Raw genomic sequence first — 56,638 nt, 5'->3', positions numbered from 1 at the left:
TAATATTTAAAATGTCTTAAGTTGGTCCTCTTCTCATTGCATCATCGCTTAAATTTATTGATATTTATGTTAGTGTTTTATTTGCTCTTAGGCAAATGGTGAATGCTAAATGTACATTCAATTAGAATATTTGTGATTAGCATTTCAATTAGGATCATTTATAATTTTGCCTTTGCTTCCTAGCCTTTCGTTGTTTGTGCTTCATGTAACTTGATATCTGACTCCCTTTTTTTTTCCACATTGGAGAAGATATTGGACTATTTTTGTTGGCATCCATCTTTCCTTTGAAGTCCATTGAATCTGCGAGTGTTATGTGCCCTTTAGCTACCCCTTCCCCATATGAACTTTCTTATATCGGGCTTTATCTCTCATTGCACTTGAAATGATTGAAATCGAGGGTATCAAACCATGTGTTTCATCATTTGCGGCTGATGAGTTTGATGACACTGATACACAACTTTTGCGTGAGCAATGAAAATAAAAAGAAAATTATTAACACGATTATTATGATAGCAACGTGAAGCATTTGGAAAAAAAGAAACGAGAAAAAATTTCAAAGATAAAGACATCTCATTTGACAACTTGGTGGTTGAAGTCAAGAGTGCTTGGTAGACCTTTGGATCACAAATAAAGCAAAAAACAATACTAGATATATTGGCCTTCAATTTGGCGGTTAATATGCAGCCACGATTTTGGGACACTATTAAGTCGAGTCTCAAAGTACCAGAAAGTCTGAATTATAACGTTGTGGAGCTTTCTGTTAGAACACCATTCAAGAAAACAACAGTTTTATTGAAGATACATTCGAATTACAACAACAAAATTACAAGTAAAGGAAGTAGTACAAAACATTACAAGAAAGCAAAATAAAGAATAAATCAGAAACAGAAAGAAAGGCAAAAACGGGCTGAGGATATGGTTAAACCAAGGTCCCTTAAAACTGATTTCGGGCCACCCAAGTGAACCCGACAGTTTCCCAGGGTACAACAGCCAAAGCAGTTAGTACTGCCGGAGTCAACCACAACCCAGAATTTACCTTCAAGAACTTCTTGAAGTGGAGTGAAAGAGAAAGAGTATTTTAGATGATCCAGGATGGAGAAAGTGTTAGTTTTCTTGTTATTATCATTCTGATCAGTTACAAAACATATATAAATCAGATTTTGTTAAGTGGGAAACACCTGTTAACATTAGAAGGTTAACAACACATTAAAACAGATGTCACTTGCTGAACTAATGCAAGTGTTGTTCCAGGTGTTAAACCAGGAACAAAGGATCCCACTTAAGCGTGCTAAGTGCAAAGTGCGCCACTAAAACGCCACATTACGCCTCATCGCCCACGCCCCCGGTCCCGGTCTCGGGCGCGGGCGCGGGCGCGTCGGGTGCTTCGCACCCTCCTAGCTCACTTGGGGTGTAGCCCCTTATAAGAAATTATAATTCCTCCAACACTCCTCCTTATAAACATACTTAATGTTTATTCTTCTACCAATGTGGGACACACTCACATTAGTTAATTATTCTTTCAACTCCTTTTAACATATCTATTAACTTGGATATTCTATGTTATTACATAAAATTTCCAACAATCCCCCACATTAATAGATATGGTTATTAAAGATAAATTCCGACAGTCAAGTATTGCAGAATAAGTAGGTGTTACCCTTTGAACTTTCCTTTGTGAGTGCACTTAGTCTCCTAGCAGTTAGTAGAACTTGTTGTCTTTGAACTAACTCCTTTTTACGTAGACGTTATTGCACATCACACAATACTTTCCCTAGTCTGGTTAACCCCTCACTTTCGTGTCCGTTATGGTCATGGAACACTATCCTGGTTCTGCGAGAGCTCTAGGAATTGCGCCCCTACAATTCCATTCGAAGCGACCACACTTCTCTCTAACATAGGTGATTGCTCACAATCATTAAAAGCTATAAGCTTAACCTCTATGATATCATTGATTTGATATAGGAATGGACTAGGAAAATTTGCAACTCACTTTATTGTGGTGGGTTCTCCCCCCACAGTGACTGTAAACTCCCTTTGATGTTTGGGGTACTCCCCACAAGGACCTCCACTATTCGTACAATTAGGTTGTCCTATTGAACCTAGATCATGGGATCTCCATTTACATTTAGATCATAGGCTACCAAAAATAAGCTTAGGTCTTCCGGTTTTGAAATATTACTTGCTCAAATTGTAACTAGCCCTTATATACTACTTGACCCAAATTCAAAGTAGCTATTAAATTAAGCTCAGGTTTGTGAAAATAACTTAATCAGATATCCTTTAACAAGAATCACATACCTGAAATAATACACAATCTTTATGACGCAAAAGTGACTTGTTAAAGAATCTTCTGAAGTGCTCGAGACTGAAACCCCTTGCTGCAACAAGTACCTTATACCAGCATAATTCCTAGGATCACTATGTAATGTGAAGAAACCAGTTGAAACAAATAGCTACAAGTAAACCAGTTGAAAACAGAGCTTTGCCATACAACAAGAATTCAGTAAGCATCTCAAATTATCAAGGGTTAATATGCATTTTTATATGAAATTTTATAGATGGTACAAAAATAAGCCCTCTAAGACCAAATGTGTCCTTGAAGCTATCTAATTTTTGAACAATTATCCATTGTCGCTATGTATATCAGATCTGTACATTATAAATCTCATAACTAGTCGGAATAAACGACTACACGACTTCACCTATCTCCTTCAGCATCCCGGGCCACTGCATCTTCGGGTTTTTCCTTCATTCCTGAGTAAAGAAGCTCTTCTGGTGTTGCAGCAGGGTCAAGATCCCAACACCCATCTGGCAAGTCCTGGGCTTGACCTTTTAGCAAGCAAGATGGAACCTGGTGAGAAAATCGCAACATTTCTCTCCTTGGAATCCAGCGAACTGCGAGCTCATCAGGGTTTCTTCGGTACACTGTTTTGTACCCGTCTAACTTGATCATAGGAGCCACACAGATTCCGTGTTCATCAGAATAATCACCAAGAACCTCCACCATTTCATACTGATGAATCACTTCTTTTGGCGTTTTTCTGCTCCATTCATCTGACCATTTTCGATACACAGCCCATATGTCACCAGATTTTGGGTATATCCTGACACAACCTCCTCTACCAGCCTTCTCTCGTCCCAAAAGATGAGAAAAGATGTTGACTTGGTCAACAACCTCCGAATGAAAAACCCTAAAACTTCCACAAGATTTAGTGAATCCGGATTCAATCCATCTCACAAAGCCAAATTCAATATCGGTTTTTGAATTCAGGTAGCTGATATAAACCCGGAACGGTTTCACGGAAAGAACTTCACGGATCAAACAGTAAAGACGGGGCATCCCGTCTTCTTCATCATAAATTGCCCATATTTGTTTCACCTTAAAAACATCCTCTGATCTATCCATATCAAAATTATGGAAATCCGGGTCAGGAACACTTATCATCTTTTTCGTCACTTTCTCATTCTTCTCAGCTTTCGAAGCCATCTTCATTTCCCCTAACTTGACTCGAATTACATATCGTGCTTTGTCGATTAATAATTTTCTAGCATCAAAGGCAGGGGCAACAGAATAGCACCTGCTTAGGACACTTTTTACACCCACATCTGGTTCCATTATTGGAACTGTTTCACTGTTTGAGGTCCTAGGTGCATCTCCCACTTCCAACTTTCTTTTCTTACGAGGCCTACCTAGAGTCTTTCCATTTGCTTTTGCTGTGCTGACATTTCCATTAGTCATATGACCATGATTTATAGAGCTATAGGAAAATCCAGTAGGATCTGATATAGCAGAAGTATCCCACTGAAACGACAAATTGTTGGTGAGCTTGGATCCATTTCCAGAATGAAAAGCTGCTGACCCATAAGTAGCTGTAGTGTACGAATGATTAGTGAACCCATTATCAGTTGTATACGCCCATGGGCAAAATGCCACTGGAGCAGTACCCGTTTCAACAGCTTCAAAAACCCCACGGCAGTTCTTACAAGAAAGTCGTTTGTTCACATATTTTCTAAGATATTCATACTGGACCCGACATGTCGTGCACACGGTCCAAAATGTGTCTGACCTGACCCCAGCAGATATATTTGACCTGTCAAACATACCCGATAAGTTCCTATTTCTCTTGGCATCATATGACTTTCTTTTTGCATTATTTGACAAAACTGTCCATGCTTCTGAGATGAGCTTAAAAGCCTCATCAGCCCCAATAGTCTTGTTCTTATCAGGGTGCAAAAGAACTGCCAACTTTTTGTATTGTTTTTTCAGTACAGATCTCTCTACAGACGGATCTAACCCAATAACAGAATATAAATCTACTTCCCCATTTATTTTAAACTCAGAGGCAGCGTATATTTCGAAAGTAGCCACCATATGAGCAATACCCTCCAATTGGGGGCAAAAAGCTTGAGCCGTTAAAGCAGACCGCTTTGCACCGGCAAAATCTTTAACCGCAAATAGCTTCTCTGCACTTTCTTTAGCTCTACGAGCTTCTTGTATGCTTGATTCCATCTCAATGAGTTAGAAACTTAAAAAAACAGATTTACAGATCCTGTAAAATTTTGAACTCTCAGTAACTTAATAAACTGTCATCTTTTGTCGCCTCTTTATCAAATTAAAACTACAATGTTTAACCAACCACATTGTTAAAGCACAATGCTCGACTGTTAACCATATATCTAAATATCACTCAAAGGCTAACTAAAGACATCTATAATGCCGCTAACTCGAGATAATACCATTAAAAATCTCAAAGCAGAGCACATTTATGACTACGTACACAAACTTTAATCACAATCAAGATTTCCAGCAAGACGTTAATTACAAGGAAACACTAAAATAAATAAACTATCAAATGCAACAAAAAGTTCTCTTTTACTTAGAAACAATTTACTATAGATAAGTTCATACTTTATAATCAGTCAACAAGATTCAACCTAATAGTATAACGACAACAACGATACTCAATCCGGTTAAATGCGAAGTATGAGAGAGTCGGTACAGAGAAACTTAATACTGTATAAATAGCCAGTTTATTCAAATAACCCAATTCATATAAACAATAACCCATAACAATTTCATCATGATCTCTAAAATATACCTTGATCACGACAAAAAGATCAAATCTTTATACAAAAATAAAAAGCCAAAATTTTAATCAACTTATATAATCAACATTGGATACATAAACACAAAATTGATGTAAAACTTACTTAGATCCACATCCTGGTGATCCTGCAGCAATTCAATAGTAACAGCTAGATCACAAATTAGTAAACTTTGAAAATCAATTAAATTTTAATTTATATTGTAAAAGGTGAAAAATGGGGAAAATATATAATTCAACCCAGATAAGTAGTATAACAATAATTAATAAGTGGTTATTGCTTAAAATCAAATTTGAAGACTAGGGTATTGATCAAGTTTAGAACTTTAGATGAAAAAGTAAAAGAAACTATGATTTCAGTAATTAGCCAACCATATATAGATATAGATATATATGATATGATATGTTGTATGTATAGATTTAACAAATATATAATATGATCTTCTAATGATTGCGTAGTGTAAGTTGCAAGTAGAAGCTTTTAAGGTTTTGTTTAGGATGAAGTTATTTTCAAAGTAATGATTTTCTAAGTTAAGATGGGTATACATATTTTCATGCATAATATACAAGTGAGTGTAGAGTAAATGGGTTGGTTTGGAAATTTGAGGTGTGGAAAATAAAAGGTGTGCTTTTGGTTCATGTGATAAAAGGGAAGTAAAGTTGTGAAAGTGCGCATGTGATGTGCACTGTGTTGTTTGGTAGTGGGAAAAAAGGAACAATGGCTTGGTCCCAAAGAGAATCTAAGACAAGATAGGAAACTTTCCTTTGGAAGTTGAGGTTTGTAAGACTATTGGGTGTCAGACTATTCGGAGTAGCCGTTCCCACTAAAAATATTCGTGCGGAACGCCTGGGGAACGCCCCACTTCGGCCCCGAGGGGCGTTCCAGTTAGTGAAAAGTCGTGCCCCGTTGCATTTCGAACGCGTCTAGGCGTTTGGATTTTAGTGAGAATAGCCGTTTGATGTCCTTGAAATTTGAGAGATATTTAATTTTTTTTTTCTAGCCTTTTCACTCTATATATATATACATACACATACACATATTAATATACATACACACACATATCTATCTATTTTCCTTTCAAAAAAATTACATACACACACATTATCCTAAAAAATCACCATATGGATTCCGATGATTCATCCGGATCTTCTAACGAGTCCGCCGATTACGAAGAGCGTGTACAGAATGTGCTTCTTCGAGCCGCCGAACTAATTAGACGACAGATTGACGAACAACCTGCCCCAATCATTAGAAGAAGGGTACCAGTTGATCGTGATCGTATTGAAGCACACGCTCGTTTGATGCATGACTATTTTGCTGAAGAACCGCCATATCCACCCAGACTTTTTAGACGAAGGTTTCGTATGTCAAAAAATTTATTTAAGCGGATAGTCGGTGATTTGGAGGCTAGGTACCCATATTTTCAGACGAGATATGACCGTGCTGGGCGCAGAGGGTTTGCCGGGGTACAAAAGTGTACATCTGCAATTCGTCAATTGACATATGGCGTTAACAATGATTTCCTTGACGAGTATTTGCAGATGTCTGAGCGAACATCAAGGGAATCTTGCCTAAATTTTTGTGTTGGTAATGATATTTTTAAATATTAATTCTATATAGTTATATACTTATATATATAGATAAATATTAATTCTATATAGTTATATACTTATATATATAGTTATTAATTCTATATAGTTATATACTTATATATAAGTTAACATTTATCATTAAAAGGTATACGGGAATTTTATGGAGCAAGATACCTACGGAGACCGACTCCGTCTGATCTTCAGCGTATATACGATGTTCATGAACAAGTTGTTGGTTTTCCCGGTATGATCGGTAGTATAGATTGTATGCATTGGCCATGGGAGATGTGTCCGGCGGCGTGGCGAGGTACTTACACAAGCGGGCATGTGGGTAGACCGTCTTTGATCCTTCAGGCTGTAGCATCAAACGATCTATGGATTTGGAATGCGTACTTTGGACAGCAAGGTTCTCACAACGATATCAATGTGTTTGAATCATCGCCAATTCTTGAAGAAATTGTAAACGGATTGGCACCCACTGGTTAGTGTTTTATTATACTTTTTACTTGTAAATGTTCAACTTGTAAATGTTTTTTTGTAAATGTTTTATTCTAATTGTTTTATTCGCAGCTCCGTTTTGGGCAAACGGAAACTTCTACTAGAAGGGATACTATTTGGGCGACGGCATCTATCCCGAATATGCTACATTTGTGAAGACCTTTTCCGACCCGATCGATGAAAAAAGAAGACATTTTAAGAAGAAACAAGAGTCGGCACGAAAGGGTATTGAGCGGGCTTTCGGTGTGCTTAAAAAGCGATGGAAGGTGCTAAAACATCCGGCACTATATTGGGACAAAAGAAATATCCAGGATGTTTGTTATGCTTGTATCATTTTACATAACATGATCCTAGAGGACGAAAACAAGGCCGTATGCCAAGACTACAACGCCCAAGAACCGAGTCTCAATCCAGATTATTGGAGGCACATAACTCCAACGGAAGTTCGTATCCAAAATCTGCATGACGTCAAAAACCGTGAAACCCACAACATGCTAACGGCAGATTTGGTTGACCATCTTTGGGCGAACACACCACATGACTTCGAGCTTGCAGCCGATCCCTTCGCCGATCTGCGAGAGTATGTTAGCACCGACGACGACGACTCCGATTAGTTTTATTTCGAGTGTTTATGTAATGTTTTTTAGTGTGTTTTTTTTATAATAAAAAGTAGTTTTTTTTTTTTTTAATAAAAGTATGTTTTTAATATAAAGTAGTATGTTTTATTTAATTTATTTATAAATCTAAAAATTAAAAAATAAAAAAATAAATAGGGAATGCCTCAAAAGGCATTCCTCCACCCCAAAGGGATGAGGGGAATGCCCCAAATGATTGGAGAGTGCCACATGTCACAATTTCCATGGAAGAGAGACATTCCATGAACTCTCCATTCCCATTAGTCTAAGTGTGTTGTTTGGTAGCTAACTTTAAACATGTTGTGCAAGATTTTTTTGGTTGTTTGATTTCTATGGCTTAAAGCATATGTTTTATGAACATTTGGTGGATTAGATCCATGTGATTGAATTGCCGCACCTTAACAATGAATACAAATTATTCCTTACTAGTCCTTAGAGTATTTTAATGTAATAGTGTTTGAAATGCTACGATGTTTATGTTTACATTTTTTTTTTATTAAATCTAATCCATAATCATGTATACTTCTATATTATATTATAAAAAGAATAGCTTTCTTTTATTTTTGGTAATGTTGAAAATATGTAATATTTTCACTTTGCACCCTTTAAAATATTTTCACATACACTACCTTCTTTACATTAATGATTAAATTACACTATTAATCCTTTATGTTTTAAAATATGTCTTTTAACCTGTCACATCAATTATATGCACAACTCAACGTCACTTCATCACCAATCGTCGCCCAACTATCACACTGTCGCCGCCACGACTACCGCCGCATCACGCGAGTATGAAGGGGTCAAGCGGTTCGGGTTTTCGGTCGGTTTCCGTTCACCGGGTACTGTGCTAGTACTAGTGAATTTTTATTAAACAAAAGGATGATACATGTACCTTAGTCTTAACTCGTACCCTCGCCCACTCTTTCAACACCTATTGTTTTTAAATAAGTTTTTAGTCGCAACAACCTTGCAAATCACATAGGGGCCACACGGAAAAAAACAATTACAAATGTTACATTATGTTGAGTTTACACTACTCTTCCAATGTCACTTTTTTCTCCTTCGATCTATTGTAGTACCACTATAAATTATGTTATATTTGTTCACATTTTTAGTTAGTGTGAATAAATTAAAAATTTTGTCACGCTTTTATGTATGTAAAATTATAAAGAACTAAAATTGTGTAAAAATTTCTTCACACTTTTTGTAAACAAATAAAACATTTTTTATAGTGTACCATATGTATCCAATGGATTTTATATCGTGAAGAATCCTAGTAAGGTACACTTTAAGTAGAACCTTTTATTAGTTTTCGCTTTCCATAAGCCCCATTACATAATCTGAATGATACCTTTCAAAACTTTCTTAGCGTGCTTCTCTAGACTCACATAAGTCTACCAAATCCTTGGTCAGGAAGATGATCATCGGACTAATCTTATACCAAATACTAACCAAATGCCAAACTCTGGATGCAACTTAATTAACACGAGTACAATACATGTCCAATGGTTTCGGCTCCATCTTCACATATCCATGTTCAATGCCACTTAACATTTTCAATTCTTCAAAAAACAGAAAAAAACATATTACTCAACTTTTTATCTTAAAAATTACTCAGGCCTTTAGATATGCATTTAATGTATTTATTTTAATAATTGCAATGTTTAATTATTAGATAAAATCACTAAACCCAAAACACAATTCACCGAACCCAACTCATCACCCTCTACTTTGTCTTTGATTCGCAAATCAAATTGCGAATCGGTTTGCCGTATCAAGGACAAAAAATGTTGCATTTTCTTTTGGAACCCATTTTTTTTTTTAAAAGTAATTTTTATCCACAAAATGCCAAACACCCACCAAACCGTGGGATGACAACACATAATTACAAAGGTATACTATATACATATTTTAAAACGATTCCAGTTATCCAGACTAATCCTACAACCTCTAGATCTATTTTTGAACCAAAGGTAACTAGTCCCAGGTGTTCTTCTTTGGAACCCACTTAAAAACAATTTTTTTCCTGAAGTCGCGGTCCATTAGCGCCGATTATAGAGAACCCACTGCTTTTATCGCCCATCCAAACCCACCAGTTTTGTCACCTATCGCCTCTAAAATCTCCACTACTCCTTAAACCCCCAAAGTCGAATCAATCTTCATCTTTCCTTTTTTTCTTCTCAATTCCCATACAATACCTAATTTTTCCATCAATCAAATTGTACTTACCAAAATAAACCCCAAATTCACACCGTCAATCACTATAAATCATCCTTTCGTATACAACTAAAACTAATATCCATTTGGGGTTTAGGCAAGGTGTTTCTTGAATCCCATTAAACCCTAAAGCTCACACCTTTTTCACTTTCTATGGAAACCCTTTTCAATATCACTTCAAATTCATTGTTTTCATTACTTAAAACCCATAAGGATTCAACCTTTTTGCCATTTTCTCTACTTTCATCGAAATCCAACAACCGGGTATCTTTTAAAATCCAAGATTTTCAGACTTTTGTAGCTCCAAGAAAGAGAATCTTGAAGTGTATAAGTAGTGATGAACGAATGGTAAAAACTTCTGATGAAAAAGCTGGTTTGAAGAAGAAAAATCTTGCTGTTTTTGTTTCGGGTGGCGGGTCAAATTTCCGGGCTGTTCATCAGGCTATTCTTAGTGGTGATGTTCATGGGCAGTTTGTTGTTTTGGTCACTAACAAGCATGGTAAGTTTTCTTACACTTATTGATGTTAGTTTACCTTGTTTGGTTTCGTGACCTTCGTGTTTAAATATAAGTTTATGTGTGATATAAAATCTGGATTTCTATGTGTATTGTGACACTAAAATTGTAGATAACTAGATACCATATACTTTAGGAGCATACATTATTTGTGTGTGTGTGTGTGTGTGTGTATTTTGAGTGTGGTGTGGGCAACTCATTTTAACTGATGTAGTGTAATACCTAGGAGGCTAGGAACATCAGTTTGTTTATTTTCTAATTATAAATTTATTACACATTATATTATAGTTGGCTTTTTGGTATAACATCACAACTATAAAAATATATCCCTGACAAGAAAGTGTGCTGGAATAAAGAAAGGTACGACATCATATTAAGTGTGTTAATTAGTCTTGCTGTTATAAAGAGTAACATCGTTGAACTTTATATTGACAATCAACCTGGCTGACCCACACGGAATAAAATTTGCACGTCTTGACTCTTGACAAGAAAACCTTCAAGTCTGTTTCACTCCCACTCCCACTCCCAATACAGCCTGACAAAAGTATGCAACGTGTAAGAGTTTAGCCAAATCGTTGAACTCCCGGATATTTCTAAACCCCCCTTTACAGATGCCACTGATCAGACACATTCACTTTATAATTTGGAAGACCAGTGAGTTATTTAGACAGAGTTTTCTAAGAAAAGAGTAATGAATTGTATGTGCCATATTGTTGAGCAGAAACTACTGTGTTTTATCTCTACCAGATGGAATAATTGCTCTACTTAATGGAGCCTGGTAAGTACCATTTGTTAAATTTCCGGATGTACTGTCACATACTATGTTTTATTTGTATGTTTTGGAGATGGCAATTTCAATCGTTGTAATTGTTAATGGGTTTTTGCTTGGTCATGTTTTATCTCTAGCATGAAAAATAAAAATAAAACATTAGCTAAAAAGGAAATGAGCCAAAATAGTTCGAACTGGTCAAATGTCACCTAATGTGTACTTTCAAAAGTGTACAGCCTCTTAATTATCTTTATTCGGAAATCCACTCAAGAGTGGCCAAGTGATTGAACACCTTAGAAGTAAAACACTGTATAAGAGTTCACTTAGTTACAATTCCCACCAGTGTCGGCTTTTGTTGCTTATCTGATTTATAAAAAAAAGTTGTTACCCTATGAACATAAGGTCTTGTGAGTCAACCATTCCGACCTGTAAAGAAAGTAGGTATTTGGATCCATTTTCAAAATTTCTTGACCCGCCCATTTGACACCTCAAGCAATTTTCTTCCCTTTCCTGGCTGATTTAGCTTATTATTAGCTCGTGACATACTTATTATTTTTCCAGTATGTTGTTCTCCAAGCTGTCTCATGAAATTTTCTTACAGAAGTTGTATCAAACATTCAGATGCAGTCGACTCATGAAACTTTCTTGTATTTGTGCGATACCTTTTTTATTTTATTTTTAGGTATGAACTTGTGATAAAAAGGAGCTTCGTAATATAGTCTGATCATCTTTGTCAGTTGAGGTACTAGTTTGTTGATCCATGTCTATGAAATGACACTTTAGCCCTTTGGTGGACTTGTTATCTGAATGCATACCATGTGATACTGTGATTATTGTAGGATTTAGCATAGATGATTATGCTAAATACTGGGAAATGATTGGAATTCTCAGCATACAGGGCATACTGCTAAATGCCTAATGTATGCTGTTGTCATTCCTTTAATTGGACCTTTCTCGTCACATTGTATTCCTAAAGAAAGGTCTATTTATTGATATTAAAAAAAATAGTGTGTTACAAAGTTAGCTATCAACCAATAGACATACCCAATGATTTCTAAGCATAGCCAAACTAGAATGGAAATCTATACAGGAAATATGTAGTATCAATCGAAATTTCTATATAGTAGGATACTTAGCTAACAAACAATTTAAAGAATGCTTCTCTTGATTACAAAATGGACATTTTTAACTCTGAATTCTCTTGGAGTTTGTAGCTTCTCTTTCATGGCCATCCACAAAATGAAAAGATGACTTGCTATATATTGAGCGTGCCAATTTGCATGTACCAGAAATCCTTCCATGCATTTTCTTCAAAAGCAAGCCACACTCCATGAACATTGAACTCTTCCTCATCACCTTTCTTATCCCTCCAAACACCTCTCTCTTTACATCCCACGTTCAGGTTTAGAACAGAAATTTGTGTGACATTTGAAAACCTTTTATTCTGTTCTCTTGGCCACTTCTATCTTTCTTAATCAATCATATCAGCAACCTGGATATTTTCTATCTGGACAGCTGCATAAATTGCTCTACTATCATAATTGAAAATGATGGTCATTCATTAGACCAGTAATCATGCTACATTGATAAGTTATAATGTGGAAATTCATAAATACATGTACTGATGAATAGATCAAATAGTATAAAACGTGTTTCGTACCTATTAAACCATTAAAAATGGCTTTTACCTGTTAATTATATATTTTTGAATGACTACATTTTATAAGTCTAATCTTCATTCTTCTTTTTTTGTGCTTTTTAATGCATTGTATTTTATGATACGATTGATATTAGATCAAGTGGTATTGTATATATCTTAACTTGATTTGGTACCAGTCGAGAATCATATGGCCTTTAAAGCAACTTCATGTTGATTTAGAAAGGAAAAAATTCAGCTATGATTCTATGAATACATAGTCTTGCTTTAATTTCTTTATCTTTGCATGTCTAAGATAGTGAAGTAGTTCCTTAACATCGGTGTTCTACTTTTATTATTTCTATATAAATATGTAGATTGTGGGGGTGCACAATATGCAAGAGAGAAAGGGATCCCAGTTATAGTATATCCCGGTAAAAAAGGCGAACCACAAGCTCTGTCTTCGGATGACCTTGTAGCTGCTCTAAGGTCTGCTTGACTGATGGTTATTATATTTGTTGACGTTATTCCAGGTTTCTGTTGAGTCCTACAGCTCAATACATGTGTTGTTTTGTGTAGTCAGTACGAGATTGACTTTATTCTTCTAGCTGGATATTTGAAGCTTATACCTTCTGAGTTAATTCAAGCTTATCCAAAGTCAATCTTGAATATTCATCCTTCACTTCTTCCCGCATTTGGAGGCAAAGGGTATTATGGTACAAAGGTGCATAAAGCTGTTATTGCTTCTGGAGCTAGGTAATTGCGATACATTTTTTTTTATTTCAATTGGGTTTAAGATTAGCATGCCTTGATCTCATTTTCCCCCATTAATTTGACAAGATACTCGGGACCCACAATCCATTTTGTTGATGAGAATTATGATACGGGAAGAATTCTAGCTCAAAGAGTAGTTCCTGTGCTTGCTAATGACACTGCCGAAGAACTTGCAGCAAGGGTTCTTCGCCAGGTAACCACTTTCATATTTTGTCTTTTTTTGTCTTCCGTTTCTTTTTTGTATGGTTTTATAATAAATCGAATGTCTGAGTGAATGTTTTTGTTAGGAACATAAAATGTATGCAGAGGTAGCAGCTGCAGTATGCGAAGAGCGTGTGGTTTGGAGGGAAGATGGCGTTCCCGTTATAAGAAGTAAAGCTAACCCTGATCATTATAGCTGACATGGACGTTCTTCCAAACCAGAGGTGAATGGAGACTAATATGCTTTCATGTTGACCACATCTAACTCAAAACTAGTTTACTTCTTTTTGCCATAGTTTTGTGTTTCTGTGCACTTTGTGGAGATTGTAGTTGTTAGTAAGAAATTAGTTTTTGAAAGGAGTCATGATTTCTTATGGTATTCATAAAGATCTTGAAAGGAATTCATATTTGTTGCACTACAAAGATCACTAACTTTGGATAAGCCTGGCCAATTTCTATGTTGCAACTTTGCAAGTGGTTATGGACAAATCTTCTCTATGGTCAATGCTACCAGATCACATTATGAGTTTTTGGTTTATGAAGTTTATGTGTTCTGAGTAATTATGTAATATGAGATAAAATTTTGCATACATGATATCATTTTTACCCATTTTTTTTCTTATTTCTTATAAATGAGTTCAGTGTGCCCATAAGAGTTGAATCTACATTCTGGGTTAAATACCTACAGTAGCAACATACTTTAGGCAAGCAGAGACATAGTTTTTCCTACATTAGTCAACATCTAATAGTTTCAGAAACATTCAATTATAAGTATGTTTTTATTTGGCGTAAAATGGTGAAAGTACATTGTCTAAGATGGAGGAATTATAAGTATGGATTGCTGTTTCCCACGTGGTATATCAGGTTTTTATTTCGACAAAGACATCATTTCTTTTTTGGACCCAATGAAAGGGTTCAGTCTTATATTGATCCATAATCTCAAACGTCCCCTTTCTGTGGTCAAGTCAGCTAATTGACACAACTCATGATCCCACATCAATCAAAGAATGAAGCAATGTCTATCCAATTGGTAGTCTTGTGGAAACAAGTGGTGAAGTATCTCTTTTGTGTTGAGTCTTTATGTTTAGATTTTACTGTAGTGGAAGTTGTATTCGTAGTTTAACATCAAGAGCATATTAAGTTTGTTGTATAACAAAGCTGTCAAGTGGCAAATAATCTTTCTAGAAAAAAAAGGTTGCAACAATATTTGAATAATACAGGTCGTCTCACTTGTTTGTGTTTGTTATGAAAAGCCATAATGTCTTTGTGTATCGACACGAGATGTCTACTAGCTATTGTTTGACAGCTGACACTAAACCTAGTAAACGAGTAAATGTATGATGTGTTTCTTATTCTAGTTATCGGGGAAGGCGAGCTTTTCTTTCTTTACTCGAAGGCCCTAATTGTGAAACCTTAAATCTCTTGTAAAGAAGTTCAAAATGTTAACTACCAGGCAACCTTTATAGTAGTTATACAACTAAACAGAATAACACTAATAGATGATCAAATAGTAAGGTACCATAGTTATGAACCGGTGACTCGAGCATATGTTAAGAATTTATTTACCAAGTTTGTCTGAGAAAAATTTACCGTAAGGGTAGTTACCTTTTTATATATAATCGTAAATGGATCAGGAAGGTGCAATCCGAATAAAATCTCTTAAAAAGGGGCGAAAAAAAATAATATTTCATAGTTACAGGAGGGTGCATATCAACAAAATTACAAACTAAAACAATACTAGTACTAACAACACATATATAAGTTTAGAAGTCTGGATAAAAGATATTCTATATTTGATAATGCAAAACAAAATGGAATATTTTTCAAGTTATATGTGCGCTTGTAATTCCTGCCAGTCTGCCACCCCAACATAGAAACGAAAATTCAAAACTTTCCTCGTTTTCATGGGAACCACTAATACAAAGTGAAAATGACTTCACCATCCATTCTCGTGCCTCTTCATCATTTAAAGAAAAAAAAACAGAAATTTACGTGCTACGTCGTGTTTCACATATTAATTGAATCCACAACCTTATGATCGATAGACAACTCACGTACCACTAAGCTAGACACTTTAGGGATAGATATCATCTTTTCCAATACTTATATATTGTATTCTTGTAGACGGATTCCTACATCAATTTGTTTTTGTTTGCAACAAAATTATAGTATGGTGAAGCAACCAAGTTCAAAAATGATACGTTATAAATATGTCTATAGGAATAGGATAAGCTAATGATTGCTATCATATATTTCGTATGACATTCTAAGTTAAGGATAAAATAATAATTTAATTGACAACGAGTTAATGGCCTATTGGTAAGGTCCTAAACTTTGGAGAAATTCACCAGGTTTAAATCTCACTTTCTACATTTGTATGAGTGGATTATTGGGGGAGTTTTTCAGAGTTTTAGGTTTCACCCCAGACATGCGTGATTCAAGCACCGTATACTACCCAAGTGATGTCACCGTGGTGTCTTGAATGCTAACAACTAACTCACTTTCAAAAAATTACTGTAGTAATTTACTTCGTTTATAAACATTTAAATGTTATAAATAAAAGAAAAGCGATAATATAGATATCAATATGAGTCATTCAATCTTCCTCCCCACTCGGAAGGAATGTCTCATTTCCACTCTTTTCATCCTCTTTCTTTTCTGGCAGTAACCAAAAGTGACAGATCACTCCACAAACGCCTCCTCACCCTTTGTGGTACTAGGTACTCGAGGCGGTGTTTCCTTGGGTATCAATTGGGTACTGGAACCCTCTCATGGGGCTCCGACCTGTCTTATAAAATTCAAAACATACGACTATACGAGTTTTTCAAGTTGTATCAACAAGACATTTAATACGAATTAGTAGATCCATTTTATAAAAGTTGTTTGAGATTACGTTTTGAATCTGCTTTGTTTTGAAAATGCATGTTCGTAACTGCATTTTCAAAAGATGCATAAGAATATCAGTTGACCTTTTACAAAAAGCTTAATATTCTACATACAATGTAACATGTGTCGCGAAGTTAAGGAAACCCAAACAGTGAAGTATAAATTACTAAAACTAATAAACTTGTTTCCACAAACAATTAAATTTTATCTTTTGACATTTGATCTGCAGAGCTTGTTAGACTTCAAATTACCTGGGCAGGATATGATTACTAAAAATTTAGGGAGAAAGACCTCATAATTTCTCATTTCAAAAAGTCAAACCCAAAACTATAAGTAAAAACCATAAATGCTTCTTTACCGTCCCTAAACGATTACCAGTAGTTGAATTGTGCCTCACTGACAACACCACAACAATCACTTTTCTGCTTCATTAGCATTTCCTTTTCTTTTTTTTTTCTTCATTAGCCGGATAAATTAAAACACCAATGTGTTGATTTATCGCTAAGTTATATTTTAAGAACAACATAAAATAAAAAACCAAAATCATAAATCAAACACTAAAAATATAGTTTCATTACTATAACTTTAAAACATAAAAATTAAATCACAAATAAATAATAATAGTAATTAAAAGCACAAAAATTAAACTACATTAATTTATAACATTATAGAACATATATCAAAATAAAGAATGTCACCCGGCTATACTACTTCAAATACTCAAATTAATCCAAAATTAGACGACACCGGTTGTAAATGCTATATAGCATAGCTCTCAAACATTTACCGGCATGCACAAAAACTTCAAAGACGAAGACGACGCGGATGAATCACCGACAACTCTGCCACCACCACCATTAACCAACAGCCTTTCATAATACTCAACACAAAACAAAGACAAGGATAGTTCCACTTCATGTTGGTTCCAAACACGTCTGACAACCTCCGACTCACCAACAATGATTTTCCTACATTTAAGCCGGCTCAAAACGGGTCTCACACAAACCATGTAGAGCCGTTTAAACCCACCCAATGCCGAAACGATGGGCCTAACACCAATTGGTGGAGGTGACACATTTCTAAAGCACAAATGTTCCCATATCGAATCATTACGTGTTATCAAACACCATTGTTTGCACACACATGCCGCGGTACTTAGTGACCGCCCATCTAGCCTTGTTAATATTTCTATAAGTATATCTATGTTATCATTTATAAAAAACGTGTTAGTTGAGCTGTCGTGACTATTTTCATCATCGTCAACAAGCATTTCTTCATTTTCATGATGAATTTGGACCATCATGAAAATTACCTACCTATATATATATTGATGGAAATGTGTTGAAATTGATGGATGGGTGAATGAAGTGAGGGAGGTGTTATGTAGAAGAAGTGAAGAAATAAATATAGACATTTGGGTATCGACGGTGGTAAGGAAAATACCAAGTGACAAAATTCCAAGAGGGTGTGTGAAATATAACAGAAACCAATGCTTGGCCTTTGGAAGTGTTAATTAATATTTTTTTAAATTTAATACATAGTTTTTTATTAAAATAATTATGGTTAAATGAAATGAGGAAGAAAAGGTCAATATTTGTGTGTGTTTTTTTAATTTGGGGGAAAGTGAAAATGTTTGTTTGTTGTTGGTTTCTATTTATTTATTTTTGTTATTTACAGGATTCAATGCTTTGCTTTTTATCCGTTACACACACTCGTATACAGATAAACAATTATTGTCAAACATTTTTGGACCGTGTATAGTTTTATTCAAAGGTACAGTTTAGTGGTAGAATTTATTATTTACTAGTATATACTTTTGTTACCATTTATAAAGGCAGAAAACTTGAATTGAGAACGAAGTATTGAACCTATCTTACGATTAATTTGGTGATCACCACGATTATTCTAAATACGTTTCTACCAAACTAACTTTATAAATTGGGAAAATATGATGGTAATTTGGAAACATCTGATTTCATTTTATTTGGGTGTATTTGTAAAGCCATATGTATTTAGTGTCAAAATCAATAACAAAGATTTGATAAGCACAAAGCCATCAATAGATATTTGTGTTGGCCACAATACATCATTATGTAGACAAAGTTCTAATGGTTTGTATCAGCAAGGTGATAACATATTATGTCATTTTTGGGAACTCGTTACTCATGTAGCTAGTCATATGGCATGTGATATATCACTACGTTATACACCCGATCGGTATATATTGTGCTACTAATTCAAAGTTAGTTGAAATCGATAGGTACGTAGGTATAATAATAGTGATGGGAGAGTCACAAGTTGGACCATGTATGCACTATCATGCTCATAGAGCCGTGTCCATGAATGTATATATAGGTGTGGAATAAAGCCATAAAGGCGGCTAGCTAGTTAGCTAATCGATAGGGAGGGACTTAAGGAACTATATTTTTTTTTGGAAAGGTACTTAAGGAACTATATGCTTGTATGTTTTAGCTTTCATATATAGTGTGGATGATGTCGTAACTCGTATAGAATGCTACATTGTAGACTTTAAACAACGGCTAATACTCACCATAAAATTGCTTTAATTTGTAAATTAACACGTAACCATAAGCCTGAAGCGATGAACTATCCCAATACCTCAAACTTACTTTTGATACATACAATATAAATCTTGAAAGCGTAGTACCAATAATCTCAAACGATAGCGCATATAAATAGTACCTAAATAATATCCAAATGGCGTCTTGTTTTTAGGTCCCAATACCACGAACATGTGTGGATGAAGTTAAAATAATGTAAATAGTATGTTTTCCAGTCCATTGTTTCCATGTCATATTGTTGGATATCTAATCGGGATAGGAAGTCTAGCTTTTTTTTGGTCGATATGGCTAGCGACTCCTTCCTTCCATTTGTAACTGTTTTGTAATCTTTTATTGCTTAGACGTCTCACCAAAGCATCTTTTAATAAAATCATAGTTGTTCAAAAAAAATAAAAATGTAAATAGTCTTACCCCTACCGAATGATCCAACTTGGCTGGTTTGTTAATATTTGATGTGTTCTACCATCTCTTGAGTAGTTGAATTCAGGAGTTATTTTATTTATATGATATTTACCAATATATGCCACCAATATTGGAACAAAAACTTACTCATAAAACCAAAACCATGAAAGAGGTGGATATTTCACTATATAACGGTAATATAAAGAAAATCGAATATTTGGAGTTGTGATCAAACGGAAAAAGCCACTGAAAACGGGGTTGTTAATCTATATAAGTATATTCCATAAGTTAACTTCTAGTTTAAACTTTCTAAGTTAATAAATAATATATACTACTAATAGAAACAAGATCATTGAAAGAAGCTTTCATTATCTTAATTTGGTGTTGTGATATGAACAATGTTGATGGTTAAACACCAAAGTCAAAACTAGATCCGTTGACTTAATGAAAAAAAAGTTAATCTTGGAGGAAAAAACAACCGAATTACATTGGATGCTACACATGCTTCAGCCAATAAACATAAACCAACAATTTTGTACGTGTGTGTATTGAGTTGAAAGTTTACATTATATTGTTGTTTGACAATTGCTTAAAGCTTTGTCTTCACCTTTGACCTTATTCCTTTGAGAATCCTATGGCTTGGTCCACCTTGATATATATAATAATTCCATATATCATATATAAGTTAGCTAGATATGCCATGAGCTACTTGTTTATTGTATGATATATAATAGTATATATTAAAATTGGGCTTATTAGATTGGACTTGGTTTAGAAAAACCAGTGTTGTGGTTGGTTGGTTTGCATATGATCGAGAACATTAATTAGGAAGTGGATATGTTCGCCTTTAGTGGTTTGGACTTTTTTTTTGTATATAAATGAGTACAGTACTTGTATATATGTATTTAAATTAGTATGGATGTAGGGGGGTCCGTATGGGAGAATAATGTAGATGAGGAACCAACCAAAACAAAAGAGACCTAATTAGTGATCAGGGTCAAGTAGTTTTCACTTCAGATCTGCTTGTCACAGCTAGTCCATCGTCTTGGATTTTGGCCCTAGCCTCCCATCAATATCCCGGCCTTTTTACTTACTGCTTTATACATACTGTACATGTACATTAGTTAATTAATGGTATCAAATACACTCAAATTAATTATCGGTGTATGATATAGAGTATTTGTACACTCTTGAGCTAGCTATATGATTAATATTATTTTCTTCAAATAAATCGGTTAATTAATCAGTATTATGTTTCAAAATTTGGTCACATGTATATACATGAGAAGACAACAACAACAACAACAACAACAGGACCCAATCCCTGCGCGGGGTATGGGGGAGGTAAGCTGTAGACAGTCTTACCTCTACACAAAGGTAGAAAGACTGCTTTCATAGGGACCTCCGGCCACAAAGGAGTGCAAGACGGAAAAAGAGAAATGTTTAGAAAATCATACCTGTCTGCCGAGAATCTGAAAAGAAGAAATACCTGTCTGCTGTGCCCGCCTACTATGCGGGTCGAACGTTTATCAATCATGCGTCCTACTGATATCTTAGAAACATGTTTGAATAATACATGAGAAGACTTGAATAATAAAGTTAAAGCTTCTTTTATTTTTCTTTTTAGCTAGAAATAATACTCGTGTGATGTGCAATGGTTGATGGTTTATCTAAGTTTTTTGTAAAAGTTAGTATATGCAGCTAAGGGTGTTAATGGTCAGCTTGCCAAACGCCAACTTTGAATTATTCAACACATATTTATATGTTAAACTTACGCATGTTTAGAGTATATACTTTCTCCGTCTCATTTTAATATATTTTGACTCGTCAAGTATATTTCTTTCAACTTCGACTGCAAATATCTCTGTTTGTATTATATATTAGTTGATAAAAATTATATCAACAGAAAATACATTTAAAACTCAATATTGGACGGACGGAGTATTACATATTTATTACAGTATCTAGCTAGTATATAAATTATATACTAAAAAGGTAAACTACTCGTTGGCGAGTAACCAAAGAGGTAGGATTGTTAATCTCGACCCACCCGAAACCTAACCCGAACCCAACTCGAAAAAAGTCAGGTTAGGGTTGGAGATTTTTGACCCGCCAACATGAATTTTTTCATGTTGGGTTCGGGTTGGATTGTTGGGTTGTACGGTCGACCCACCAACCCAATATCTTAAAAATGTTTGATTTATATATAATATTTTATACTTACTATCTATTTATCCAGATGTCGTATGCTCATTTTCTATATATCTAATCTAAAATAACTTCAGATCTAAAATAAGAGGATGTCAAAATTTTGTGAGATGCTAACTGATGTTGGGTGAGACGATAAGTTTATTAACTTTGTGCCAAGTTCTAACAATACCATCGTATTTCTTTTTTCTTTTTTGGGTACTTTTTGTTTTCAACGTAATAGCTTTATAGGTTGATTTATTTCATTATATATTTATATATATTTGTTTATCAGGTTATATGGGTTGATGGGTTGTAGGTCAGGGTTGAAATTTCTGATTTGAAATTTTTAGTGGGTTGGGTTAAGATCAGAATTTTTCAACCCGCCAACCCGAACCCATTGACAGCCCTACAAAGGGGTGCTAGTTCGATCGCGCACAAGACATTCTAAGAAGTAGAACGTGTGAAATAATAAGTTGATACTTCCATAACTAAATTAGCAAATATGATATGATTTTATATACCCTCCAACCAAATTTTAACTTCTATTTTGATTTTTAAAGTTTTTTTTAGGAACCTTGTTTTGACCGTAAATTTTATTTTTTTGTTATACAATATTTGTTGTAAAATGATAGATCGAGTTTTAATTGTGTTTTTCCACTAATATAACTTTCATTAAATATTATGTTATATAAATAAAAATACTTAATGTCAAATTTAAGGAAAAAAAAAAACTAAACAAGTTAAATTTAAACATATAAATTAAAACCAAAAAAATATTATTGTCATACATATCATGGTAACTTGTACATAAGTAGATTAATAATATTATGCGGTACAAAAGTTAAAGTCGTGTCAAGATACGAGTTACTTGTAAATTTTCATGATCATCAGGATAGGATTTATAATCAAAACTTTCAACTTATGTATTTATACACCTGAGAAATATAAATTTTGGAAGAATGTATTCGATGGAATATAGGGATAGCTTATAGCTATTAATTAGAATTGTCTTGTATAAGGTTGGAAGTATAGCATGAGGATTCGTTATGATTGAGAGGCAAGAAACTTACCAAGCACAGCAATCTTGCAAAAACATTCCCGTGAACCCCGTAAATCAAAAAGTAGATTTACTTTTACTAAATGCTATAGAGTTTCCTTATTTTGAAAAACTTTTTTTTATAAGAACCATGAGAACTATTAAATAGTATATTTGTTCACATGTTTTTTATTGGTCATTCACATATGAAATGATATAAAAAAGTATGTTGTACAAGAAACTTTTTTAAAAAACCTTCAAAATAGCCTTTTGTGAACTTCTGAATAAATATGCTCACGTTTTCGTTCATATGTTAACAAATGAGTATATGTAAGGTTTTGAAAAAAACTTTCTTCTACAACATGTATTTTTATAACGCTTCACATGTGAATGAACAAAAAAAACATGTGATTTAATACATAATTTAAAAGTTCTCAAGGTTCTTACAAAAAAAAAATGGGTTCTCAAAATAAGGCTCCCCAAATGCTATAAATATAAATGTATAGTAATAGTAATAATAATAATAAATTAATAATATTGAATACTGATATAAAATGTAGTGTTATAAAAGAAGAAGAATAAAAAATAAATACTCGTATATATCTATGCTATAACTAATAGAGTAGGTTGAGGGTACACTTGACACCCCTTAAAGCCATTTTTAAGTCTAAAATTCTCTCCTAATAGCTCTCTCCTTTTTTTCTAGATTTTTTTAAAATTTTATATGCTTATCAAATAAATATTTATATTTTTAAAATTCGATCATAATTTTATTTTATTTTTATCAAACAAATCTTTTTAAATTTAAAAAATATATAATATCTTTAAAACTCTCTCAATAAATATATGCAATTACCATCCAAAAACTCTTTTTTTTTAAATTACTATATATACAACCTAAATTTTTATTAATCATTCATATTCATATTATTCTATAACTTCCTATCTTTAATAAACAAAGCAAGTTCAATAAATTTTCTAAAAAAAAAAAAAATACACTTTTTTATATCACTTTAATTTTCTTTTTGGTATATTGTTTGTGTTTGTTTATTATTTGATATTGATTTGTTTATGTTATTTTTTTTTCATCTCTTTTAATTTAGTTTGTGGTCAACAGTAGTTTGATTATGACTTATTCTTCTACTATAATAGGGTTTATTCTTTTAAATTTGATTTGCTCATGTTTTGTTATTTTTCACCTATTTTGTTATTTATTATTTTGATATTAACCTTTGACATATATATATATATATATATATATTGAGATTATCCGTCTATTAGACAAAGCTGAAGACTATTATATAAGAGTAATTTTTATATCTATGTTTATATGTATAGTGGAAATGTTAAGAACTTAGTGCTCTTGATTTATAATTTGCACAAGATACCAGAGTTTTGGGTCTGATTTTTAAATTGTGTTAGAGTTTTATTTCACAAAAATAATTAATGGTATACTGATCAATGGATAATGATATTCTCACAAAATTATTTAGTCAAATATATCCCATCTAACAAATGTTAAGTCTTTTACTAACGGTATATAATACTACAAATGATACCCCTTCCGTCTTATATTAAATGTTCTATTTTGTTTTTTTGAATAGTTTTCTTTTAATTTTGATCGTAAATATTTATGTTTGCTTTATATAACACTCGATATGACATATATAAATAAATTGAGTTTTATATGTACTTTTCATTAATATAACTTTAAGCAACTAATATTTAACACAAACAAGGATATTTACGGTCAAAGTCGGAAGAAAAAAATTTGACCAATCAAAGTAGGACAATTAAAATGGGACGGAAAGTATAAATTATTGTAGGTAGTTAAATAGTGTTCCTATCTTTACTCAATAGCTAGCCAACTCTTTAGTTTTACCAGCTCGGACTCTCGAAGGTCAAGGAGTACTGCATGAGCGATGTAAAATTCTATATTTTACCTTACATTTATAGTTCACTTTTCAATAAGAAAATGAAGATTCTTTACGAGGATATTAGCTATTTTACATTGAAAATATGACCAACCAAACATTCACCCGTCAAAAGCCGCCAAAACTAAGTCTGTTGGTTGAGATCTCAAGGATAGAAAGTCCTTAATTAATGACAAATATAACAACAGCTTGGTGTATTATAACGATGGGATAAGCGTTTGGTGTTTGGAAATGTTTTTTACTACTACTTGATGTTTTTCGTATGATTCAAGTTTACGTGTGTCTATTTTGTATTTGATTACCAAGTCACATCATCGGTTTGTAATTAAGTTTTTATTGGTAAGGTAGATGTCAGGACAATATAAATAAAAGTTATATATATACAATAAAGTCATTTAAAGTTGAATACATAATGCAATAGTTCAATACATTTTTAAACGCTTAACCATGTTTGTAAAGATGAATTAAACACCTTAACCAAATGCTCGATAAACTTGATATGCTTTCATGTATAGTGTTGTTGTGACTTGGTATGTTGTAGTAGGAACCAACATCAAGATTTCATAAAGGCGTTATTCATGTGTTATCTGAGGTAATGATTCCAGCCATTAGTAGGATGTATGTTCAAATATGATGATGGAAAACTTATAATATGTTTGGAATTTGTGTAGATCGACGTGTTGATAATACATTTTTCTTTGAAAACAAATAACAAGGATAATAAATTATCTATACTTATGATCGAGTGTGTACAAAGTAATAAAAATCACCCGTCAATAAAAAGAAAGAAAGAAAAACAGATACGAAATAATACAATAAACTTGGTCATAAACATTATGTAAATATTTAATTATAGTGGAGTAGCATATGTGTAACTTGTTCTATACAATATAAAACAAAATGAAGAAACAAAGGAGAAAAAGGTAAACGCAAAGAAGATCAGTGGAAGAAACCATGGAGTCAAAGCCAAACCCCCTTTTCTAAACTCCAAATGAGTCTTCCATTCTTTAATATTTAATTATTTCTGTTTCTTTTATAAATATATATATATAAAATGTGATAATGAGGTGGGTAAAAAGTTAATCTGGTCATTTAAATAGTGTTACAAATTATTCATAAACATGCTTTAGATATTACGGAGTACTATTTGCTATAAAAACGAAGATGGATTAGGCATTATATAACACGAGAGTAAGTACCTGTGCGTTGCGGCGGTGAGATGGTGGGGGTGATAGCTAGGTCAGAGAGTGTGATAGTCAAATGCCTACGGCCTCCGGCCTCAGATTTAAAAATTCGTCGAAAGTATATCGAATGACATCTCTAATGAAAGAACATGAAATTTTAAGAACACCCATACAATTTTTATAATTTATCGACGTATGATTTTTGAGATAAAAGATTTTGAATGAATTGGAGAAATAAATGATTTATGGAGGATATAGAAAAAAGATGATTGGTTGAGATTTGAGAAGAGAGAAAGGGTATTATGGTTATTTTAGATAAATATAGAATAGATGGGAGGAGTATTTTAGAGATGTACTTAAAATCAATATTGAAAATTTCAACTCAATGTTGAAAATCTAAAAGGAATCTGTTTTATAATATAGTATAGATATAAAGCATTCAGTGTGACACTGCAATTCTAACGATCGTTATTACGAGTTCTGATCGTGTGTGTCAAATCGGTAACACCTTAATATGATGAGGTATCCATACAATGCGGTGATAACAACGATGTGGTGGTGGTGGTTTAGACAAGTGATGACGATGACAATTGATTGTGAGGGTGTTGTTGTGAGTAAAGTAAATTATTGATGTAAAGATAATTGATACCAGAAAAGGTTAGTGTAGTTATTTTAAATATTGAAGGTTATAAACTTTCAATATAATCCTCCGAAAATATAAGAGTTTCAAATTAAGATTATTAGGGGAAAGGATGCAGTCGGGAAAAAGCATCGACTTTTTTTTTTGGCTTGCATCGGCTCTTTGGCTTTGTTGTACCCTTTGTATAGGCAAGCATCAGCACATTTTATCGGCTATATATATCGGCCGCCGATCCTTGTGAAAGTTGAGAGCGTGCTATGTGACCGTTTTTTTTTTTTGCAGAAAATAATCTCACAGGAAACCTAATTTTATTATTTGGAGGTTTTCGATTTTAAAGCAAATACAATGGTTTTCTTGGCTTCTACTGCCGGAATTCATGCCGGAAACGACTTACCGATGCTCCTAACGTACATTACCCTTATTCCGACGATATCTGAAATGGGTTTCCGGTAGTCGCCGACCAAAACGTTCACTTTTATTACGGCCAATTAGTTGTTTGTCGGTGTGATGTTTATATGGGCGATGATGATGCAAAATGTTCGTAAAAACGGACTCAGATAATTCGGGGCGTATCTTGGCGGGGTAAACTTTCGGGTTGACAGTCATGACGTCTTCGACTTCCAAATTCCTGACCCCCAAATTCTGAGCCAAAGTATTATATTTTATAAAAGAAAATGATCACTTTGGCTATTAGATAACAATGAACAAAGACATAAGAAAGTAGAGAGTAAGAGAGTTCTTATATTATATTAAGATATCTCTAATACAATGCCACTATTTATAGGGCTCTAGGAACCTTATAACAATAAATGAGATCGAAGGTTATGTACATGGATAGTCACAATATAAATATACATTTATAACACTCCCCCTTGACTATCCATTTCATACGCATAATGCTACCTCGTTAAAAACCTTGCAAGGAAAACCCAGTGGGACAAAACCTTGCTAAGGGAAAAAGAGTGCAGCGCATATTTTTTCCCCCTGATGATGATCAGATAAGCTCCTTGAGTCGACGCATCCCAATCCATGCACCAACTTCTTGAATGTAGAGGTCGGAAGTGATTTGGTAAACAAGTCTGCCAAATTTTCGCTGGAACGGATTTGTTGGATGCTAATATCTCCATTCTTTTGCAAATCATGTGTGAAGAAGAACTTTGGTGAAATGTGCTTTGTTTTGTCACCTTTGATGTACCCTACCTTCAGTTGTGCAATGCATGCTACGTTGTCTTCGTGTAAAATTGTCGGTCCTTCACCTCTCGAAGATATGCCACAAGACTCACGAATGTGTTGTATTACAGCCCTTAACCAAACACATTCTCGACTAGCTTCATGAATCACCAATAATTCTGCATGGTTTGATGATGTGGCTGTGATTGTTTGCTTTACAGAAGGCCATGAAATTGCGGTACCTCCACTTGTAAATAAATATCCAGTTTGAGATCGTCCATTGTGAGGGTCAGATAAATATCCTGCATCTGCATAACCAACCAAACTTGTTTTCGATTGGTTTGTAAAATACAAACCCATATCTTTTGTACCTTGAAGATATCAAAAAATTTGTTTTACCCCATTCCAATGCCTCCTTGTTGGGCATGAACTATATCTTGCCAATAAGTTTACCGAAAATGATATATCTGGTCGCGTATGGCTAGCAAGAAACATTAGTGCACCAATTGCACTTAAATACGGTATTTCTGGACCAAGAATTGCCTCCTCATCGCTCGGGGGTCAGAATTGGTCTTTCTCAACATCAAGCGACCTTACAACCATTGGGGTACTCAAGGGATGTGATTTTTCCATGTAAAATCTTTTAAGTACTTTCTCTGCATATGTTTCTTGATGCACAAGGATTCCACCGTTCAATTTGTAACCCGAGACAAAATTTCATCTTTCCTAGGTCTTTCATTTCAAATTCCCTTTTTAAATATTCAACCGCCCTTTGAAGCTCCCCCGGAGTTCCAATTATGTTCAAGTCGTCAACATATACGACAACTATCACATATTCTGAACTTGACCTTTTCATGAAGATACACGGGCATACTGAATCATTTTTGTAACCTTCTTTCAATAAATACTCACTAAGGCGATTATACCACATACACCCAGATTGTTTCAGCCCATATAATGATTTATTTAATTTAATTGAAAGTTGTTCTCAAGAACTTGATTTACATGAATTTGGCAATTTGAACCCTTCAGGGAGTTTCATGTAAATATCGGTATCAAGTGAGCCGTAGAGATAGGCTGTTACAACATCCATTAGACGCAGATCAATCCCTTCTCGTATTACCAGACTAATAAGATAACGGAAAGTTGTCGCATCCACCACTGGAGAATATGTCTCCTCATAATCAATCCCAGGTCTTTGTGAGAATCCTTGTGCTACCAATCTTGCCTTGTATCGGACAATTTCATTTTTCTCATTACGCTTTCGTACAAAGACCCATTTATAGCCGACAGGATTTACACCTTGAGGTGTATGGACCACCGGTCCAAAAACTTCTCGTTTATTTAGGGAATCTAATTATGCCTTGATTGCGTCTTTCCATTTTGGCCAATCATTTCTTTGTTTACATTCATCAACAGATTTAGGTTCTTGATCCTCATTGTTTTCCATTACTTTTAGCGCTACATTATATGAAAAACTATCATCGACGTCGATTTCATTTCGATTCCATACCTTCCTGGACATGATATAATTTATTGAGATCTCTTCATTTTCAGGTACCTGAGGTTCTTCGGGAACCATCATGTCTAGTGTCTCTCCAAGAGACTCCTTTTCCGGTGTTAACATTACCTCGACTTGACCATCGACATTATTTGCTCCTTTCTTCTTTCGAGGATTTTTATCTTTGGAACCGATTGGTCTACCACGTTTGAGACGTGGTTTTGACTCATTACCAACACGTGGTTGTCCTTAGGGGACACTTATTTTCATTGGAGCATTTACAGCTGGTATATGTGACTTGGTCACTCTCTTTGGGTCAGTGAATGTGTCTGGTAATTGATTTGCTAATCCTTGTAAATGAATTATCCTTTGAACTTCTAGTTCACACTGTTTAGTTCGAGGATCAAGATGAGATAATGATAATTCACTCCAAGTTATATTGTTATTTTTCAGCTGCTTTTCATCTCCCCCTAATGTTGGGAAAATTGATTCAAAAAAATGACAATCAGCAAATCGAGCCGTAAACAAATCTCCTGTTGATGGCTCTAAATACTTAATGATTGATCGTGATTCATACCCAACATATATCCCTAACCTTTTTTGAGGTCCCATCTTTGTGCGTTGTGGTGGAGCGATAGGAACATATACAGCACAACTAAAGATCCTTAAATGGGAAATATCTGGTTCCTGACCAAAAACCAACTTTAACGGGGAAGAGGTATGGTAACTCGTTGGCCTGATGCGAATTAGTGTTGCTGCATGTAAAACTGCATGCCCCAAAGCAGTTACTGGTAGTTTTGATTTCATAATCATTGGCCTTGCAACCATTTGGATTCGCTTGATAAGTGATTCAGCGAGTCCATTTTGTGTATGTACATGAGGTATAGGATGCTCTACAGTTATCCCAATAGACATGCAATAATCGTTAAATGATTGGGATGTAAATTCACCAGCATTGTCCAACCGAATTTTCTTGATGGGGTAATCCGGGAATTGTGCTCTCAGCTTTATCAATTGAGCTAGTAGTCGTGCAAATGCCATATTACGACTTGATAGTAAGCATACATGTGACCATCTGGTTGATGCATCAATTAGGACCATAAAGTATCTAAATGGTCCGCTAGAGGGGTGTATAGGTCCACATATATCCCCATATATTCTTTCCAAAAAACTCAAAGATTCTGTCCCCACCTTGACTGGTGATGGTCGGGTAATTAACTTCCCATGTGAGCATGCGACACATGTAATGTCTTTGGACTGAAGAATCTTCTGGTTCTTCAAAGAATGTCCACATGAATTTTCAATAATTTTTCGCATCATAACTGATCCGGGATGGCCTAGCCGGTCATGCCAAATGATAAAGTTTTCTTGGTCCATAAACTTCTGGTTTATGACCGCGTTTGATTCAACTACACTAATTTTAGTACAATACAAACCCGAGGCAAGTGCGGGTAATTTTTCTAACACATGCTTTTTACCCGAAATCACATTTGTAATTTGAAGGTACTCATCATCATTTTCACAAGTAGTCTCAATATGATTTCCATTTTGACGAATATCTTTAAAACTTATTAGGTTTCTTTGAGATAATGGAGAAAATAATGCATTGTTAATTTTAAGTGGAGTTCCATTTTGTAGAACAATATAAGCTTCTCCAAAACCTTCAATTAATTTGGATTTTCCAGATATAGTACCAACATTTGCCTCTTTCAAAGATAAATTAGAAAAATATTTTTTTTTCTTTAAAATTGTATGTGTAGAAGCACTGTCAATAAGACATTCATCTTCTCCATTACTTAAATACTCCATGTGCTTCAAAAGAAAAATAAAGTTTCATAAATAAAAGATATACGAGTAATAAGAAAAAAAAATTATTCCATAACATGTTCCAAGTTTTCAAGACAAGACATGACAAATCTCAAACAAAAATGTCTTAACAAAACATAAAAGAAAATAACATAGCATAAATTCTAATCATCCATATTAAGGGAAAAGTTGGAGGCATCCAAATGGGCTGTATCAGCCATGATATCACCAAAATCAAAATTAGCTTGCTCGATAAGGAAATCATTATAATCCAGATTAGTTGCATTAGTGTTTTCTTTGGGAGCATCAACACTTCCATCTTCGTATGTGAAATTTGACTCTATCCCTTTTCCTTTGTCTTTGATTGATTGTTTATAAAGTTCCACCAAGTGTTTAGGTGTGCGACATGTACGAGCCCAATGGTTGTTGCCTCCACATCGATAGCATGTATTTGATGGGGCTCCATTTTTCTTTTTCCCTTTGTCATCATTGGTTTTCTTTTCACTATCATGCAACTTTTGGTGGGTTCCCTTGTTTTTGAATTGAATACCTTGATAATTTCCTCGAGCATATCCACGCCCACGTCCACGACCACGAACATGACCACGACCACGATAATGGCCACGACCACGTCCTTGACTTCCACTTTGGCCATTATATGTTGCCACATTCGCTTCAGGGAATGGGGCTGCACCAACCGGACGGGCCTCGTGGTTTTTCATTAAGAGTTCATTATTTTGCTCGGCCACAAGTAAACATGATATTAATTCACTATATTTGGTAAAGCCCTTTTCACGATATTGTTGTTGCAAGACAATGTTTGAGGCATGAAAGGTGGAAAATGTTTTTCCAACATATCCTCATCAGTAATATCAGCACCACATAAATTCATTTGTGATGTGATTCTAAACATGGCTGAGTTATACTCACTTATAGACTTAAAGTCTTGCAATCTTAAACTGTGCCATTCATGATGAGCATTTGGCAATCTCACCGATTTTTGGTAGTCATACCTCGACTTCAAATTGGTCCATAGGACAATTGGGTCTTTCACAGTAAGGTATTCATTTTTCAATAACTCATGGATATGATAGCGTAAAAATATCATCGCCTTTGCTTTATCTTGGGCACTAGTCGTATTTTCTTCTTTAATTGTATCCCCAAGATTGTTAGCATCCAAATGGATTTCGGCATCCAATACCCATGACAAGTAATTTTTCCCAGTGATATCTAGTGCCGCAAACTCAAGTTTTGCAAGATTCGACATGATTAACTATATTAAATAAACACACATGAATTAGTATAACTAATATTATAGAACAATAAATCTTGATGAGAATGATTATTAGCTTGATGGATATCGTCGAACATGTTGATACAAGCAGAACACATAATTTACTAGTTAACCACTCAAAAACAAATAACTCTTCATGTGAAAAACAAAGGTTTTTTTTTATTTATTTTTTATTTTTATTTTTATTTAACACACATTAATGATTCTATAAAATACATATGTAATAATAAACTACAATATAAAATATATTATCAATCGATTTGATACATATGAATTTAAACAGTCGTTATATGTGTGAAAATTTAATTATATAACAAAAGAACATAGCTACAATAATATGATTATATACAAAGGTAAAAGTATATGATAGTCTTTTCAAATTACCAAATTAACCAGTAAAGAAAAGAAAAACCCTTACGTAATGTAATAACATTAGTAAAATGAACAAGCCTTTGAAAGATGGTATTGATTTAGAAAATAAATTAGTCCATTATGTGAAAAAGCAAACACATCATTATCATTAGATATAATATGTATATACCCTTTTGTGTCTATATTTATATATGTTATCAGAATCAAAATATTAATTAAAACTAAAATAATATATATAAAAATTTACTGAAAAGAAGTATTGTAAATAAAGACGAAAAGTTGGAGTGGCTTTATACTTGTATTACTATTCGAAGTTAAAAATACAAGATGAGTAGAATAAAAGAAAATCAATACAACTTTCTAACAACCCAACATCGTATGAATTACAATATGGATTAGTATGAAAGGTTAAGGAACAATGATAAATTAGACTATATGTTATACCTTTTGATAGTGCGATCTTACTCGAAAAGCAAATCGTGCTGATAACGTATTAGATAACAATGACTAACAAAGATTACAAAGACATAAGAAAGTAGAGAGTAAGAGAGTTCTTATATTATATTAAGATATCTCTAATACAATGCCACTATTTATAGGGCTCTAGGAACCTTATAACAATAAATGAGATTGAAGGTTATGTACATGGATAGTCACAATATAAATATACATTTATAACATAGTTTTTCTATTAATACAGCGGCTCTAGTGACTAATTCGCGTGAATTAGTACGGTGTTGGTTCGCTAATTGAAGCCAAGAAATTAACTAATATATGACAATTCATACCGGGATTTGTTTAAGAAAAATAATTATTATATGATGCGTGAATCTTATTTCTATTTATACCGCGACTCTGGTGACTAATTCGCCTTCGTATCCGTTTTCAGATCGCTTGTACCAATTCGAAATTCGTGGGTGATCCAACGAATTCGGTTACTATGCTTAACATATACGTATATTAGTTCTTTTTCATTTTTATTGATCCACAATATGATTATACTAAGTGGCTCTACCAAATTACATAAAGAACATGTATTAAAAGTTTGTATAGAAGTATTCTAGTAAGGTCTTCTGGGTTAGAAGAGAACAAAAAGGTATACAACATAGGCAAATGGCCAAACAACCAAAATTAGACAATGAAACTTAACTACTATGCTATACAATGCATTGCACCAATTAAGTTATGACAATTTTGTGCAGGTATTCATGTTCAACATACACATAGATAGAGCTATTTGGGGTTAGCTTTGCACATCGTTTTGATATTCAAAGAGGCGCAAGCATCAGAAACACTTATATTGAAAGTTGAAAGATGTCATCAAATCTTGGACTTAAGTCTATCAATTGGATAAATAGCATACACGAATTCATAACACCTTTATGAATTTATATGCTTGTAAGATTAATACTGAGTTTCAAGGTGTATTTTGATTGTTAAATATGAGCTAAACAAGTCCATAAGATCAAAACTTGCATTTACAATATTAGACGTGACAACTGACAAATTACAAGAGAACTCATAACATACTAAGTTAAAGTAGTTGAGTCTGAGTTGGTGTTACAATCCTGTTTACAACCCAACAACTCATTTATAACTACCAATAGGCCGGATAGCTAAATATCACATTTCTTTATTTACCGACTAAATCAGAGTCATTTTTTGTTTCATTACAATTTCTATTAGTAATTAACGTGTATCTAAATAATGATTTATGTTTGTTTATGAGTATGTTTGGCAAGGAGCTTTTAGGAACTTTTAAGAGATTCAAGCTTCAAGTTTTTACGAAAAAGCTCCTGTCACACAAAAAATGTTGTTTGGATAGAAAGCTTTAAGCTTTTTGATTGATGAAAAAGCTCTTTTGCTAGAACGCTAGCTTTTGTAGCGTTAAAAGAGCTGTAAACTTTTTCTTATATCAAATTACTTGAATAACCTTCATATAAGAGTATATACGAATTAAGTAAATAGTGGTCTGCTTTTGTTTCATCTAATCATCATAAAAAAAAAAAGTCAACTCAGCATATGCGAATAAAATCATATAGCTACATATTACATTGAAATCATAAGTTAAATAGCTACATACGTAGCATCATTTGAGTTTTCTTTTTCATATCTATATTTTTTTAATGTATTTGATATATTTTTTAGAAAAAAACTAGGTGTTTATATATATATGTTTAAGAATTTATATTTATATATGTTTAGTACTAGATATTTTTTTTATATGTCCATTATTGTCATTTTACGTATAATCTTAAAAGCTACAGCTACCTACCAAACACCTAAGTATCTTAAAAAAGATTTATCTACCAGCTTACAGTTACAGCTATCAGCTTCCAGCTACAGCTAGTGACTTTCAACTTACAGCTTCCAGCTATCAGCTAGTTCTGCCAAACATACCTAGCTACATCATAGTGTTAAATGTGTGATTTAATGTAAAAACTTTCATACTTACAATTTTTGTCATGTATATAAATATGCATTCTAATTAGGTTGACATTAGTTGGATTAAACGGGTTTACTTTAAGTTTAGCTTTTTGATATGATCAATTTTTTTGACACTAGTTACCTTTATGTCTTAGGTCATATGAATCCACCAACACTTCAACACGCAATACCTTAAGTCACTCCAGAAATATATATTTGAATTGAATCAATAAAAAGGTAAGTTTTTTTTTTTTTTTTTTTTTTTTTTTTTCCTAACATGAGGTTTTACTTGTTTAGGTTAGTTAGAACTTAGAAGGGTAAGTCTTTACCTCAAATGTAGGCGGTATCATTGGAATATCACGTGACGTTATCCAAAACCCCTTTACCCGATGATCATAACCATGTTTACACTAGTTTTTATGCCCGAGCGTTGCCCCGAGAAAAATAATGACACGTAAAATTTACAACTCATGGTAAAAATTGACTATACAAAAGTATCTTCAAAATCAAATTAGAAAAAAGATAACTAAACATGTAAAAATTATAAAAATAACATATAAGAATATATAAGAATAATAACAACTATATTCATCCATATAATGCATGACATTCTTACGACAATGATGATGATATGTAAATTTTGGGATGAGAAAGAAAACAAACAAACAAACAAACAAAAAAAATATACTAATTTACGTATATTAAAAGAAGGTGTAAAGGAGAATAAAACCAAATGTTAACGAAAAGTAAGTGTGAGAATCGTAATGTTATAAAGTTCGAAAGTTAGTAAGAAAGCCAAACAAACGAATAAACAATTTTCAGGAGTAAAACTGTAAATATGTGATATTTGTGTGGCAAAAACATGAGAACATAAAGTTTGTTACTAATAAATGGGAAAAAAAAAAGTTGAGGGGGGTTAAGTGTTAAAAGATAAGAATTATAAGGTTAAATTAGAAAAAGAATGGAAAGATGTGTATGATATGATGTATTAGGTAGTTGTATTTTATGCAAATTAACTTGTAAAATTCAAGTTAGTTTTTAGTATTTAGGTAAATAGGAGGTTCGAAGTCAAAACTTCTTGCATAAACATATATCGGGTGTTTTTGTTATGACATTTCAATAACATCTTTTAAAATACTTCCAATATTTTATTTATAACATTTTCATGTAGAAAACAAATTCTTATCCATAAACCACCAAAGCACTATTATGTATTTATGAATAGTTAAAAATAACCCTACCAACATCTCGTCGTCTATATCACCACCATCACAACCACTAGTCGTCACTCACATTTTACATCTTGATGCCATCACCATCGCTTCCACCACTTTATCGACATCATTACTAGTTGTCAATAACCTTTTATATATTTATGTTTTCGTCGTCACTATCAATAACACCGGTAGCCATCCCACCTCCCATACCATCAACATCATGACGCGTTATGTAGATAACCTATTAGTTTTAAAATCAAAGATTCATATTCTCAAAATATCTCGGACAAACTAAACTCCCATTTCGTTAGACCGTGGGGAATAAGGCGTTCCAATGATTGGAATGCGCGGCAATGCCCCCAAGAATGTCCCTCTTCAGTCCCGAGGGCGTTCTAAACATCAAAAACCATTGACCCGTTTTATTTCTAAGGTGAATGCCTCTCGTTTCTTTTTGTATTCTAGTTTGCATCCATTTCTCAAATTGTGTGCCATTTCCTTAATTATAGTGTCATTTCCTGTATAAATTCAGCTTGTGTTATTTCTTGTATACAACATTTGTATAATTTTGTAGCACGTCTGATATATATAATTTTATAGCCTATACTTAGGAAAATGGATCCGTGGAGTCCAAACACCCAACCCAATTTTAGCGATTTCAATCTTCATCGAGACCCCGCTTTTATTAACATGATTAAGGGATGCTCGTCGGATCATATTATAAAGATTTGAAAATCTTGACAACCGACTTATCTTATCTCCCACCGGCCGAACAACATGTGGCAGAGCAAATGAAACGTACCATTCGTCAAAAATACGAATACGATGACGTCTAGTTCTAGTTTTTTTTATGTCTACTTTTAGTTTTAATTATGTTTACTTTTAGTTTTAGTTAAGTAGTTTTAGTTTTAAATTTTATTGTAATTGTAGTTTTAATTTTTATTAAGTAGTTTTATTGAAATTAACTTTTTATTATTAACTTTATTGTATAAAATAATATATAATAGTATATATAACCAAAAAAAAGGGAATGTCCTGTATAGAAATACCATTCTCCAAGGGAATACTTCCTAATAGGAGAAATGCCCCTCATAATTATTAAATGTCACATGACATCACATGAGTGGATGAAGAGCATTCCTATAACACTTTACTCCTATTAGTCTTATCAAACAAAACTCATATTTATATTACTATATGAAAATTATACTCTCATGTTGAAAGTTTAGAAAAAAACGAGACATGCGAATTGACTAAAGTACCCTTAATGATCTAAATCACTACAAATCTTTAATATTAACTTACACTATTAATCCCTTAATTTATAAAATATCTCTACAACCCCTTTTAAATCAAACACCTCTACATCAATTACTTACATCATTTGACGATGCCACTAGTCCACCACCATCACATCGACGTCATCGCCGCCGTATTGCATGAGCACAATGCTTGTATATTATAACCTATATAAAAACTTTTCATGTGAATAATGAAACAACTTGGATGGCTGCTAGGTCAGCAGCTAACCCAACTGCTTGAATTTTTTTTATTTTTTAAATTTCTTAGTGTGTTGTGTAGATGTTATTTATTTTCTTTGTGTTTTTATTTTTTATATTGATTATATCATTACTTTTAAAGTAGCTTGGCTGCAGCCTGCTTAATTTTTATTTTTTTTCATTTCTTAGTGAGTCATGTGTTGTGCAGATGTTTTCTTTGTGTTTTTATTTTTTATATTGATTAATATCATCACTAAAGTTATCGATCGATTTGATCAAATATTAAAAAGTCTTTCTCACTTTTAGAGTAGTAATGTTTTAATGTTTCATACTTAACCGCCAAATCTTTTTTTAAGACTTTTGTATTTTTACCATTAAAGTTTTATTTTCGAGCTTTTGGTCTGAATAGTGAAACAGTTTGGTTGGCTACGGACTCATCAGTTAGCCCGCCTGCCTGCTGTTTTTTTTCTTTTTTTTTCCCCATTTTTTAGTTAATGTGTTGTGTAGATATCGCTTACCTTCTTTGTGCTTTTACTTTTTATTTTGATTTATATCATTACTTTTAGAGTAGTAAAGTTTTAATGTTTCACACTTAACCACTAAATCTTTTTTAAGACTTTTGTATTTTTATCATTAAAGTTTTATTTTTGAGGATTCATGGTACTACTGCTTTAGTCTTTTTGTTTTCACCGTCAAAGTTTTTATCTTCTTATTTCTATCTTTTAAGAAAGATTGCAATTATTATTTCGACACCAAAGTTTTGTGTTTTAAGATTTATGTTGTGTTGTTTAACGATGCGTTTTTTTTTTTGTCCAATGATAATGGTTGGCATATTAAATTAATGACCACATTAAAGTATATGTCTAACTGTTATCCCTGGTAAAAGGCAAGGCGGGTATAACACTTGTTTACAAAGAAACTAAATTGGGGTCAAAACGTAAATAACAAAAACATAATTGTCTCTTATAATATTAAAATAAAAAATCTTACTAATCTGTATTTCACTTCTTCCGGTGACCCGGTGACCGATCCCGGACATCTCTACGCGTCAAACTTATCCGAAAACACACACACACACACACTTACAAACACATACACAGACATACAAACCCACCTTTAATTTCTCCCAATTTTGTACAGTTATTAATTTGGGAATTCTAGGGTTTCTTTACAATTTTTTATATAATTTTTATAAAAAAAAATAAATAATAATAATGGGTCGTTCACGAGCTAAAAATGAATCAGTTGAAGAAGATTCTAGTCAAAGGTATCAACTTTATTATATTTTTATCTTGTTAATTTGTTTGAAATTTGCTGCTTTTACTAGTGTAAGGGGTTAAACTTAGCTGCATTTTTTGTGTTGATGTAATAATATGAATGCTAAGCTGATAAAGTTTTGAAATTTAAGATACCCATTTGTTGATTTTGTACTTTTAGTTTACGGGTGGTTAGTCGAGCTGATGTCCTCACTGAGAGGTCTTGGGTTGGAACCTTACTAGGTAAAACATCTTGAAGATGGCCTAGGAATAGCTTAGGAAATGGTTACGGGATACCCTGGTTAGGCCACGTACATTGTTCGAATAGAAGAAACCACATTTGTTTACCTGTTTTGGTATGGTGGTTGATAAAAAGTTTTAAGCTTTTTGCATTTGAAATTCAAGTTTAGCTGAAAATTATGTATTGTATGTATATTTTAATGTGTGCTTCTATATGATCATTGTATATAAATGGGTGAAATTGTTGGATGTTATGGGGATGATGTGCACATTTTGCTGCTTGCGGTTTGAGAATGATTTTGCTTAATTGATGGTTTTGGAAGTCGTTAAAGTATAATGGTAGTATGTGGATTAAGTGTATTTGGCTCACATTTTCTTAAAGGTTGATATGTGGATTAAGTGTATCTTCTATCGATTATAATTTTGTTTGATGGTTCGTTTGGCTAGTAGCTGATATTGTACAAGGGAGTAAGAACATACTTTTTTAGTAGCCAGAAACTCATCTGAAATCATGAGCTAGTTTACATGATCGCGACAAAACTTCTAATTTGTCTATTAGTTATCAATTAGAATACTATAAAAACAATGGTCTGCATCAGAAAATTGTGTCTTGTAGCATAAGTTAGGATATGAATTCAGGTAACGTTGGTCCGTGTAAAAGAGTATTTGTAATGTCAGTTGATATTTCTGATAAGAAAAATAAAATGAGAAGAATGAGAGCAGACCAAAGAGCTCTTCTGAATATCACAAGCTAGCTAAAGTGGTTCAGTTTTACTACCTTTTTTTTGTAATCTTGTAAATGGAATGGTAATATTTTGAATGATTATACATCGTTGGAGCAGTAAGAAAGTATAATTTGACGGGTTTCTGGACCAATCTATATGTGTTGAGTGTGTTTGCACATGTGTGTGTTTGTAGTGCAAAATGACTTATTTAAATGTATTGTCTTGCTTTGTTCTTTAATTTTTTTTTTTTCCTTTACTATACAAAGCCTATTGAGACGTTATGTGCATATTAACTTGATTTTCGATTTACTAATTTCTATCAACCCGATTGATACATTCAGATTTGATTGTGCATATCCATGTTACAGAGCAAATCAAAGGGTTTTGATTGGTGGGTTATTAATTGTAAGATACTTAAATATCTATTGTCTTCTAGTTACGGCATGGGAGTTCAATTGCTCAATAAGATACCTAAAGGTGATTTTCAGTAAGCTACACATATTGTGGTAACTGGTAAGTTGGTGTTATCTGTTGAAAGTTAGAGTAAATGTATGATGTCAAATACAATCATAGAATTCTACTTCAACGGTCTCTGTTTATAATTGGAAAATTTATAAAGGCAGACTTGAATGATGATGAGAAAAATAAATACTAAAGTTGAAATATTTTGTGAGGACTGAGGAGCGTCATTGGTTTGGTATATTTTTAAATTATGTCGGTGCATTAACATATGAGTTTCTTTCCTAGTGTTATAAACTTTGATTTTAAGCTGGCCTTGAAGATCTGGCTTTGCTATATATATTACAAATACAATTAGGGTCTTCCTAACAGCGAAGGGTAGTTTAATTTTTGGGGGCTGATGGAAGGAAGGTTAGATAAGTTGTTTAGTTCATTTTCGTCTAGATTCTTCCAGAACTTTGGTCGATATGAGCCTAGCAAATCTTGTTTGTGATGATTTCTGTGGAAAATAAATGCTCTTTTTCTCTCTTTTCTCATTATGGTTGCCACTGTATTGTTATTTTATTTTTACTTCCCTTGCATTGTGTTATTTTCGACGATGTATTCTAATATAACATTTGGTGATTGCATGTCTAATTTCCAGTCGCTCAAAGAGAAAGCGAACTCCCTCAAATTTGGAGAATTTAGAGGCTGCAACTTCAGGTAATTACATCCATAATATCATCAATTTTAACATTTTGCTTGACAAGTATGAAACATAACTAAAAAAGTTCCATACCCATTTTTTTGCTCTGTTCAAAATTTTAATGTACATATGACTTTTTCTTGCAATTTCAATGGAAACTCAAATGTGTTTCATTATAATAGGCCAAGGGATGACTGAAGGGAAAAAAGCTTTGTACCATTGTAACTACTGCAACAAGGACATCTCAGGAAAAATTCGCATCAAGTGTGCTTGCTGTTCCGATTTTGACCTTTGTGTGGAGTGTTTTTCTGTTGGAGCTGAGGTTTATCCTCATAAAAGCAATCATCCATATAGGGTTATGGTTAGTAACTTTTCATTACTTTGCTTTGCAGCCTGATATGTTACCTATCTATATTTAAATCATTGGCTTGGATGGTTTCCACCGATTTTTCTGTTTTTTCTATTTTAAGTTTTGACTGACTTGCTGTTTATCTAATTGATTTTGTTACCATATCTGGTTTAGTTTGATGTGCAATCTTTAAAGTCTCCCGGATCATGTCTATGACTCATACCTTAAAGCTGTTCTATTTTAACAGGATAATCTATCATTTCCGCTCTTCTGTTCTGATTGGAACGCAGATGAGGAGATATTGCTACTTGAGGTAATTTCTTCTATACATAAATATTTGTTTCGGAAGTATTACAATGGAAATAATATATCATATCAAGTTTCATTATTCTTGCCCGGTGCAACAACTATTCTTGTACTTTTACATGCATGACAATCGGTTGAAGGAGTTTTTTTTAAATAATTACAAATTTACAATGCAGGGGATAGAAATGTATGGGCTTGCAAACTGGAGCGAGGTTGCTGAACATGTTGGAACGAAAAGCAAAGCACATTGCATTGAGCATTATAATACCATATACATGAATTCACCTTGCTTTCCACTTCCGGTATAACAACTCTTTTATGTCATGTTTTATCCTATTATATCCTTTTCTTGGCACTTCAGCTGAATTACATGTTTTCTGCTATGTGTTTCCAGGACATGTCTCATGTTATGGGAAAGAATAGAGAAGAACTCCTCGCAATGGCCAGAGGTCATGGTGAAGCTGCAAAAGGTAATTTATGGTGTTAAATTAAGTTATTGATTTTAATATTCTATAAGAAATTCTTTGACACTTCAAAAGTCAATTGTGGGCTCCCTTTGGAGATCAAGTGATTTGGTTCCGAAGTTAACATTATTGAATGTGTGTACACTCCATATTGTGATGTCAAATTTGATTGATTTTCTACATTGCAACAGGGCTTCCAACTGGAGGGGAAGTTTCCGTTAAAGAGGAGTCTCCATTTTCTGCGAGAATCAAGTATTGTTTACCTCTGGAACCTGTGTGTATATCTAATGCAATTTTAATTTTTTAACCTTGCATAATTTTCTGGTTACACTTGGTCAGGGTTGAAGATGTAAGAAAAGAAGGTTCAGCAGTTCGGTCGTCATCTGCCTTGGCTTCTGGTATGTGCAAGTTGTCCACCTCTCTCTCTCTTTCTCTCTCTCTCTCTCACTCACACACACACACACACACACATGTAGATACAGACAACACTCAGACAGAGACAAAAGATAGATAATTATGTAATGACTTTTTCTTCTCTAAAGTAGATGTAAGTCCTGTTGGAGGTTCTAGCACTCTAAATGCATCAGCAGGGGCTGGTAAGAGAACATCAAGCGTTATTCAAAATGATAAAGGTGGCGATGGAATTAAGATAGAAGGTAACTGTGCTTATATCTTGATCATCATGACCACATTTGTTGTATTTTTCAAGTGTTGAATTTTTATACAAACCTCAGGTTATGCTATAATCATATTCTTTATCACCAGAAACTCATGTAGACAGAAGCTTTGGAGAGAAAAAGTTGAGGACATCAGGGGAAGAGGGACCTTCAATGACAGAGTTGAGTGGTTATAATTTCAAGAGGCAAGAATTTGAAGTTGAATACGACAATGACGCTGAACAGTTACTGGCAGACATGGAATTTAAGGAGACTGATACTGATGCTGAGCGTGAACTTAAACTGCGAGTCTTGCATATATACTCTAAAAGGTCTACCATAACCTTTCTTTTCTTTTTGTTTCAGTTGAATATAAGCATTCTTCATTTGACCAGTCAATAGTTTTTGACATCAGGACCTAATCTATGTCCATAGTATATACCAAAATTTGAAATTATCGGTAACTTTTGGCAGGCTAGATGAGAGGAAACGCAGGAAAGACTTCATTCTGGAAAGAAATCTACTTTATGCTGATCCGTTTGAGCAGGGTCTTTCACCTGAAGAGAAAGAAATATGTCGTCGCTATAGGGTGTTTATGCGTTTTCATACAAAAGAGGAGCATGAGGAATTGCTGAAAACTGTTATTGAAGAACACCGCATTCGAAGAAGGATCGAGGATTTGCAGGTTCATTTCATATGTGTCTTCAACCTCACATAAAATTTTCATATATACCAATCTTCTTTTTAGAAAGGCAACTATATTCCACACAAATTTACAACAGGTTCACCGGGGTACATCCATGTTATCATATATAACAATCTGATGTGATTTTGTTGCAGAAATAATATTTTTTATTGTACATGGAGTCATATCATTTTCTTTTTGGTATTGATATTGGCATACATGTTCAGGAAGCTCGAGCTGCTGGTTGTAGGACATCCGCAGATGCCGAAAGATACATTGAACAGAAGAGAAAAAGAGAAGCTGAGGAAAGTGCACGCAGGGTGAAGGATAATGTACAGCCTGGGCCTAGTGGCAAGTTCTTGCAAAGAGCAAATCATCTGAAAGGGGATCTTGATAGCCCACATGGTGGTATTAGAGGGCTCACTGGTCTTGATTCCTCAGGCAAAGATACATCATCCGCACCTGGAGGGTTAGCTATTGCCAATTTGGATGATTGGGATGTCAGCGGACATTTGGGTGCTGATTTACTCTCTGAAGCCGTAAGCCTTCTGATCATTTATTCTTTTTTTATATATACATATATATTATCTTACATTTTTGAACAGACTCGTGGTTGGCTTACTGGATCATTTTTGTTTATCTGTAGGAAAAACGCTTGTGCACAGAGATCAGGGTGCTTCCTGCTCATTATCTAAACATGTTAGAAAAACTGTCCATAGAGGTCCTGAATGGTCACATAGCTCAAAAGTCTGATGCGCATCGTCTATTTAATGTTGATCCAAACAAGGTTGATAGAGTATATGACATGCTTCTGAAGAAGGGAATTGGTCAATCATGAGATCAGCTTGGCTTCTCTTATTTCTGGGTGTGGGCTTTAATTGTTGTGTAATCCTATAGGTTAATGTTAACTGCAGCTCAGAAGGGCTCTCAACCCATAAGGTATTAGTTAGTTCTCACATATGTGGTATTGTATGTTGTGACATCAATACAAAGTGTCATGGCCTCATATTTTGACTAATCGAATATTTAGCTGAGCTCAATACATAGAGGACACTGTTGTTAAAGGTTACTCTTTGTGACACAAAAAGGTCATCGCTATGGTTTGGCTTATGGTCTGACTTGTCAGAAACCGACTTAGATGGGACCCAGTTGGTTATTATTTTTACTGGAAAGAAATTAACTAGTTTTAAGAATCCTATTATATGGTGAATGTTGAATTTAATCCTTAAGGTATAATACAAGTGAGCCAAACTACAGCAACGAAGGCAATAAGACATTTGTACAATTAGTTCCTTATTTTTATTTTTTCTTGTAATATAGTAGCAAAAAGTAGATTTCATGGAAGTTTTAAACTAAAAAGTTACAAGATTGGGAAAAATCTAACATTAATAAAATAGTATTTGGTGTGGTTAAAGGTTCCTCTAGGATCTAATTACAATTCATCACGACCTACCAGTTGGCAAGAGAAAAAAAAAAAAAATCAATGGCATCATAATGACTGCCATGTAGTGTTTATGGAAGACGAGAAATAAAATCATTTTTAGCAATGAACGTTTGGCTATGGAGTCATTGTTGGGAGATATTAAGTCCTTGTCTTGTTTATGGATTAGAAATAGATCAAACAATAGATGTATAGTTTGGAATAGCTGGGTGTCTTTTGACTTTTGATTTGTTTGTAACTTGTATTTTGTCACCTTCAGTTTTTGGGGTTGGCTGTAATTGAAAGTTGATGTTCAAAAATAAATAAAATAAAATAGTATTTGGTATACAAAACAAAAGATGTGGTAAACTATTAACATCGCATTTTATACCAAAGTAGCAGTATTATTTTTGGTATCTTCCTTCAAATAAAGTGTAATATATGGTAGTATATGTTGAATACTATTTTATTGTAATAAATATAGCAGTGTCATACTGTCATCTTAAAGTTAGTTATCATGAATGTAGTTTTATTATGTAGTTCAGTAAAGTAATCGTAATTGAATGAATTCTATTACATTCTAACATAAAGAAACAAATGTAATAAATTAAGGATAATAAACTGAAAATGTAATGAACTATGTCCAAATGTTTATGTTGTGTAATAAACTACTTGAATGTTTATTGTATGTAATGAACTTTTAAATCCAGATTATTGGATGTATCTGACAAATTAAAAATTTACAAGTGACAGCTTATATGGTTGTCACATATACCCTGGTACATCCAATAACCAGGATTTGAAAGTTTATTACATACAATAAACATCTAAGTAGTTCCTTACACAACATAAACATTCGTGCATAGTTCATTACATTTTCAGGTACTTATCCTAATAAATTACTAAAGGCAATAAGTTAATTACTAATGGTATAAGTTGGTACCTATTTTACTAAAAAGGGGTATTTAAGTAATTTCATTGTTGAAAAGTTCCAAAAAAAAGTTATAGGAGTAACACTTGTTTAATTAGATTTTAGATTATGAATTTTTGGTTTCAAAAAGTAATCAAACGAAATTTTTTTTACGACAAGTTTGGATCACTGACGGACCACTGGAGTATCATCATGCTACCAGATACCACTCGATCATATCCCCACTAGGCAATAATATGCCAATACACCAATCAAACGACTTTTTATTGATTGAAACTTTCCTATAAAAGCCAAAATTTCCAAAAATTTCTACTCTTTGACAAACATAGCCATATATATGATCCACACTCTAGACAGCGGCGAAACTTGAACGACATTACTGGAGGGGTAAAATTAAGCATTCACGTACAGTTTTCTGCATCTATCTTTTGTCTCTGATTTTCAGATGAGGTAAAATCACACAAAAACATAATTTTACACTTAAATAATATATAATTGCTAAATAAGGCCCAAAAATTTGGAGGGACCATTACCCCCCTTTCGCCCTTATTATCTTCCGCCCCTGACTCTAGATACGGAATATATTGAAAAGGAATAATGGGAGTGGTGTTTTTCACATCCGATTACCTTTTCACATGTTATCAATTATTTATTCATAAAATATTTTTGAAAGTTGTGAAGGGGTTTTTATCGCGCTAGATATGATATAATGCCATCCTCACTTTGTCTGATTGAGATACGACATATATTGACAAAAACATAATTTTACTCTTAAATAATATATAATTGCTAAATAAGGCCTAAAAATTTGGAGGGACCATTACCCCCCTTTGGCCCTTGTTATCTTCCGCCACGGAATATATTGAAAAGGAATAATGGGAGTGGTGTTTTTCACATCCGATTACCTTTTCACATGTTATCAATTATTTATTCATAAAATATTTTTGAAAGTTATGAAGGGGTTTTTATCGCGCTAAATATGATATAATCCTCACTTTGTCTGATTGAGATACGACATACATTGGCAAAAGTGGTTTGTAACCAGAAGTCAAAGCTTCGTTTAAGTAGTCATTAATTTATAGACTGCATTAAATCTTTAGTGTTGTTTTTATGCCTATTATCTTAGATATATTTATCATTTCTCTTTACTTTACTCATTTGATACGACAAAAAGTTGTGGGTTGAATTCCAACGGGAGATAATTGTGTAAATATGTGATACACATTTTAATAAAACATAAACATTAAATTTAACATTAAATGTAGTTAGAAAGTTATAAATTCTATTAAATTTGATCCCACCTCACGTAGTGGTATATATGTTGATCTGATTATATGAAGATAATCAGGTATATTAGTCTTGAACTAAAGGAATATCAACATGATAAAGTTTTTCATTTTCATCACATTTCTTTTGTCTACAATAGGTATCTCACAAATTTACAATTCTCTTAAAATAACAACAGCTTAAAGACTTAGAAACATTTTTTATGCATTTTTTTTTTAAGGGCAAAAAGTTTTTTAAAAATTAGCTTGGCAAAATGTCGAAGATACAAAAGTTACAAACATTTTTCTTGATTTTGATTGATACCATGTTCGAATTGTAAGTGACTAATAATTCATGAATATACATTGCTTTCACATATTCATATATTTATTTCGCCAACTAGTTGGTTACTTACTTTGATAAATGAAAAAAAGCATCTATATAAAGATAAGATGAATGGATGATTGTGTTAATATTAATGTAACTTTAATTGCAGGCATGAAGTTTAGCGTTGCGCAACATGTGAAAGTTTGCACAGAAAATCACTTTATAACGGTTTGTGACAAATATGAATGTAGCCATTTATGTGTTCAAGTCCATGGATGGCGTGGTTGGGGAGAATGCACGAATCCATTCATTTGTAAATGTTATTTTGATTGTCCTGGCCCTTCTTCTAAGAACAACCGCAGCGGCGGCGGCAACAACAACAACAACAAAACGTAAAGTTTGATATCTATTATAACTTACATTCTACTAAAAATGTTATTATTAGTTGTATGGTTATCAACATTACGTATGGTTATTTTCATTCTTGATACGTATTCTTTTTAACAGTTATTTAAACACTTTATAACCTGAACTGCATAAACCAGATGACTAAAAATCACCGTCAGCTAACCCAGTCGGTCGGAACTTAGACTATTTAGTACCATGATTGATCTTGGGATAACCCATAAACCCGCTCGTCCGTAGGCACGACAACGAATTAATAATCTAATATCATAATTTCTTTATCTATAATTAAAAGCTTAACAACAATTAGTTGAATGGATGTTCTAAAAAAAATCAATATTATTTATATACTAAAAACCAACATAGTTTTTATAACTTTTTATGCTTATAATACAAAAATGATTACTTTTCATATTTTAATTACTTATATACTAATAAAAAACATGGGAACATTGGTATGACTTTTACTGCACTTATTAAAATCTATTCAAGTTAATAGTCATCGAACATCAGTTAAAAACTTCTAATCACTTATTTCATTAATTTGTTGCAACTTAAAGTGATTGTGTCGGAAATATGTTATCTTCTATTACTTTTAGACTAATTTAAAATTGTACCACAGCTCTAATGAGTTATCATATGCACGTATAACAATGTTGCTTACTTTTTTGTTTCATCTAAAATTTTGTGGGTTTATCACATTCGAGTACAATATTGCTTAATCAAATTTTATCAAGTTTAAGGTAAGTTAATTCTTATGTAAAGTTATATTATATTATTATCAAGTTTAAGGTAAGTTAATTCTTATGTAAAGTTATATTATATTATTATTAATTATTAATAGTTATCAATGCATCACATAAGAACATAATGTAAATTTTAGATACAGGCATATATATAGCCCTAACGGCTATAGAAAACATGCATATAAAAAATTATACATTTTATATTAAAAGTTCATCTTTTAATTTTTTAATAAGAATACAACTATTTTATGCAAAATACAGCTAATAAGACCCATAACGTTATTATCTTGTCATAATGAGGCAAAACACGAGACATGAAAGCCTAAGAACAATCTTTTTAAATCCCGCAACAACGTGCGGGTAAATATACTAGTCTTAGATATAAATATCAAAACATATTGTAATTTGTAAACCAACCAAAGCTACATTTGCCTTTGATAACGTTAATTCTGCAAGTGTGTTGAGGACCCTATTTGAATGCATATTATAAACATATTTATGCATATATGAACACATCAAGTTATACTTAATATTAACTATGTTTATATGTGAATGGTTTTAAAATGAACTTTACCCATTATTTATAAGTTGGTAACTATTTTATTAAAAAGGGGTATTAACGTAATTTTGTTGTTTAAAAGTTCCACAAAAAGTTATAGGAGTTTAATTAGATTTGGATTATGAATTTTTGGTTTTAAACCGTAATCAAACAAATTTTTATTGATTGAAACTTTCTTTTAAAAGCCAAAAATTCCAAAAACTTCTACTCTAACAAACATAGCCATATATGATCCACAGCCTAGATACGAAATATATTGAAAAGGAAAAATGAGAGTGGTGTTTTTGTCACCCGATTACCTTTTCACATGTTAACAATTATTTATTTACAAAATATTTTTGAAAATTAATATTTGAAGGGTTTTTCTTGCGTTGGACGTGATATAACACCATCCTTACTTTGCCTAATTGAGATACGATATATATTGGCAAAAGTGGGTTGTAACCAGAAGTCAAAGCTTCATTTAAGTAGTTATTGTTTTATAGACTGCATTAAATATTTAGGGTTGTTTTCATGCCTATTTTTTTTAAATGATCATAAAATCAATTATTTTTGTTTAAATTAGTTATTGTTTAATAGACTGCATTAAATTTAGGGTTGTTTTTATGCCTATTTTTTTGAACGATCATAAAATCAATTATTTTTGTTGTAAGCAAGATTCGGACAAGAGATATATGATATTTAAAATGACCATTTAACCACTCCACTAACTATTGTTGGTTTTGTTTTTATGCCTATTATCTCTGAATCTCTATATAATGCTATCAGAAAGCGCTCACGTGGCGCTCTCTGAGTCCGCCACGTCAGCTTTTTCTTACATGGCATCATGAGAACGATTCAGGTGACAAGTCATCAGCCATGTAGGCAACTTATCTGATGATGTGGAGTGTCCACTTAAGTATGTATATAAGCCACTAAATCATCTTTTAATAAAAAAAAACTAGAGGTGAGAATTGAACTCATGACCTCTAGGTTACCATGCCATCAAATTTGCCAATTGAACCACAATGACTTTTGTTTTTAATTTAGAAAACCACATTACTTAAATACTTATGATATTAATTACCCATCAATTGCTATTCTAGAAAGGAAATAAATAGATTTATGTTGCTTTACCATCTATTATCATTAGTATTATTGTTATTCTTATTATTAGTTATTTTTTAATAATAATAATAATAATAATAATAATTAGAATACTATTATTATTATAACAACGATATTATGATTATTATTGTTAAATATATTATGACAGATTAAAATATTATTGTTATTAAGATTATTATTAATGGATAGTCGTGTTATCAATGGGTTTAAAGATTAAATTTTTTTAGTTTCTTAACTCATGTGTTTTTGATTAAAGTATATACTGAAAATTTCTAATAAGTTATATACATATACAACAAACTTCCCCCCCACCCAAAAAAAAAATAATAAAAAAGTTAAAATTAAAAAAAAAAAAACATTTTTTTTCTTAAGATTAATTACCGAATTAAGGTAATAGTTCTATTTACCATTGATTTCTGTCATTTAAGCATGTCGTCCTTTATCTTTGATATTTGAATTGTTATGGGATCGAGATTACTTGAACATCACTACTTTTCTCCTGTTATTAATGTGTTCTCATATCCTTAAGATTATGATTTTATGAGTTGTACATATAGAAAATAGAAGATGATGATGATGAAATGCGTATGGGTATGGATTCGGGAAAAAAATAAGAATGAAGATCGAATGATCACAACTAAACACCAATATTTTCATTACTTTTTTTCTTTGACCCCTATCTAGATATTTTATTTGTTTGATCTTCTTTAATATGTTAGCACCATATGTCATCAAATATTTCTTGTATTTGATTTATAAATAAACTATTATTTACAACTTTTGTTTAATATATAATATTTGAAAGTAGAGATATAGGTAGATGACAATCGTCCGATTTCGGGCTAATTTAATGGCTTTTTGTGATGATTATAGGTAATCAGTTTTATCTACGATTTATCGTTATCTTAGGGTAATATTATTGTTATTATTATTTTTATCAGTACTCATATTAATGTATCTCGGTTATCATATTATTATCAAAGATTTTTAAATCAATGGGTTTAGAGATCAATACTATTAGTATATTATATTTTTTAATTATGATCTTAATATTTGTTATTAGAATTATTGCGAACATTATTCATATCATTAGGTTTATAAACTTGAAATTCGTTGATTTAGTTTCATAAAAAAATTACCGGCTTGATCACTCATAGTTTGCACATATCACTACAAACATTGAAAATCTCCACTAGGTCTAGAAGTATTATCACTCACAATTATGTGTGTCTACATTATTTCTTTTATAACTTGCTGAGACTTTGTTTTCAAGACAACAAGATATGTTAGTAATTGTCAAGATGTATTACAATGTTCAATGAAAATATAGATGGTGTGATTATATATAGTAGCTTGTGCCGGTGTCCACTTTTGTGAACAATGTTGGCTATACGAATGGTTTTTCAAGAAGTTATGTCTTTGATTGTCAATTGATAATTCGCTTCCATATGATTTTGAAGTTCAAATTTAGAATGACATTGTATGGTTCCTTAACTGGTGGATTACCTGAAATACATCTACGATATTTGGAAAAGAAAAAACCCGTTATATATATATATATATATATATATATATATTGGACGTTCGACTAATATACAATTTATGTGGTGAATTTAAATTTGCTTACCTATCTACAAGCAAAAAAATTTATCTTTATACAATCATAAGCTTTTCTTTACATAATCATAAGCTTACTTTTCTTTATACAAATGGCTGAAAGAGTTTTGCGAGATCCTTTGCTTAGACATTATCAATGATCAAAAAGGTAAATTTAGATTATGAAAAATTGGGAATGTGCTCAATTTCTATTTATACCGCATGTATACTGAAAGTCAAATCAAAAAGTGATGGATAGATTAATCCTTTAAACTTTATACCATGATTCTTGAAATCTTGTAAAGTATTTGGTGGTTATTATTTGATGTCTGGTGAGTACTGATAAACTATTGTACATATGAGAAGACCAATGAAAACGTTAGTCGTGTTGTCTCACGACGTGATATTACACAATTTTGGTTCACTTAACGGCGACCATTAATGGCAAAAATGAAAAACAAAAACAATAAAGAAGAGAGATGAGATGACTTATAGAGTTTAGGGGAAAAAAATATTATAATTAGATATTCATTTTACCAGTGTTCATAATATGCTTTTTTTATATATAAATAATTAGATTTTCAATTAATGAAATTTATTTTTGGTAAGATTATTTTTATTTCATTTCATTTACGATAAATTATATTAGAAAACAGAATAGCCTGGTGCAACGCACGAGTATTACCTAGTTTTTTATATATATATATATATATATATCATTTCTCTTTTTCTTTACTCGTTTGTTACATCAAAGAGTTGTGGGTTGAATTCCAACGGGAGATAAATGTGTAAATATGTGATACACATTTTAATACTCCTTCCGTCCCATTTTAATTGTCCTATTTTGACTGGTCAAGTTTTTTTCTTCCGATTTTGATCATAAATATATTTGCTTGTGTTATATATTAGTTGATGAAATTTATATCAATGAGAAGCAAATATAGAACTTAATCAATTCATATATGTTATATCAAGTGTTAACATATATGTTATATTTTAGTGTTTAAGTTAACGTGTTGTGTACATGTTAGCATAAACTTTTGGATTTTTTATCTTTTGCGTGAATAGTATTGTAGTCTTTTACATTTTAACCATTAAATCCTTTTAAGACTTTTTATTTTTATCATTGAAGTTTTATGTTTAACGATTCATGTGATATAACTTTCGCAAGTTTAATTTTCACAATCAAAGGTTTTAGCTTTTTATTTTTATCTTCCAAGAGCATTGCAAGTTTATATTTCGCCATTAAAGTTTTATATTTTAACATTAACGGTGTATTGTTTAACAATATGTTTTTTTGTCTAATGGTATGTTGTCATTTTAGAATTAATTAATCGCATTCAACTCTATGTTCGGTTGTTATCACCGGCCAACGGCCGGGTATAACACTAGTTAAATTTAACATTAAATGTAGTTAGAAGTAATAAATTCTATAAAACTTGATCCCACTTCACCTAGTAGGATATATGTTGATCTGATTATCTAAAGGTATATTATCTTGAGCTGAAGGAATATCAACATGATAAAGTCTTTCATTTTCATCACATTTCTTTTGTCTACCATAGGTATCTCACAAATTTACAGTTCTCTTAAAATAACAAGAGTTTTAAGACTTAATATCCTAGAAACATTTTTTATGGATTTGTTTTTTTTAAGAACAGTAAAAAGCTTTTCAATAAATTACTTTGGCAAGATGTCAAAGATACAAAAGTCACAAACATTGTTCTTGATTTTGACTGATACCATGTTCGAATTGTAAGTGACTAATAATTCATTAATATATATTGCTTTCACATATTCATGTATTTATTACGCCAGCTAGTTGGTTAATTACTTTGATAAATGAAAAAGAAATCTATACAAAGATTGTGTTAATAATAATGTAACTTTAATTGCAGGTATGAAGTTTAGCGTTGCGCAACATGTGAAAGTTTGCACAGAAAAGCACTTTTTACCGCTTTGTGACAAATATGAATGTAGCCATTTATGTGTTCAAGTCCATGGATGGCGTGGTTGGGGAGAATGCAAGAATCCATTCATTTGTAAATGTTATTTTGATTGTCCTGGCCCTTCTTCTAAGAACAACCACCACCACCAAAACAACAACAACAAAAAAATGTAAAGTTTGATATCTATTATAACTTACATTCTATTGAAAAAAGTTATTCTTAGTTGTATGGTTAACAACATTACTTATGGTTATTTTCATTCTTGATATATATATATTTTTAAGAACGACATTTTAAAAACCCGCGAGGTAGTGGGCTCAAAACCCGTGAAAGGCGGCATTGAGCAGTTCCTTTTTTACTTTTTCATTCTTATCTATTTATACTCCTAAATTACACGCATGTCTGTGATTAAACTCAGGACTCGAAAAATCAACTCGAAGGGCCACCAAATCTAAACACTTTTTAACTTGAACTGTGTATGGGGTATTTAGATGGCTAAAGGATACCGCCAGCTGGCCCAACCCAATTGAACGAAGCTCAAACCCATTAGCCCCACGATCGATCTGGGGATAACCCATTAACCCACCCGTCTGTAGGCACGAAGGTGAATTAATAATATAATCTCATAATTTCTTAATCTATAGTTAAAAGCTTAACATCCATAAGTCAAATGGATTAATCAACATCTTAGATATAAAAATCAAAACATATTTTAATTGGTAAACTAACCAAAGCTACATTTGCCTTTGATAACGTTAGTTCAGCTAGCTAGTGTGTAGAGGACCTGTTTGAAGGCATATTATAAACTTTAAACTACCGTAGACAATCTTGTACAAGAAATCACCATTTGTTATCTACAAACTGTAAAATACTATATAAGCCGGCCTCCCTCGTAATTTCTTAGATACAACAGTCTTGACCAAGATGCATGTAACATTATTGTCTTCTTTCATCATCAAATCAATTTTCCACCAATTGCGGCTAGAGAACCTTTGAAGAGTGTGCATACAGATGAATTCAGGGAAAGAAATGATATCCTTAATTTGTCTATCTCCTAAAATATCCATGGACTATTATTGCTTATTTCCTTCTTCCCATATTCACACTGTTGCTTATAGCTAGGTTGTTGTCGTTAAAAAAAAACAAAAAAACAAAAAAACATTTGCTTGTAAGTTTTACTAGTAATTTTACCATATATATTCTTCATTGTCATCATCATAGTTTTTATGATCCTGGTTAGTTTTTCTATTTGTAAGAGTAATTTGGAGTGATGGTTTACGTCTTAGTGTTACACTGTTACGTATTGGCTATTGGTGCGAAAACATGACTTAATTCATGATGTCAATATATCGTAACATTTGCTTGATCGTGTTATTCCCACTTAAAGTGTAAACAGTAGCTAGTGAACACAATTACAAGAACATCACTATTTTCAATGAATCATGACTCATGAGTGAAATTAACTTCACAACAACTCCTTCAACACGTACAAAAGAATAATTCAATTGTAAAAATAAAAATTAACTTTATTAGAAAAATAGTATAACTACATTAATTTCGAAAAGTTTTTAAAACTTACAAATTATCAATTTGTAAAAATGGAAAAGATAAAAATCTTTACCAAAGTACCATATGCCATATCTTAATTCTTGTATCGTCTGCTACCAAAGAATCATTAAAATTGAACAACTTAAGTGTATCAATCTGACCCGTTAACATTAAAACCGGGCCTCCAACACATCAGTGCAGGAAATCTAGTGTTAAGCCGGGATTAATCTTGATACGGCCTGATAATAATTAGTAAATAAACACGATAATATATGATAGAATTTGGATGTTATAAAGATGGGGTACAATATAATACGAGTAAAACTACAGCATCGGATTCCTAGTAGAAGACTCGCAACATGGATGACCCTTTTTCTTATAATTATTACTTCCCCAATATCTTTACTCCAATAACTAATTAAAAAGAGTTGTCAAATTCCCCATTAAATGGATCGGAGGTCCACATGCTGTATTTCCACCCTACGAATCAAATGTATTAGCAATGCATAAACATTATATTAATTTACACTTCGTATATACGTACTAGTGAATATGGAGTAAATACTAGCGGTGTTCATCAGTAACGGATTTACAAATTACAAAATCGTTGCAATATTCTTGTTATTAATTTACACATTTCTTTTATTAATACGGCGAAAAAAAGGGGATGTCTAGTCTTTTTACACCAATTTGTGTAAAAATAACTGCTCAATGCCGCCTTCTACGGGTTTTGAGCCCCAATATCTCGACGGTGTATAGGGGAGGTTAAGATGTAGGCAGACTTTACCTCTACCTAAGTAGACTAAATGGTAGAAAAGGCCCTCCAACCTTTGCATGGGACAAGGATTGAACCCATAACCTCTGTCTCCAGAGGCAA

At 32.8% G+C, this 56,638-nt stretch overlaps 6 protein-coding genes across 8 annotated transcripts; 3 read left to right on the top strand and 3 right to left on the bottom strand.

The window, feature by feature from the left end:
• Positions 1 to 2,517: 2,517 nt before the first annotated feature.
• Positions 2,518 to 5,352, bottom strand: LOC122596176. Its single transcript, XM_043768707.1, has 2 exons — positions 5,212 to 5,352; positions 2,518 to 4,550 (listed from the first exon to the last, which is right to left on the bottom strand). Exon 2 carries the CDS (start codon positions 4,508 to 4,510, stop codon positions 2,699 to 2,701), a length of 1,812 nt encoding a protein of 603 aa, XP_043624642.1. The 5' UTR covers positions 4,511 to 4,550; positions 5,212 to 5,352; the 3' UTR covers positions 2,518 to 2,698.
• Positions 5,353 to 6,227: 875 nt separating this feature from the next.
• Positions 6,228 to 7,810, top strand: LOC122597495 (protein ALP1-like). Its single transcript, XM_043770083.1, has 3 exons — positions 6,228 to 6,693; positions 6,844 to 7,157; positions 7,301 to 7,810. Exons 1-3 carry the CDS (start codon positions 6,228 to 6,230, stop codon positions 7,808 to 7,810), a joined length of 1,290 nt encoding a protein of 429 aa, XP_043626018.1.
• A 1,963-nt stretch (positions 7,811 to 9,773) lies between these two features.
• On the top strand, positions 9,774 to 14,537 carry LOC122594871 (phosphoribosylglycinamide formyltransferase, chloroplastic). 2 transcript variants are annotated; one of them, XM_043767172.1, is made up of 5 exons: positions 9,774 to 10,550; positions 13,348 to 13,459; positions 13,550 to 13,726; positions 13,811 to 13,937; positions 14,032 to 14,537. In XM_043767172.1, exons 1-5 carry the CDS (start codon positions 10,205 to 10,207, stop codon positions 14,143 to 14,145), a joined length of 876 nt encoding a protein of 291 aa, XP_043623107.1. In that variant the 5' UTR covers positions 9,774 to 10,204; the 3' UTR covers positions 14,146 to 14,537. The 2 variants fall into 2 exon arrangements, with proteins under 2 accessions (XP_043623107.1, XP_043623108.1); XM_043767173.1 differs by having other exon boundaries at positions 14,051 to 14,172.
• A 2,918-nt stretch (positions 14,538 to 17,455) lies between these two features.
• LOC122598137 (F-box protein SNE-like) lies at positions 17,456 to 18,337 on the bottom strand. The gene has a single exon (XM_043770739.1). It carries the CDS (start codon positions 18,132 to 18,134, stop codon positions 17,607 to 17,609), a length of 528 nt encoding a protein of 175 aa, XP_043626674.1. The 5' UTR covers positions 18,135 to 18,337; the 3' UTR covers positions 17,456 to 17,606.
• Positions 18,338 to 32,039: 13,702 nt separating this feature from the next.
• Positions 32,040 to 32,543, bottom strand: LOC122597494. Its single transcript, XM_043770082.1, has one exon. It carries the CDS (start codon positions 32,541 to 32,543, stop codon positions 32,040 to 32,042), a length of 504 nt encoding a protein of 167 aa, XP_043626017.1.
• A 6,513-nt stretch (positions 32,544 to 39,056) lies between these two features.
• Positions 39,057 to 44,976, top strand: LOC122595445 (transcriptional adapter ADA2-like). 2 transcript variants are annotated; one of them, XM_043767805.1, is made up of 13 exons: positions 39,057 to 39,349; positions 41,406 to 41,464; positions 41,630 to 41,808; positions 42,044 to 42,109; positions 42,279 to 42,404; positions 42,497 to 42,572; positions 42,758 to 42,818; positions 42,906 to 42,964; positions 43,112 to 43,222; positions 43,332 to 43,554; positions 43,697 to 43,907; positions 44,135 to 44,446; positions 44,554 to 44,976. In XM_043767805.1, exons 1-13 carry the CDS (start codon positions 39,297 to 39,299, stop codon positions 44,743 to 44,745), a joined length of 1,728 nt encoding a protein of 575 aa, XP_043623740.1. In that variant the 5' UTR covers positions 39,057 to 39,296; the 3' UTR covers positions 44,746 to 44,976. The 2 variants fall into 2 exon arrangements, with proteins under 2 accessions (XP_043623740.1, XP_043623741.1); XM_043767806.1 differs by lacking the exon at positions 39,057 to 39,349 and adding an exon at positions 40,802 to 40,816.
• Positions 44,977 to 56,638: the final 11,662 nt, after the last annotated feature.

Source organism: Erigeron canadensis, chromosome 4 (genome assembly GCF_010389155.1).
Source record: "Erigeron canadensis isolate Cc75 chromosome 4, C_canadensis_v1, whole genome shotgun sequence".
Lineage (NCBI taxonomy): Eukaryota > Viridiplantae > Streptophyta > Magnoliopsida > Asterales > Asteraceae > Erigeron > Erigeron canadensis.
The sequence above is the reverse complement of the archived record's forward strand: the minus strand, read 5'-3'. Positions and strand labels throughout refer to the sequence as shown.

What these genes read in the sequence shown, in the direction of transcription:
- LOC122596176 (XM_043768707.1), bottom strand. Translation starts at nt 4,510, where the DNA reads ATGGAATCAAGCATACAAGAAGCTCGTAGAGCTAAAGAAAGTGCAGAG.
- LOC122597495 (XM_043770083.1), top strand. Translation starts at nt 6,228, where the DNA reads ATGGATTCCGATGATTCATCCGGATCTTCTAACGAGTCCGCCGATTAC. An exon ending in TTGCCTAAATTTTTGTGTTG is followed by an intron (nt 6,694 to 6,843) that starts GTAATGATATTT and finishes TATCATTAAAAG; the next exon opens with GTATACGGGAATTTTATGGA. An exon ending in CGCCAATTCTTGAAGAAATT is followed by an intron (nt 7,158 to 7,300) that starts GTAAACGGATTG and finishes AACTTCTACTAG; the next exon opens with AAGGGATACTATTTGGGCGA.
- LOC122594871 (XM_043767172.1), top strand. Translation starts at nt 10,205, where the DNA reads ATGGAAACCCTTTTCAATATCACTTCAAATTCATTGTTTTCATTACTT. An exon ending in GTTATTGCTTCTGGAGCTAG is followed by an intron (nt 13,727 to 13,810) that starts GTAATTGCGATA and finishes TAATTTGACAAG; the next exon opens with ATACTCGGGACCCACAATCC. An exon ending in CAGCAAGGGTTCTTCGCCAG is followed by an intron (nt 13,938 to 14,031) that starts GTAACCACTTTC and finishes TGTTTTTGTTAG; the next exon opens with GAACATAAAATGTATGCAGA.
- LOC122598137 (XM_043770739.1), bottom strand. Translation starts at nt 18,134, where the DNA reads ATGATGGTCCAAATTCATCATGAAAATGAAGAAATGCTTGTTGACGAT.
- LOC122597494 (XM_043770082.1), bottom strand. Translation starts at nt 32,543, where the DNA reads ATGTCGAATCTTGCAAAACTTGAGTTTGCGGCACTAGATATCACTGGG.
- LOC122595445 (XM_043767805.1), top strand. Translation starts at nt 39,297, where the DNA reads ATGGGTCGTTCACGAGCTAAAAATGAATCAGTTGAAGAAGATTCTAGT. An exon ending in GAAGAAGATTCTAGTCAAAG is followed by an intron (nt 39,350 to 41,405) that starts GTATCAACTTTA and finishes TCTAATTTCCAG; the next exon opens with TCGCTCAAAGAGAAAGCGAA. An exon ending in TTGCATATATACTCTAAAAG is followed by an intron (nt 43,555 to 43,696) that starts GTCTACCATAAC and finishes AACTTTTGGCAG; the next exon opens with GCTAGATGAGAGGAAACGCA.